Consider the following 72,089-nt stretch of genomic DNA (forward strand, 5'->3'; position numbering starts at 1 on the left):
GCCCCATGCGGGCCCGCGTGCGCGGGCCGGCCCAGGCCCAGGCGGCCTGTCTGGCCCTGTTCATCGGTCCACCGTGGACCGGGCGGTCCACGACTGGGCCTGTGGACCGCGTGGGCATTTCCCACGTGTTTCTCATGGTCCACGGCACTATTCCGTGGACCGGAGCACGATCGATCGGCGTGAGTGGCTCCCGATCTTGATCTGACGGTCCACGGGTTATTTGGGTTGATTAAGGAGTCCTAATCATAGTCTAAGTCGTGATTAAGGCCTATAAAAGGTCCTGTACACACAGAGAACAGAGGAGTGGTTCGGGTTTTCTCCGTGTTTCACCGTACGGAAGCCGTACAGAACCTGAGAGAAGAGAGACAGGCGGAAGCGCTGAGAGAGAAGGAGCAAGAGGCTCTTGGACAGCGGTCGCCAGGCACTTCAGGGGTTCAAGGGGTCTTCCAAGAGAGAGAGCTTTTGTGAGGAGAACTTCTAGTGAGAGAGAATTGGGTGTACAAGGATTGAGGGTGAGGTTTCCTCTTGTAAAATTTTCTTTTTCATAGTGAAGTTTGTATGCCCCGTAGAGGCGAGTCCTTTTGTGGCTGATCCACGTATTTTGATTGTTTTTCCTTTTGTTTTGTTTCTTCTTTCTTCCTGCTGTATTGCGTGGTACTGAAAAGGTCTTGGAAGGTGGTGTTCAGGCCAGACATCCACCCAACAGAAGGTATGATCGTGTTAGTCCGAAAATGTGGGCAATGATTATGTCCATGGTCATTATCGCACATTTGTAGCATGTGGTTAGCCATTATACTCCACTTAATCACAAACTAGCTAATTGCTATGCAATTACAATACGTCCCATCCATCTCAGGAATGGCTACCAATGTTCTTTTATAAATAGGAAGAGGAGGGGATTCTCAGGTCAGTTTCTTAATAGATTTATTCTCCCTCTCAGCTTTTTTTTCTCTATTCCATTGCTTTCTAAATTCCGGCTGAATTGAACATCGAAGAATCTTCATCAAAAAAAATTCTATCAAGTGAACTTTATTTCAAGTTCAGCAGCGACAGCCTTACCTCGGCTTTTCTGATCTCAACCCAATTTTGGAATTCAGCAGTAACACTCTCCAATATATTTTCTAAGTGTACGTAACCGGCCGTTGCCGATATGTAGAATAGAAAATGGATATCCTAGTAGCATCTATATCCAAACACCCTTGGAGCTTTGAAAGTTGACATATGACATCCAGGTTAGCAGGGATGGTGGGGATTGTGTCTTCTTTGTGCCCACTTTGTGATCATATTCTCTGAATAATATTCCACCGTTGTATAAGACAATGTATAGGACATAAAACGTCTCTCAAGCCCCAAGACTATGAGTTCCTTCTTACGTAATCTAAAACTTTTCACGTGAGGCAGCTCGGTTTAGTTCGATACTTTTAACTCGTTTACTTTGCGCTTCTACGTACCTTTTGGTGATCATATGTTTCACATATACTATCCTTAGGATAAGATAAAGTGTTGCTTTTCCTCTCCAACCAGAGGATGTAGGTGGCAAGTATTGGACTATATCTCGTCTATCAGATGGCATGTCCATCTTCTGATGACATAGTAGACACCTGGCATCATGATTCGATCGCTCATGACTCATCATCAATCTAGGTTGCGACACCAGCCATCGGTTTTCAGCCGATCATGGACATCGGCCGTTAGCTGATAACACACAAGAGATCAGAACCTCGATTGGGATGACATTGTCAAGCACCTATCGGTCTCATTCCGTTCCATCCCAGCCTTCCATGTACCGTCCTCCAGTTCAGATGCCACAGGACATTTTTGGCATGCAGAATCTACCACATCAACATTCTATCACAGTGGTCCACTATATCCCAGACATAGGTGACTGGCACTGCAACAACTCGCTGACACCACTACTTTAGTCCCATATCGATGGCTACCTCTTCGGCTCTGACAGGTCTAACAGACTCTAACAACCTATCAGATTTCTTTCTATAAAAAAAAAAGAAAAAAAAAGGGAAGGAGCCTAGACTCTGATCCCATCTTCCTCTATTTTTGTAACACTCTGAACCGAGTTGTTAATTAGGAGGATTGGATGAGGAATTCAATTAATAAAAATAGCAATTAAGCTAAAAGTTTAAAGGTTCTTGAGCATTGAAGAGATGGTATTTTGAAGGATAATTAAGATGATAATGTTGGATAGTAATTTTGAAGTATAAAATGATGAATTTTAATAAATTTTTGAATCTCAAGAGACTGGATCGACTCAGTTTAATGGAGAGTCGGCTAACTGATAAGAAACAGAAAGTATATCAAGAAAAAACTGTGGTGAAACGTAAACTGGATCGACTAAGTCCTACGCTGAGCTGACTAAGTTGGACTAAGCCGACTCAGTCCCAGAGTGAGTCGGCTAGGTCTACGGGATTGCCTAGGCCGTGGGATTTTGCAGAATTTCTGAAATTTAAGATTTTTAAATATTTTCTTAAGAAGGTGACTCAGCAGTTATTTTTGTATAAAAAAAATTTTGAAAAACTAATAAAATTACTGGATAAATCATGGGATTGACGTCTAGCAAACTAAATTCTAGTTTATTCATATTCCACTTCAAACTCACCCATTAGCTCTTATGCTGCTGAATTTAACCCTTGAATTAATCCAGAATGTGGAGAGGGAAGAGAGAGTTGAAAACAGAGAGAGAAAGGAGCTGGGGAAGGATAAATTATTGGTGGAATGGAGGGAAGTTGGTAAGGAAAAGTGTCTAATTAAAAGAAGAAGGAGGCTGAATGAAAGTGGCAGTTGGAAAAGAAAAAAGTTGGATGATTTCAGTAGGGGGTTTGATCTTTTATATGGTAAGGATCCTAATCTCTAACTAAGAGTTAAGTAAAACTTTGAATAGTCACTTTTATATTTGATGTTCTAATGGATTAAATTATGGGTTTACAACCTGAAATTGAAGGATTAGGTTGCTGTTTTAAAGGAAAAGAAGAGAGTTATCAGTTGATAGTTAAGTTTCAATTATTTGAGATAAAGAATTTAATCTTTAAACTAAGAATCAAGTGAGTTTTGACTGGTTTTATCAAATCTGGTATTTTAGTAGTCTAAAATATGAGTTTTGCATGAATATTTTCAGCAAATAGGCTGAATACTTGTTGACGAAATTTGGAAAAGATTCAAAGTAAAATATGAATTAAATTATTAAAACTCTTGAATTATGTCAAAGGTCTAGCTAACCCTAGGTAGAACAAAACAAGTAAGGAGTCTTGCATCTATGTACCATGTTGAAATTGTAATAACCATTGTGTATCAACCTTATAGGGAAAAAAAAGAAAGCTTAAGAAGAACTTTGGAGAAGACAATCATCAAGTTAGTGTTGTAACTGTTTTGGGTAAAGATGAGTGAACTCCATTTAATGGTGGTGTGTTCAGTATATTTTGCTATGAAATAAGTTAATTTGAAAGGCAAGTTAACTTTTATTTATTTTATGACTTGTGAATATGTATGTACCCATGGAAACAGGAAATATGTTTCTCTTAATAGTTTGCTAAAAGAATATATGTAAATTTCTGTGATTGATTTTAGATTACAAAGGATTCATAAGTTTTAGATAGTTTGATTGAGTTTATTAGCATTTTTCAAAATTTATGGAGCATGTTTTCAGTAGGCCTCCCTTAGGAATGATCAACCTAAGGGGTCATAACATCATGCATAACATAAGCCAGCACCTCCTTGCGATTCATCATGTCTAGTGGGACTTATTAATTTTGAGATTCACTATGCCCAGTGGGGCTTATTAACATTGACTGCCATGGTAGGGGTGCGCTGTGGTATTGTCGATGAGAGACATCTTCATCAGAGCATCAGTGATTCAAGTTTCAGGTGATATTCTTACATGATTTGATTTTCTATATGGTTCTATACTTACTCAGCATACAATATTTGCAAGTTTATTGGTATTGCAAGATTTCTAATTGTATGAGTAGTATATGAATTAGATTATTATGATCATTACAGTTATGTTTCCTTTTTCCCCATTGTTATGTGGTTCTTCACTCATTGGGACTTAGGTCTCATTACCCCTTTCTCCCTTTTTTCTTTGCAGATCTAAAGCAGTACGGTTTAGCATAGAAGTCTACCATCAGTGATTAGTCTAGCAGACTGGCTAGTTTTTATGGAAGGTTTATTTTGAAATCTTGTATTTGGAAGTTATCTTCTCCATTAGACTTGTGTATATTAAAGAATGATGATAATATTTTGTACCTATAAATCTTCTGTGATGTTAAATGAAAGTTAGTTTTGGTTTACAATTATCTGTGATGGGTGATTTGATAGTTGCATAGATTTTAGCAATGATCTGAGTATTATGTATGATTTGGTCTGTAGTAGATTTTTTTTATCTTAGTTGAGTTATAGCAAATTGAGATAGTTGGCTTCATGTACCCGAAGATATTACCCCTCGAAATCATGGCTATGTGGCATCCCGGAGATGGGTGTTACATTAAGTGGTATCAGAGCAAGGTTTAAGGTTCATGGTCTTTTGGAGAATGTGAATATGATCTAAAAAAAGCAAAGATTTATGGTCATCTGGGATACAATGTGATAGAATGATAGTAAGGCAAAGATTTGTAATTTCTTAAGACAGCAGTTTGAAGGGAGTCAAGACTTAAAATTATGATCACTAGAGATGTGATGGAAGAGTATTCCAACTTAAGGTGATGAAAATTAAGAACGGACAGTGTTGGATTATTAAAGATATGACATATAGTGAAAAATGAGTAAAGATATTAGATCAGTTGGGCATAGGCATAGTAGAATTAATTACAAGTGGATTTCATAATAAAATCACCTAAAGTGGGTTTCATGGTTTTGAGTCAACCCAGATTATTTTTAATTGATTATATATATATATATATATATATATTACTTTGAGATTGTTATTATTAAGGTTATCTTGTGGATTAGTAAGTTTGATTATTTTAATTGAATCATGTAGGAAGATGGAAGAGGTGGGCTCAGGGTAGAGACCAAGGTCGACGTAGTCCAAGAGAAAATGAAGAAGTTGGCCAACCATATGAAATGTCAGATTGGGCCTTACTTTTTGCCCCGAGGGAAAAGACGGAGGGGTTGCAGTTGCAAGAGCATGTGTCTGATACTTTAGCCTTGACTTCAGCAGTGTCGATGCAGGCACCCACTTCTGAATTTTGGGGATTAATAGATAAAATTGCTCAAGGAGTTGCTATGGGTGTAAAGCTGCTTTTAGTATCCAATCCCAAAGATCATCAGTAGAAAGGGGTTTTAAAAGGATAGAAAAAAAAAAGTTAAGGAGAATCGTGAACAAAAGAGAATTAAGGTTTTTGGGCAATCAAATCAAAATCAAAGTAGCACTAGTAGGGGTGGTAGTTCAACTGCTGTTCCGTTTAACCTAATTCCTCGATGTGCTAATTGTAGAAAATTTCATTATGGAGAATGTAAATGTGAATCTAGAGGATGTTTTAAGCATGGACAAGAGGGTCATCTCAGAAGAAATTGTCCTAACAGAGGTGCAGTTAGTGGCCTCCCACCAAAGCCAGGAGTTTCACAGGGAGTTCAGATTGGGGATGATAGTCATGTTATGAAAATACAAACAAATGTGGTAGGGACCAGTAACAGTTGACAAGAGACTATATCAGGTAGGGTGAAGACTGAAACTGGGGTTGATACCATGACTAGACAGGTTCACTCTTGGTGAGAAGATAGGTATGTTGTCTATAGTGGATTGCAGTGTGTATGTATTGGTTGACATTGAGTCCATGTATTCATATCGATCATCTGCATTTTTCCATGCATATCAATGAGAATTTGAATAGAGGAGATTATGAACTGGTGGTACTTGTGTTAATAGAAAAGTTTTTCCTAGTGACAGCTAGTATACAAGAATTATTCAATTCAAAAAAAAAAAAGAAAAGAAAGATGAGTATGAATTAGTAGCAGAGTTGAGTGTTCCTAAATATGCATGAGGTTGATGCGGTGTTGGGTGAGGATTAATAAGGCATGACAGAATAGTATTGAGCCCAAGTTGTGATTTGATAGGAATATAACTAAAATGATAAAAGAGAATCCAAGGTTTGAATCTTAGATCAATAGGTATTATGTTGAAATTGAATTATAATAGGATCTGTAACTTAATGAAGTTGTGGCAGATTGTGATAGATGGCCAGAGTCTAGTAATATCTTGTGAGCCACGGCACAAGATGCTACCAAAACTATGCTCAGCTGTAGGATTCTTGCCCAATCTAGGAGGGAGCAGCAGGATATTTAGTGATATTAGATATAAGACTAAGCGATCAGTTCTAATTGGTTACCTAGCAAAATGATTTGAAAGCAAGACTGTGATGTGAGTATAAGATTGTGATTTCTAGAAATAGGATTAAGGTGAAGTAAGAGTTTTGTGTCTTTAATGTTCAATCTTGTAATGAGCCAATTTTGAGGATGAAATTCTTTAAAGAAGGGGGAAATTGTAACACCCCGAACTAAATTGTTAATTAAGAGGATTGGGTGAGGAATTCAATTAATAAAAATGGCAATTAAGTTAAAAGTTTAGAGGTTCTTGAGCATGGAAGAGATGGTACTTTGAAAGGTAATTAAGATGATAATGTTGGGTGGTAATTGTAAAGTATAAAATGATAATTTTTAATAAATTTTTGAACCCCAAGGGACTGGGTCGACTCAGTTTAATGAAGGATTGGCTAACTGACAAAAAAACATAAATGTATCAAGAAGGAATTGTGGTGAAATATAGACTGGGTCGACTAAGTCCTATGCTAAGCCGATTAAGTTGGACTGAGCTTATCAGTTTCAGGATGAGTCGGCTAAGTATGTGAGATTGCTCTGGTGGTGGAATTTTGCAGAATTTCTAGAACTTGAGATTTATAAATATTTTCTTAAAGAGGTGACTCAGTAGTTATTTTTGTATAAACAAAGGGTTGGAAAACCAATAAAATTGCTGGATAAATCATGGGATTGACATCTAGCAAACTAAATTCTAGTTTATTCCTATTCCACTTCAAACTCACCCATTAGTTCTTATGCTGCTGAATTTAACCCCTGAATTAATCTGGAATGTGGAGAGGGAAGAGAGAGTTGAGAATAGAGAGAGAAAGGAGCTGGGGAAGGATAAATTTTCGATGGAATGGAGGAAAGTTGGCAAGGAGAAGTGTCAAATTAAAAGAAAAAGGAGGCTGAATGAAAGTGGTAGCCGGAAAAGAAAGAAGTTGGATGATTTCAGTAGGGTGTTTGATCTTTTAAGGTAAGGATCCTAATCTTTAACTAAGATTTAAGTAAAGCTTTGAATATTCACTTTTAGATTTGATGTTCTAATGGATTAAATTATGGGTTTAAAACCTAAAATTGAAGGATTAGGTTGTTGTTTTAAAAGAAAAGAAGAGAGTTGTCAGTTGATAGTTAAGTTCCAATTATTTGAAATAAGGAATTTAATCTTTAAACTAAAAATCCAATTATTTAAGATAATGAATTTAATCTTTAAACTAAGAATCAAATGAGTTTTGGCTAGTTTTGTCAAATCTGGTATCTTAGTGGTCTAAATTATGAGTCATGCATGAATATTTTCAGCAAATAGGCCGAATACTTGTTGACTGAATTTGGAATAGATTCTAAGTAAAACATGAATTAAATTATTGAAACCTTTGAATTATGTCAAAGGTCTAGCTAGCCCTAGGTAGAACAAAACAAGTAAGGAGTCTTGCATCTATGTATCATGTTGAAATTGTAATAACCATTGTGTATCAACCTTATAGGGAAAAAAAAAGAAAGCTTAAGAAGAACTTTGGAGAAGACAATCATCAAGTTAGTATTGTCAATGTTTTGGGTAAAGGTGAGTGAACTCCATTTAATGGTGGTGTTTTCAATATATTTTGCTATGAAATAAGTTAATTTGAAAGGCAAGTTAACTTTTATTTATTTTATGATTTGTGAATATGTATGTACCCATGAAAACAAGAAATGAGTTTCTCTTAATAGTTTGCTTAAAGAATATATGTAAATTTATGTGATTGATTTCAGACAACAAAGCATTTATAAGTTTCAGATAGTTTGATTGAGTTTATTAGTATTTTTCAAAGTTTATGGAGCATGTTTTCAGCAGGCCTCCCTTAGGAATGATCAACCTAAGGGATGTGCCATAACATCATGCATAACATAAGCCGGCACCTCCTTGCGATTCATCATATCCAGTGGGACTTATTAATTTTGAGATTCATTATGCTCGATGGGGCTTATTAACATTGACGGTCATGGTAGGGATGCACTGTGGTACTATCGATAAGAGACATCTTCATCAGAGCATCAGTGATTCAAGTTTCAGATGATATTCTTACATGACTTGATTTTCTACATGATTCTATACTTATTCAATATACAATGTTTATAGGTTTGTTGGTATTGCAAGATTTCTAATAGTATGAGCAATATATGAATTAGATTATTATGATCATTACAATTATGTTCTCTGTTTTTCCATTATTATGTGGTTCTTCACTCACAGGGACTTAGGTCTCATTACCCCTTTCTCCCTCTTTCCTTTGCAGATCTAAAGCAGTATGGCTCAGCATAGAAGTCTACCATCAGTGATTAGTTTAGTAGATTGGCTAGTTTTTATGGAAGGTTTATTTTGAAATCTTGTATTTGAAAGTTATCCTCTATGTTGGACTTGTGTATATTAAAGAATGATGATGATGTTTTGTACTTATAAACCTTCTGTAATGTTAAATGAAAGTTAGTTTTGGTTTACAACTATCTGTAATGGGTGACTTGATAGTTGAGTAGATTTAAGAAATGATCTGAGTATTGTGTATGATTTAGTCTGTAGCAGGTTTCTTTTATCTTAGTTGAGTTATAGCAGATTGAGATAGTTGGCTTCATGTACCTAAGGATATTATCCCTCGGAATAACGGCTGTGTGGCATCCCAGAGATGGGCATTACAGTTCTCTCTTCTTCGAATCCTCTCTAACTTAAGCATCGCAGGATCTCCCACTGGAGAACCCCCCATCTCCCTCTCCGGCATATGCGGATTTATTTTTGTAGGTTCTTGGTGCCCCGAATCAACATTTGGCTGTTCGTGCAAACCATCCTTCGAGATCTGCATCGCCACTCTGATAGACCTCGAGGAGGAGAAGCAACAATCAAAACTATGGGTCGCACTGGTTAAGAAAGTTCTTGTTTAATTGACATGAATAGTATACTAGGTAAGAATTAGCAAAGCCGTTAGGTTAGGCCTAGGATTAGGAAAGTCTTCAATGTGCTTGGACTCTATGGTGGGGCTATGGTCCAACTGCGCTATAGCATATCGGATAAGTACGGCCCGGCCATAGCCTTGGACTTCGGTACACACCCCAACCTTATCTCAACCCCATATACTAGCACATTAAGTCGGCAGGACATACTCTATTAAATCTTTTTTTTTTTAATGATAATGCGAAGATATTCATACAACTTTAGTGTAAATATATCTAACAAAATAAAAAAAAAAAAAAGAGTCTTCTAAAAGACTAGAGGGATTTCTCCCACATTAGTCCACATGATCCTCCCAATATGCTCGGCCACATAAGAGGCCATTTAGTCAACAAAACTGTTGGCCTCATGATATACCTGATGCATGTCGATGGAGAGACAACCCCGATCATCATTTTTCGAATGTCACGAAGAAGGGTGTGTAGCATTACCTCCGGTGGTTGGTGTCGAAGCCAAGCAATCACAGTGGCCGAATCTCCCTCAGCCACTAGCCTCTCGACTCTAAGTCTCAATCTAACAAATGTAACACCAATCCAAGTTATCTGTAGCTCGACTATCGGAACCGTGCTTTCAATAAGGTGATGCCTATCAACAACCATGAATTTGAAGTCAGATCCATGAATCACGAAACTTACAAAATAGAAATTTGCATCCATTCCGTGACCTCTCATACTACCATCAAATTTGACCTTGAAGAATCGAGAGTGTGGGTGCTTTCAAATAATAAACACTAATCGGATCGCTGCCAAAGCAACTTGGGAGTCCTAGATGTCTTGAATAGTCCAGGTTGAACCAATTAATAAACATTGCATGACCTTCGAAGCCTGAATCATTAGGGAAATCCTATGTCTAATCTTATATAATACTCAAAGCTTCTTGCTTAATCCATATTTTAATATATATAGTCAAGCTCATAAATAGTTGAACCAAGGTATAGTTTATCTCAGCCAAGACAGAATACCGAACAAATCATAAAGTGTGATATCTTGAAATGTAGGTTGATATTAGAAACGCAAGGCTAACTATCATTCTAAAACCAAAATTAATAATTAGAGAACTTTTTTAAGGATATCAAAAGAATGATCAGGGAAAAATTGCTGTAGAACAGAGGAGGATTGGACACAAGCTACTGGCACTTATCTGACTTGAGATCGTTATGGCTTCAGAACAAGTCCATGACTTCAGATCTTGTCGCAGTGCCTTGGGATTTTAAGTTATTGCAGCCAAAGTACTATCGGAGTCCTTGCCAAAGTATGGTTTGAGGGGTCGTGGATTCTGGCATTAATGTTAGTTTTTTCTTTTTTGCAAGAGAAATAACGTTAGTTGAATTGAGAATGTTTATTGGGTAAATTGATAGGAAAACAAATCCGAAGATGGGGAAGCTCGGTGGATTAAATTGTTTTAATAGTATTTACTTGAACATCTACGTAAAAAGAAAGGAAAGCTCAGTGCATGAAGCTTGTGTCATTGCATGGTTTAGGAAGGGTTACATTACATACTCTCATATGGAAAAAAATACGTTTTTATATTTCAAATCCGTGATTGCCATGTTGCGACTGTACTTATCTTTTAAAAAAAAAAAATTATGAAAGTTACCATTCGCAACATTTCTAAAATATACATGCAACACCTTTCTTATATAATCATATTTAGCCCAACTTTAAAAGTATATTATAATCAGAGAAACTGAATTAGCTGCATTTCCGTGAATCATGTATTTTAAGCAGTTGCTCCGCTTCTTTGTGTAAGAATAGGTTCTAGGTTTAAATCATGGTACTGTTGCTGTCCAGATGTTTGACCCAGTTAATTATAGTTGGTGATTCTCCTGTAGTTATTCCCAGAAAGGAATACCTGAGGCAGTTGAAACGATGATGAACAGAGGACCCAGAAATCAAGGACCTTCAAGTGCATCATGCCACCTACCCAGTGGCCTATCTTACGAGAGAAATTATATCCTACGCCCGATGCATCAGCTCAGAGGTACATCAGACTCATTCCTATGTGTCATGCGCAGCATCTTGACATACCATCGTAAGTGAGAAAAAAAAATAATTATATAAAAAATTTAGAATTTTTTTTTGGATGGATGAGAGAGAAAGAATGGATGGATGAGAGAGAAGGAATAAAACTATCATACACCCTCTTCACTATCATCTTCCTCCTCTACTTCCAACTCGTCGCTACTACAGTGTCGGTGGCTTCATCCTCATCAGCCTTACTAGTGCTCTCATTGTCAAATCCCTCTTTGATGATTCCTACTTTGCCTGCTATAGCCATTAGATCCGTGGCCTTGCAATCCTACTTATCCCCATCTTTTTTCTCTCCTCACAGCCCGATGGCTCTACTCGTCACCCCATTGATCTATGAATATCGAAGAATCCACCCCAATCTAATCTGTTTGGATGGATGAGAGAGAAAAGATGGATAAAAAATTCATCCATCCTCTTGTATATTTAATGAAACATGAAAGGATAAGTGAAAATGATTTCCTCCTCTATTTAATATAGGAGGAATAAGAAGGATGGATGATATTTGTATCACATATTTACTAAACTACCCTTTGATAAAATTATTACTATTATCAATTTATAATACTTATTTATACTAAAGAAGTAAACAATATATAAACTTATAATCTTTATAATCTATACTTATATAAATATTATATAAATATTTAATTTAATATATAATTTTATAAATTAATTATTAATAAATTCATTATATAAATAACTAACTAATTTATTATTTAGTTTAAATAGTTAATTAATACTATATAAATAGTTAATTAAAAAATAATAAATATAAATAAAAAAATAGAAGATAATCTGATTATTTAATTATAATTATAAAAATTATATATTAAAATTAAAATAATGACTAATAAAATTTAATAGTATATAATTAATAGTATATATAAAAATATATAAATAATATAAATAAAAAAATGAAGAAGTATTATAGTTTTATCAAAAAAATTAATGATGGATAATTTTTTTAATACAAAAATTCGTCCTTCAATGTTCCATCCATCCTTCCTTCATTCTCTCAATTTTGAAGGATGCAAATTAATAGACCAAGGTAGATGTGCAATCCCTCTTTTTTCATCTATTCTAAAGTAAATAATGGAAGGAGATCATCCATCATTTCAATCCCATCCATCTACTCCTATGACCTCAACCAAATACAAGATTAGAGTCTTTTGAAAGAGAGAAGATAGTGAAAGAGGGCACTGAGGGGAGGTGGAAAGCGCTTCCTCCCCATCCTTTTTTTTTTTTTCCCCTTACGCATATGATGGAATTTAATTAGCCAGATTACAGTTGTGCTGGCAGCATATAATTTCTGATATTACATATGATGCTGTGGCACGGACGGTCCATTAGCATTTACGACCAGTTTTGCAGGCTTCTAATGATCCAAGTCCAAAAGATTCTAAATAATATCTACATACTAAGAATATAATAATTTCTTTCTTATGAAGTTTGCCAGTGAACAGAGCAATTGAAAATACCGGTAACATTCGAAGACCCGGTTTCCCAATGTTCTTTCTGAACAAGATAAGCAACCCTCATAGGCAAGCGAACCAAAAATTCCACAGGCACAACAAGGATTACTGATTATCAATCTTTATATTCTGTAGGCGGCAATATACGTATTGGTGTAACAAAACCCAGCTTGTTCCACCCTCACTTCTCTCCACTCGAGTAAACTATATGAATTCACACCAGACATGAAAGAAATTTCAAAGGAAAAAAAAAACAAAAAAAAAAAACAAAAAAGTTAACCTCTTCCCTTCTCAATCAAAAACCTCCTGATCTACTAGGGCTGCAAAAACCCCAATTAAGGGGTTAAAAAGTGAAGGAAGAATTCACCTCTTTCCTCCACCGTGTAAAGTTACCTGAATCAAAGGATGTTGCCTATTGACACTCAAAGAAGACTACTAGCTCTTTCTAATTACCATCAGCAACAGCAAGCTGTAAAGGGTTAAAGATGGTGGGTCGACTGCATGCGTGGTCAGGCAGAGAGCCGGAGTGCCATCTGCTGGAGAAGCAGTCTCTTTTGAGCAGCATTGATGACACCATTGCACTCCGCATTAACAAGGACCTCTGTCATGATTGCTGCAGCATGCCCAGTGGGCTCCTCGGATGCCCTCCTCAGCATAAAGACCTGCACCAACACCAAATCACTCTGTATACATTGCTTCCTTTCAAAAAAAAGAAATGCTGCTGCGCAAATAACCGAATACTCCACTGAGTTTTGCTGAATTTATCTGGTATATCTAATTCCTGTTTCGGGTTTTCACTAAAATCACTGACATGGTTAACAATTATAAAAGTTTAAAAGAAGTTTAGACAGCACTTGGATACAAATTGAAAAGATGTATGCATCACATGGTTTTCTCATACAGCCTTAAGATATCTAGGTACTACCCGGACAGAACCCCCTCATGCATCAGAACATAACCAAAAATGGCCTCCATCATTGATGCATGTGGCTTCTTATTTTCTTCTTATCTCAAGAGAACAATTGTTTTAACCAAAAAAAAAGGAAGGTGACTGACTCAATCAAGTTATAGGCTTCTATTCTGTCCTTTAAAATGCATGGATCTAACTTCTCTAGACAAGAACTAGGCTAAGCAAGAAGCACATGATGCACACGAGAAAAGACAGACTAACCTGCCCATGATGAGTTATTTCCAGGCAACCAGGCTGCTGGATCCATGGTTCCCCATCGACCTGGACAGGAAATGGGCTGTAGATGTGCAATCTTATCACATTGCCTTGGGCCAGCCTTCTAGCTTGTGAAAGTCCTACCTGTCAAACATTGAACATACCACTTGTTAGAAGAGATGAACCTGCTGTTTGATTCTGTGTTTTTTGGATTATGCTTTTCAAACTCGTGACGTCAAAAATGTTCCTGGCAATCATCTCGGTCTATAACTTATACTTCTAACTTTTCCTCCAAAAACTTGTATTTCTAAATTGTATGTTTTGATGTCCCTGATCATTCTCAACATGTACATGTAAGCACAATCATGCAGAATATTTTTAAAGGAAAAGGGCTTGAAACCAATCATTCTAAATCCAGTGTGTTTATAAAGTTAACTGATCAACAATAAATTTTTCTGCCCCTCATACCATCAGCAATGCAAATTTGAATTTTTAGTAGAAACTTGAAAGAAAATAATCATACCTGAAGTTTCCCAAGATGCCATGTTCCAGATATGCACACAACTTCAAGTGTTTTATCATGCATTGATTGGAGACCAAAATCGTCATCATGCTCATAGTCATTTTGCCAAAGATCCACCCCTCCCATATAGCTTCCAATATTTAGCACAAGGACACCTTCAGCATCCTGATAACAGGAAAGTGAAATGAGAGGAGAACAAGGGATGCAAGAGTGCAAGCAACAGATTGATCGAGTGCATGCACGCCAGAGAGAGAGAGAGAGAAGCAGAGAAAAAAAAGAGTGCTTTTTCACCTCTGGGATTTCGATCTCATCACCATCAACTTCAAGGCTCACTTGCCAAGGTAAATCAGCGCAAGCTCTGTCCACCATATCCTTGGCACCTTCTTTGGCATATCGCAATTTGTTCACAAACTGTACATAACAAGATCAGTCAATCACAAAGTTTCACAAGGTATGGTGTGGAAAAACTTATATGACGCTTTTGACCAAGATTCTTTTCTACAAACTACAGTGGAAAAATTAAATTCTCCACATAAATGAGTCGCTTTGAATCTCACTAGTTGCCTAAGTAGGTCTTGCACAATAGAAATATTGTTTCATCTGCAATAAAGAAATTAAACTAATAATGACCATCAAATAATCTCTTGGCCAAATTTCATTTTGGCATGAATCACGTACAAAACTGGGTATCTGCCTATACAACGCCACCCCATGCTATCTTTAAAGCACATATTGCTCAACAGAATGATAACCTGAAGACATGCATCTATTCTACAAATACATAACCTTGCACTAAACAAAAAATGACTCTTGACTTGTCCACTTTGAAGATTCTTCCTCCGGAGAACCTAAACTTAAACTAGCACCAACATCTCCCTCACTTTGTTAACACTTGTTCATTATTTTTCAATTGACAATGGCTAAGTATTGACAATGACCTGGTCAGAGAAAGCTCATAGCAAAAAGGGATGTATGTTACTTCACAATTTGCACCAAATCTAATCCAAACCATTATTTAACATCTTTTTATTATAATGTCTCTGTAAAGAAAAAGCATAAGATTATTCTGACAGAATTAGTTAGACAGTTGAATAGGCACTTGATTTGTGACCATGCACTTGACTCTTATGTCTCTTTCCCCCTATAATAAATGTCTCAAAATGAATAATGCAATTCCATATATCACAAAATTTTCTTGCTCCTATGTGTAGGTTCTTTCCAAATTTGATGAAGCGATGAGGCCTGTTCACTAATTGTACGAGTTTAACTGCTAGATCAAGGAAATCAATTTCTATACTTGCAAAGTTGCCGTAGGTTTTATGGCATGGGGCACTCTTGTCCAAAGTTTCCTGGACCAGGAAGTCAACACAAACTCAAAAAATTCCCTTCAGAGCAGGTCATGAAGCATTACTCAAATGTTGATTGGTTCACTTTAGTTTACAAATCCACTACTATATAAATGGAAAGATTTATTTAATCAAGGAAAAATTGGTTCCATAACAATAGATCCTTTGATTTCCTTCTGCAATTTACTATTGCTTCCCTTCTTACATTACATGCCTAATATTACATGATATCCACAAACCATACCATATCAAAATGTTATGTAATTCTTCGAATTATATCACAACATGAGATAGGCTTTGAACATAAAGACAATTTCTACATTCCAAATTCTTCTAGATGTGAAGCAAAATAGGACTCCATGAATAAATATTGCAAGTCTAAGATCAAGACCTCAAATAAATTTGCCTCCCTGATCCATATTAATGACACATTCATAAGATTTCTTCTCCTTCCCTTGAAAACCAATCAGATTAGTTAATTGTCCTGAAAAAACCCTTATGATATTACAAAACTCAAAATCACTCTTCTTAAATAGCAAAACAATGAATGAGTACAATGAGTCCATGCCTCCATGGTTTTATCATTGAACAAAGATTAACATAGATTAAAACAAATGTTGGATGTCATGAAACCTAGAGGGATAAAGCATTACTTAGAGTCTTTAGAAAAGGCTTCATATTGAACCCTTTTTATTTGTGAAACTTCATGATGAACATTTAACAAAACTTATGAAAGCAGTTCAAAGAAATTTAAACAGTATGTTAAATGAGAAATATGTAAAGAAACATAACTACCCAGGATAAAAAAATCCCAGTGAAAAGGGAGTGTAGGAATAACCTGGCTATAGAACTTATCAGGTCTTTCTTCACGCATCATGTGAAAGTCGTATGCAACCTTTGCATCACATCCAACACCTACATGTAATGGGCAGCAGGGAGGAAAAGGATAAGTACTTAAGAAAATTCACATGGACCAAAGCAGGTAGCAATATTAGCCAGCACACCTAGATAATTTGTCATAAACTTCAGTTTCTTTGTACTGCAGCTTTGCTCCTTATCATGTTCTTGGATAGCAACATTCCAACGGTCAAGCATTGTGACTGCTGCATGGTCAATGTCATGCAGCAGAGCACCCAAACCACCTTGTCCTTCAACAGAAGACAAACCTCCTCCCCATCGCAAAACCCTGGACAAGTCATTTCCTGTTCCAAGAGGTAGTATAGCAACAGGTGGAGGAGATTCAAACTTTTCCTTTTCAATGGCATCAAGAACCCAGGCTACAGTACCATCTCCACCACAGACAAGAACTCTAAAATATTGCACGTTACGGAACAATGCCAGTCCTACCTCAGGTCCCTGGGAAGCACTAAGCTCAAAAACCTGAAATTATAATCCTTAGAATCAGTAATATTACCAAATACTGATAAATATTGCATGAAAACTGAATACCAATGACACTTCAAATGGTATTCCATAACAACTGAGTGCTGATGACACAAATGGTTTGAAAACATTCATTTAAGCAGTACAAATTTTAGAACTTCAAAAATGCAAAGTTATCAAGGTTCTTCTTTCTATTTATTAATTTGAGCTAATTCATGAAAAATGCTGCAATGTGTTAAAGAGAACACAGAAGGACCCCTCTCCCACAATAGATCAATCAAAGGCAGAATATGCCAAATAATTGTCAAGAAAAAATGGAAACAGGCACAAATCCATCATTCCAGAGTTCATTATGTCACAGATCAGATCATGTCAGAAATCTGCAATCGTTTTTCCCCATGCATGTAACATCTTACACTATAAATGATGAAAAATATTAATAAGATAATGCAATAGATAAAGCAACGTAAGGAAGATGGACCTGTAGAGGATTCAGCAACATGTTCAGTCTCCTTCTAAGAGAAGGTCCATATTGAGCTCCACTCTTGGCATTGATGAAAACAAGAAGAGGTCTAGCATCCTGGGGCAAATCCACCAATTTGTACTCCTTTTTATCTGTTGTGATCATGGTGCCTCCATTTTTCTGGATGGAACCATTTTCAGTGAATTCAAGAGTTGCTAACCCACTGTCCTGCTTCATAGAGTATCCATTCTTCTTTTCATTTGAGTTGCCCAATGCAACAAGCCCTCTAAGCATGGATTCAAGTACCGATCCTTTTTCTGAACTGTTCTGCAATTTGCCATTAGGAACTCCATAAAAGGAACTATAATTGTACCCATGCTTGTTCCGGTTACGTCTCCTTCTCATCCGACCCCTAACTGATGATGCTATAATCTCTTCCTTGATAGAATCTAACATGGTACCAGTTGCTTGTCCTGAGCTTAATTCTTTCACACAAAGTGGAGACAGAACAAGCCTTCTAAGAGGACCTAAATCACAAACATTACCGGTCTCTATTAACAACTTGGCATGACAGTCCACATGTATCAGGCGCTGACACCACAAGCATCGCCATATAGGTGAAGCACCAAGGAAAGGTATTCCACATGGTTCATCACAGTAATAGCAAAAGGAAGATGTATCAGAATTGTCATCCAGTTCGACCCATCTTTCTGACCAATGGTGCAGCAAGTGGGATGCACCAGCTTGTGCTACACACTTGCAATCCTTTGTCGCATAGGGGGAACAGTTAAAATGAGCTGCAACACCACATATGGAGCAACGGTGAAGAGGAACGTTACAAGCACCCTTTGCACCAACAGTTTGTGGGGAGACCAATGAAGATAAACAGACACAACATGTTGAAGGCTGCTCGCTATGACAATAATCCTCCGTCCATGTATGGCGTGAAGTTGGACATTTTAATGTCTTCCATGCCTTCTTCTTTTCCCTAGCAGCAGCTTTCACCCAGTTAAGGGATGCCTGCCTCTGCAGCTTAAGGAACGCATAAATGAGGGCCAGCAGTCCAAATGATCCAGCAGTGACAAGCCAACCAAAAATATTCAGACCAGATGCATCAGATTCAGCAGCTAGTTTGACGAGTGCAGAACCCAAGTCCATCACTATCAACCAGAATTGCTCTTTCTTCCCAATATATGTTGCTTCTTATTGAACTCAACACTCTCAACAAGCCCTAGCAGCAAAGAGACTCCGAAGCAAACCTGGAACCAAGGTGCAACCACCATCAAGTCTCTTAATTAAACAGCACTATGTTTTAAGCAAACAGTGACATCATGAAAAATCACGCAAAATTGAAAAAATTAGATGGTAGACATCTGAGAAGGAGAAACAATTGAGTCACGCAAAATTGAAAAAGCTAGATGGTAGACATCTGAGAAGGAGAAACAATTGAGTCATCTAAAATAATTTAGATGGCAAATAGTAAGATAGCTGTAGCTCAAAACTTTGCAAAACGGAAACAAAAGAAATGAAACAGAAAATTGGCTCTGAGATGCATTGTTAGAACAGAAATTGATTGGACCCACATACAATTTCATATCACAGCCTTCTAAATTCATCACACAAACATAAATAGGTACGCATAAAAATTTTAGAAACAGCAATAAAAGAGAAAGTACAATCTTCTTTAAGTCCGATACATATAACAAGTCCAATCCATTAATCAAGTTTCAACCAGCCCCCCTTTCCAATGAATACCAAACATCATGCCACCCAATCTTTATCAAAACCTTCACAGATAAATATCCGTCTTCCCTCCATCAATAACCGTTCCTTCCGCTGAATTGAAACATATCCATATTTTTTCAACATTATTAGCAAATAAGAACTAGGAGACATGCCTTACACCAAATTCATTACAAGAAAACATAAATAAATTCCAAAAAAAAAAAAAAAAAACGAGATTACTGATGAAACGCGCATTGAAGGTTAAATCGATCGAGAATCCGACCAAAAAAAATCAGACCATTGCATAAACACCAAAAATCAAGCAATCCCCCCACCATCCAATCAAATCCAGAAAAGCTTGGCACCAGATCTATCCAAGTCAAACCTAAACCAAAAAACCAAAACCATCCCCCGATCCCGCACTCCCAAAACCAGAATTCATCCCGGAAACGAAGCAAAACATACCTCGGAATCGAAATCAAACGCCAAACACAGAGAGAGAGAGAGAAAGAAGAAAGCGCTCAAGAGAGATTCGAAGCCTCCCGAAAACCTAAATCTCTCTAGATTCGTTTCCCTTTCTAGATCTCTCGCTTGGCATCTTGGAGGGAAAGGAAGCGCGGAATCTTGGGATTTCTTTTGAGGGGGCCGCGGCGGAAAACGTCGTTGTAGTCGTCGTCGTCGTTGCCGGTTTGTTTATAGGAGGAAGAGGAGACGGCGTGGTTTAAAGGCGGACGGGGCGGGACTCCCTAAACGTAAGCGGCGAATCTTTTTTTTTTTTTTCTCCCCTTTCCAGGTTTTCGTTTCTTTCTTTCCGCCCCTCCTCGCCCGCTGCTTCGCTTCCTGTCTTTCTTAAATAAAGAAAAAAAAAAAAAGGGAAAGGAAGGAATCCAAAGTTTTAAAAAAAAAAAAAAACCTTCTCTGTCACGCTGTTTGGACTTCGGGGAAGTGGGGATTCGGAGGAAGCGATTCCTGGTATTACCGCAAAGGAAAGAAAGCAATAGATAATAACCGATCCATTGCTTAAATTTTGGTAGCCTTTTTTAAGGGTTCCCGTCCCTTTGCCTTTTTTTTTTTTTTGGTTACCTAAATTGAAGCTCTAAATTTATATAATTTGGGCTTCCTTTTTCTCATTTTTGTTTAGATATTTTCATTGGATGCCAAGAAAAAATTTAGTTGTATCTTTCACAAGCATGGATGGTTGATCTTCTTTCGCGATATCAATCATCGGATCATACAAAACCTGTTCCAACATATGTGCAAGTAGATAACATAGATTGATTTGCTTTAAATCTTTTATTTTTTGCATGAAATATACGGTCCAAACCCAATGCAAAAATGATGAATTTGCTCTTCTGTCAAGCAACTTTAGATTAATCAAATGAAAATTTTAATTCTATTTTTAGTTGCTCCTAATTGACCTAATTAACCATTCAACAAATAGTTGACTTTGATGAATTTTGGTAAAAGCTGATATAGTTTTAGCCGGGTGGAGTATAGTTTGGGCCAGATTGGTCTTGTACGTTGGACTTGGACGTGAAGCATACAATAACTACAAAGTTTTATTGACCAGACCTATTCTAGTTGAAACATTCAAGGTTCACTTTAATTGACCCTATTTAAATACATAAACCTATTATTCTCAACCTACATACTAGTAAGTGTCAACCCTATCACAACCTCAGATTATTACTTGATTTTTTTTTTTTTTTTTTTGAAAAATTTCTTAGATGATGTCTGAAACAACATCATGCCAAAGGAGTGGCATGAAGCATGGCTTATTTGTTTCTCCTTCCGCCTCTTTTATAGAGATAGTACGCAATGATTTCCCTAGAAAAATGAAGCAAAGTCATGTGATCATACACATGGGCATGTGGGAAGGAGATGATACCACTGAACTGAAAGTTCTTGAAATTGCATGTGAAAATTATATATATGTATGTATGAATGTATGCATTTAGATTGCCCAGAGAGGCTTTAAATAACTGGATATACGACACATGCTCATTAGCTCAACTCTGCCAACCCCACTAGACAAAGGATTCATCAGTTCTTGGCACCACACGGCACAAAGTTATGCAGGATATGGAATCACGAGGCTTGAAAGAGTATTACAATATTAAAGTTTGCATGTCATAATGCAAAAATAAATCTGTGAAAGATCACGATGGGGATGATCTAGAAAAGTTATTCAATTTTTAAAAAAATATAGGGAAAAATATTGATTTGTGACGGCCAACAAGATGGCACAAAGTTATGCAGGACATGGGAATCACGAGGCTTGAAAGAGTATTACAATACTAAAGTTTGCATGTCATGCAAAAATAAATCTGCAAAAGATCAAGAAGGGGATGATGTCGAAAAAGAATCCGATATATATATAGGCTCAAAGCGAAAGATCAAGAAGGAGATGATGTCGAAAAGGTATCCGATATATATATATATATAAATAAATCTGCAAAAGATCAAGAAGGGGATGATGTCGAAAAAGAATCCGATATATATATAGGCTCAAAGCGAAAGATCAAGAAGGAGATGATGTCAAAAAGGTATCCGATATATATATATATATATATATATATATATATATATATATATATATATATATATATATATATATATATATATATATATATAGGCTCAAAAATAGGTTCTTGGCAGCCAACCACATGGCACAAAGTAATGCAGGACATGGGAATCACAAGGCTTAAAAGAGTATTACAATATTAAAGTTCGCATGTCATAATGCAAAGCAAGATCAAGAAGGGGATGATGTTAGAAAAGTTATTCGATTTCGAAAAACATAGGCTAAACAATAATGCCACACCTTTCACCGGGTTAAATGGTTCTAGTTGGATTGGAGGGATTATAAATCTTGAGGTTCTATGGGGGAAAAAAATAGTCACCAGAGCATTGTAATTTAAACACATTTACTTGCACTTTTGCTCAACTTTTTGGTAAATGAAGTGTTTTCTGCTTCTTTGGCATGCAATTCTCTGACTGAATTCATCATAAAGTTATGCCTACTAAAAGCAACTGGCGCCTTTTTGATTTTTAGTAAAATGGGAGAATATCTACTTCACTAAGATAATGATAAGTAGAGCAACAAGGCACTTTTATGACATCAATAAAGTCATTTTAATGACACCAAGGATTCTCAAATGCACTTGCTTTTAGTGAAAGCATGCATTTGTTTGGACTCACTTCCAACACTTCCTAGTTTCTACACTTGCATGTAGCTGAATTACCCCTTGACGCAAGAAACTTTTTTGTTTACCGAGCTTCTCGACATATCAAAAATGCAACAGGGCATACTTAATACAGGGTCTAGGAATTGACTTGCATGTAAAAAAATCAAGTTGTTCATGGTAGTTTCATGAACTCTGACTAAAGACTAACAGGTCCAGTCCACAGGTAAATCAAATTCAGAAAAGACGAGAGTCAATAGCATCTGAAGTACTAATTAAGCCATTCAGTTGGCTCTTGACTGACCTACTCCTCCCCTGTAATAAATGGCCATCTTGGTGATAACTGATTTAAAATTGTTCTGAAATAAAGATCATTGAAGGGAAACATTATTTAGAAAAGGACAAGATTCTCAGCCTGGGAGACTTTAGTTGGAGGAATTGATTGCTGTTCAAGGTGGTGAAGGGGATGGTCAAGTGCATGAGCATGACCGAAAACTGCCATAATTTATTGGTGTCAGGCAAACCTAAGCTTTGACAAAGTAAAAGGCAGTGTGCCTCAGACATTTTTTTTTTTTGGATCCTGGACAAGAAGTCTCAGAAACAAGCAACTGGAATTGGGAAGAGGCCATATTGCACCCTGTTCATAAGTTTCAAGGGCCATAGTGAGAGCACAATCCAAATATTGATAAAAACACCATCTACTGTAACAGAGTTTCAACCCGATATGAACATTGGATGCTACTTTAGATTTAAAATTCTGATCCAAATGCAATAATTGCTAGATTCCCTGTCTTAGTATAAATAGATTCCAATAAGACTTTTGTTTTTACGGTAATGTGCTTGCAGTGAAAAGTTTACCTTCATCATTGACGTCAGATGTCACGTCTGTAATATATCAACCTAATCATAATTAGTAGTTACCGGCAAGAACCTCTCTTTCGTGACTGAGTCATTCGATGAGCATCAAGAACAACCTTCTTGAATCCAAGCAACTATACACATATCTTTTAGCTGTTTGAATTCAAAAAGGACAGAATACTGTATATCAAGCTTGACTGGAAGAACTGACCTCATTTTCAAAGTTCAGACTAGCAGATCCAATAAGCATATACCACATTTCTTTAGTTGTTAAACCAGGCCTCACACTTGCACAACTTATTAGGACAGACCTTTTTTTTTTTTCTTTACAACAACTAGTTTGTTTAGATTGTTGCATTCCTCATCCCCTTTACTTTTTGATGGCCATGCCTTAAAGCAATAGGCTACAGAAAAAGGCCTTGCCTTTTTCGCAGGATGACTTTCACTTGGAATGGTCACTGCACGCTGAAATTTAAGGATAAAGAAATAATAATAACCACCAATATCATGACAAATCCAGATCAAAAAAAAAAAGAAAAGAAAAAAAAAAAAAACAAATTCAATTATAATGGCTGAGGTTTTTACTTTCAAATTCATCTTTTTTGCTTTTCCCTGGTTAAAGAAATGTCAGAATTCTCAAACTTGTCTCCTGGAATTTCTTTGGTCTCAAGGAATATAGGGAGTAAAAAATGATCTCAATGCGTGAAGGAAGATGAGAAGGTTTTAAGAATTTAAATCTGAGTTTCCAATATCATGAATTTGGGATTTATTCTAATATCTCAAGTACATCAAAATTTTATGAATTTACAGCTTTCTTTCTGAAAATCATTTAAAACAACTGTAATTGTAATTTTCTGGTACATCCAAACCTGGCTTTATTGGTTATTAACACTGGTATCTTATAAAATACATAGTCAGCAAAGTAATGTCAAGTAAATATTCCCTTGCACCATTTCCATTCCTTTATAGTTTATATCATGATCATGCAAAAGATACCTCATGTGAAAGATTACCTTAGTGGTAGAGTATGCATCATAGGGTCACTAATCCACAATGAAGAACATCAGTGTTACAGAATTCCAATTTGCCAGCTTTTCTGCATATATTCAAGTCTATCTACAATGAGAGTGCTTATGGTGCAGCATTCAAGTTCTTACTATAGAACAATGTCTTGGAATGAGAACATTTGTAAGGGGTGTACAACTATCTAAAAGGAAAGAGTATTCGTCGATCATTCAAGGCCCAACTAGTTCATCATGTGCATTCCAAATGCCACATGCTTGCTGCATGATTTAAACTATTATACAATATTGACACAAGGTGAAGAAAAAACCCAAGCAAGAAATATAGGACAACCTTTTTTTTTTTTTTTTTTTTAAAAAAAAGAAGAATAAAGGAAGGATCTGGGTAGAAGATCATACCTAATTCTGAAAATTTAGCATCATACCTAGAGTTCCTTTTTATTGATCACACCTCCAACAAAACCTTTATATTTTGTAATAAAAAATATGAAAAAAACCTAAATTTGAACAAAAATCTAAGAATGAAAGATCAGATTACAATTAAAGTAATGGAAATTTGAAGTAAAGCACCATTTCTTCAATAAACAAGAACAATAACATTGTGACTAGACATGCCTTCACTCATGTATTCTTATCAGCTTGACATTAATTAAGCAGCCTTTGGTGGAATGCTAATGAATGGGATTTGGATTCTCCACTCAGAAGAAAAAGGATTTAAGGGCACATGTTACATGTTTTACTTAAAATTGCTCTCGTTTAACTCTTTGATACAAGTTGAATAGGACTGAACAACAAAGAAAACTATCTTGGATAAGAGTACATGCTGGCTGTGTGGATTTGTTTACAATTTTGACACATTTACCCATAGTATTAAGCCATTAACCACCATGAATACTGTTAATGATCATGTACCTCAGGAGCCAACATAGTGGCCGATGGCTTAGCTAGAAACCTGGCAGCAATTTTTTTACCTTTTTTGCTTCTCTTGTATTTTCCTCCTCCCATTCAGTGGCCTTATCTACTAATGGAGCTTGTTCTCTATATTATTTCCCTTCCTTCTGGAAAATTATAATAGAAGCACAAGATCAGAAGAATAGAGCCGATATTATAACATAACAACCTATATGTTCAAAATTCTCAGGCCTATTCTTTCAGAATTTTTCAAGATGGAGAACTCAATAATATGTACCAAACACCTATGTCCATGCAACGTAGACATGAAGTAGCAAGAAGTTCCACAAAGCAGCAAATCACCTAGTGTACTTTACAGAGAAGCTATTTTAACAAATATGTTTATATATGCCGAACTAATGTTTAGAAAGATAGAGAAAATAAAGCTATATGCAACTCTTGAAGAAGCAAATGTGGCTTTTGTAGCCAAAACAACTAGGAAATACTTGATATGAAAATGTTTCTGAACTAGATGCAAATAAATATTAGTATATCGTAGTTCCAACTGTCAAACATGTAAAGAACTAGAATGTGTACTCACTCAAAGATAAAACAAAGAGATAAAAGCGACCTTATAAATAAATTTTAAGATCATTATCCTTGAAATGATTTTTCATGATAGAAAACAAATGAGATAGACTAGGCAAAATAAATTTGCATGAGACAGGAAATAGACTAGTCACTAGAAGGAATCTAGCATAGCTGTAGTGATATTACACACAAAAAATAATGAGTTCCGGTCATGTTTTATTAGTTTTGCCAAGTACAAAAATAGGACACATCAATGTTAATCATTATAATATGGATAAGACCATCCATAGGAAATTTTAAAAGATAATGCACAATTTTGCATCAAAAATGTGATGCAACCATCAATTTCATGATCAAGAACATAACATGGGTAGACATATTTGTGTATGTTCGATACTGGGGGTGGAGCTGTTGGGGGTAAATGGCACTAGAGAAGACAAATGGGAAGATATTTGTGCAGCATGTCAAGATTTGGATGTGCACGCTTGCATGTCTATCAAAGTGATTTGGTGGGCATGCATTTGATGGAATCACTCATATGCATGTGAAAATGGCACCTTCAATTAAAATTGTTGTTATGAAGGTGCATTTTACATAGTCTTAATACCATATACATCTCTGAGGTGTTGTCCATGACTCAGCATAAACAACATTGATTTTTCAAAGCAGCTTAGAATAAGATAACATATCTTTATCATATGAGAGTAGTATCGTCAAACTGTCACTTTAATAAAATGAGTTGGCAAGTTCTTTCAAGCACTCTAAGAACGCTTTGTTTCAACAGTTGGAATGTTGCATCAGACACTCTGATATCAACTCCAAAGAGCTACAATAATTCTCATATCAAAAATTATGAAAACTGATATGGAACCTCCAGTTAGTCGATAAAAACAGAACAATTCTAGCTGCTACTCATGTTAATCAAAATAATCCACATAACATGATTTGCATATGCTTATTCTCCCAAAACAGGAAGATTGGTTGACAGTTTTCAATGGAAGATAAAAAACAGATCCATGATTGTCTGCGAAGCCTGTTGTGGCTGCTAAAATTTAGTCAAGGCAGGTTCACCTGTAAGACCAACAACAAGAATGAAAATGAAGAAGATATAATCATCCCTTGGATCTTTAGAAATACAAATTTTCAGCTGGATTCCCATGTGGTAAATCTACCTAAACTTCTAATGGTACAATCCAAGTCAAAGTACATGAGACTAAAAGAAAATATCATAATTCGAACATATGGTTTTTGTATAAAAGATTCCACTCCGAGTCGCGAGAAGAAAATATCATAATTCAAACAAATTCAATGAACCCAAACCCGCTGGTTAAGTGTTGGTCCTTTCCATCTTCTGATATAGAGCTCCTAATGTTTGGCTCAACTCTAAGATCAAACAATGGTTCCACTTATCTTTCTATATGACAACTGAAATTATCCTCCTTATCAGAAAGCTACTGACAGCAATCCAATTCACCAATCCAAAAAATTCTACTGATTAGTCCTTCTCGCCATGATATCCTTATCTCCAACCTTGGCAAACCCCCTCCTTAAAAACAACCCTCTTTCACTGCAGAGATCCTATTGCATGAGGGCTTCTGAAAATGACTTAAATCTACACAGTTTAAAAATGCGGCCATGCATCCAAACTGGAAACTAAGCCCCAGTGATGACAAAGGATCACTCACCTTATTAGTTTATGGCAGCGACAAGTTTTTGGTTCCAGGAAGCTCCGACATTGAATCCATCTTAAATGCAGGCAAACCACCTTGTTCTCTTGAGCTTGAAAAGGCTTCCCCAGAAAATGGTGAAGTCTCTAATGCAGAACCATAAGCTAAGTGCTTCCCCCAGGTTCACTAATAAGAATCTATATATAAGGCTACCATCCTCCTCTTTCTTTGTAAGGCTAAGGAAGCTTACATTTAGAAGATGTTACAAGCCTTTCTAAAATCATAGAGAAAGGACTAATACCACTTCTGGTAGCTAGAAGGAGTTTCTTGAGGAAAAAAAAAAAAATGGTCCTTGTTTTTCTTTGTTTTGTTTTTTCTCTTAGCTTACATTTACTTTAAGGCATAACTAGATGATGGTGTTGCTTCTAGGATAGGCGAGTCGAGATCCAACTGCCCTCCAAGCTCAGGCGATTCCATAGCTTAGAATTAGCAGGAGAAGACCTCCAAATCCCAAGATCATATAGACACTTAGTCCCCAAAGCAGACACCTTTATGGACACCAACCCATTTTTCAGCATATCCTTTTCTCCTTACTCACAAGGAGATAGAAGCCAATCGACAGAAGCTTCAGCATGGCAATGCCACAGCTGAACTCTAGAAATAGAACTGAAACCACCGCCGATGCCCAAATTCACATTCTATGAAGGTGAAGACAGCCAATGTATGGAAGCACCAGTGGTCGGAGGTGGTGTCGGAGAATCCCAAATTTCTGAATTCTTGGTGACCTCCGTTCCACCTCCACCAACAATGAGTATGCCTCTCGGCCAGCATTTCCAGCGGTCATGGACTCCAGCGATCCCATGGCCGAGGCAAAGCAGGCAGGCCGGGAAGTGACAGAGGACCCGGCGGGGACCTCTGGGGATATGGACGCCTGAATTGGAGGATGTTCGTGTATTTGAAAGCTTCTGCGCTCCTTCCTTCACGACCCAGACCACCTCAAGAGCAAAACCAGGAAAACTTTTCTCCAGGGTGGAAACCAGACAAGCTCCAGATCTAAACGCATTCAAAGTCTCAACCTTTCCCTCGAAACCGACGTCAGGGCAAGGATTCTTACCATCCGACGCATCGCCGGAGCTCCGACCCTGCTCTTCGGAGCTTGACTTCCTCCTATTCCACCTCTGCAGTAGATGAGGGGTTCCGGGCGCTTCTTCCATTTGAGCTGTTCGGACGCTTCGAAGCTAGGTTTCGAACCATTCTTCTGAGAGACCTGCAATGCCTTCACAGAATTCTTGGAGGCCAGTGTTCCAGAGACCGGAGGGGTCGATCTGGGAGTTCTTTGAAAGGAAGAAGAGGAATTTGGCAGCCTCTGGAAGCAGAAGGAGGAGAAAAAGCTCCACTGCCATTGATCTCCTTCAATGGATTCCTCGGACTCGGCTTGTTCTTCGCTCGGGCTTCTTCCGAGCTCTTCATCCTGAACTCCAAAGGTCGGTTCATGGCGTCTCTTTCCCCTCTCCCAAACCCCAACCGTTGCCCTCGCGGAGACAAGTCCGTTGGAGAGGCAAAAGGACTTTTTTTTTTTTTTCCCGTGAATTAACTACAAAGAGGGGGCCCTGGGAGATTCAGTGAAAGTTGCGTTTTCCCCTTCTCCAGTTCCGTGGGAGGTGGATTCCAGTGATCTGGGCCGTTCCTTTGGAGATCTGACCCATTTTAGACGTCCTGACCGGCCGGTGGGACAGGAAATGGACGGCGGAGATTCGTTGCGCTCTCCCAACGCCTGTGGTTGTTTGGTCATTATTTGGAAGGGTAGGAGCCAGAAGTGGAAGCGGGTAGAAAGAAACTCCACATCGTCCGCTTGTGTTCTCTGAGCTGTGCCACAACCATGGGTGAAGACGAGAGGAATAAGGTCGTCATCGACACCGATCCCGGAATTGGTAAAAACCTAACCTTGATCTCCAAAAATGAGTAGAAAAACCCATAATTTCTTGCTTCCAATCTATTGTTTTTGGGTTTTGTTTGGTAAAATTTGTGTCGATGTGAGTTTGTGTTCAGATGATGCGATGGCGATATTTGTGGCGCTGAACTCGCCAGAGATAGAGGTGATTGGGCTGACGACGATATATGGGAATGTCTATACCACGCTAGCCACAAGAAATGCGTTGCATTTGGTAATTAACCTCTCCCATGAATCATCTTTTTTCTTGTGGATCTTTTGCATCTGGTCTGGAAAATTGATGAACTGCTCTTCTGGTTAGGGGAGATTCTTCTTCTTCTTCTTCTTCTTCTTTTTGAATTGATCTTCTGAAAGGGTCGAATATTTTCTGTTACGTACGAAAACCAATTCAATTTCATAACAATAATTGAATTGGAAAAAAAAAAGGGAGTGGAAGTTTATGTAGTATTTGATTCAAATTGCAGTGAGAGCTACCAAAAGCCACCATTACCAAAGCATCATCTTCGATGATCATTTGAGAAGCACTGATCTACCATATGGTACAATTATGTGGCTGAGCTTCTCAACCATTTGGGATATGAGTTTTGCTAATCCTGATGGAGATGGTTTACATTTTGATACCATAAATTGAAATTTTTAGATTTACAAGATCTCTAATGCAGTGATGTAGGGCTGGCTGGGGGATTTAGCTTGATGATAGGTACTTAAGCTGGTAAACCATTCCATGATCTGTTGTGGTGTTTGGCAAGTAATTACCAGTTATCATATTTCTTCTTTGTTTTTCTAGTCTTCATGAACAATCCAAATCAAACCAAGTATAAACCCTGGGCATTTGGTAACAAGTTTATATGATTGTGTATCGCATAAGTACTATGTAGTTAGCAACATAGGACAACCATAGGAAGTTCTGCTATGACAGCACTATAGTAATTAGAAACAGCTGATGTAGATCATGGGATGGTGCATCAGTTTCAAACTCCCTTACTTATTTCACTAAGGTCTGTACTGGAAATTTAGCCTCCACTATATGGTCAGTAGTTAACTTAAAATTCATCCTTTTATTAGGTCCTTTGTATGTATTCCATTATCAATATTTGAAATTACACATGCCTTGACAAATTAATTATTGATACATATAACCTTATAAATTATTTCTTATTGCACATCTACCCTCGACATAGTCATAAAGAAGGATCATATTCACAAACTTATGAACTTGAGGGATGAGGTATCATTCTAGCAATAGGGAGAGTCCTACCGAAGAGATTGATGTCCTGTTAGTGCAATCAAGGACCATATGCTGTGGATATTTGTATGCATGAGAATATAACCCACTGTCTAGTGTATCTTTTGAGAGGAGTGCTGTCTACTATATCATTACACATTTTACTTTTTTTTTTTTTTTGTATAAACACTAAATTCTGCTTCAGAAATGTTATCTATCAATTTTAAGAATAACCATTTCTTGTAGGTTATTTGGTGTATTTTTTTGGTACATTTAGATTGGTGTGTATGAAAGTAATAATTTAAATTTCATTTGTTTCTCTTCTTTTTTTTTTTTTCCAACTGGTTTAGTTGGAGATCGCAGGGCGGACAGATATTCCAGTGGCTGAGGGATCTCATGTGACAATCACGGTATGTAGTGATCAATATATTATTACTTTGTGGCTGCTGCTGGAAAAACACTTGTTGGTCTTTCTCTTCTTTCTTGATCTAGATCAAATTGTTGTACGTAAATAGTGATATTTATTAAAAGAGCTGGAACTAGGATTGACTGTAGCAATGTTTACACTTGTACATTCAGACTAGGATGTTTACATGCCAACTTGTTATATATATTCAAATCCATCTATATTGAGAATCCTTGAACATAAAAAGTTCTGTGGGGCTCCTTGCAGCAAAAGTTTGTCAATATCTTGAGTTCTGGTCAAAATTTCTTAATTTTTCTAGTTCAAAGGGCAGTTCTTTGACTTCTCAGTGCATGGAGTTACCTGCACGCTTTTTCAGTTGCAAATTTAGACTTTATTGACACTTACGTTTCCCACCTGCTTTTGTGAACAAGCTGGCTTTCAGTTTTATTAATGCATGCAAATGAGCATAAACAGTAAGCTAGTTGTGTCTCCTCCAGTGTATGTATGAGTATGTAAATTGTATTTAATTTCCTGTGCATCTACTTATGTGAGCATGCAGTAGATCCTTTCTTCTGCACTGATATTTTTGTTTCCAAAATTATTAATCAAAATATAGATTAAATCTTGGAAGAATATTACTTACTTTGTTTTCTAAATGTGTCCAGAAAGGTACAAAGCTTAGAATTGCCGATTTCGTCCATGGTGCGGATGGTCTTGGAAACCTGAACTTTCCTCCACCTAAAGGGAAGCCCATTGATCAGTCTGCTGCTGCTTTTCTGGTTGAACAGGCGAATCTTTATCCTGGAAAAGTTACTGTGGTTGCACTTGGCCCACTTACAAATGTTGCCTTGGTCAGTTTGTTGTTCAGTTGACTTGTATTGTGAACATAATACTCTGAATATACTATCTTTAGTTAACTTTTTCTAGCTCTTCTCGCTATTGAATCAGGCCATTGAACTTGATCCTGCATTTCCTAAAAAGATAGGGCAAATTGTTCTTCTTGGTGGTGCATTTTCAGTGAATGGGAATGTCAATCCAGCAGCAGAGGCTAATGTATGCCTAATCTTTCCTGGCAACTTTTGTATGTTTATTCATATGATGCATGCATCTATGGTTGGTGTAACTTTGGATTTCCATAATTTAATGTGATCGCCTCACTTCACTTTCAAATATTTACAAGAACTCAAATTCATAATTATATTATTGCATAACATTTGCAGACCAGAAAGGTAATTTATTCAACTCTGGTAAACTCAGAAATACCATTGATATTTTAGCATGCCCTGTGGGCATTTCATAGGCATCCCTTCTATGATGCACATCGGAAGATATTGAATTGTCAGTTTTCCATTTTGCTTTCTTCAAGAAATTAGACTATAAGATCTTATAGAGAAGAGACTGAAGACTGAAACTTCGACAGCTTAAAGCTGAGGCAACATGTCAAGTCAAATATTTGCTGAGTACACTGGTCCACCTTAGCTTTACTTTTCTGATTGTACAAAACATTCATTTGATAGAATTCCTTTTGAGCCTGTAAGATTCAATTCTTATTCTGTTAAAGTGAAGAGTTTACTTTCATTATGCAATCAAGAGGATGGTCGCCTTCCATACAATACAGCACATTTCTATCGTTATGAAGATAAGTTAACAGGGTTCATGCTATCATCTTCTAAGATAAGTATGTCATATGAATTATCTGCTTGTTTAACTTAAGCAATATATATCAAAATAACTGGTTTAGATGAATGGACTTTTATGTTCTGTTTGTTCCAGCCAGTGTTTGCTCAGTGTGAGCTGTATATCGAGCACATGTTTCTATGAGTGAAATATGACTGTTAATTATTCTTACTTTTTTACCAAAAGTTGACTTTTCTTAAAAAGACAGACCATCATCTTATATTTGTTTCTGCAATTGGAGAAGCAGATCTTTGGTGATCCAGATGCTGCTGATATTGTGTTCACTAGTGGAGCTGATATTTTGGCTGTGGGAATAAATGTAACACACCAAGTTGTTCTGACAGGTAAACTTTCAAATCAGATGACTGCTTTTTTATTATTTGTAATGTAATGTTTATGCTGTCAAAATTAAAACATTTTGTTTTATCTGTCAGGAAAATATTCTGCTGTTTTTTCTCAGGAGAACACTTGTCAAAAACGTTAAAAATTAATTTATTCACGGATGTAGATTTTTACCATAAAATCATAGGATAACTCTTTATAAAATGTAAATAGTCCAAAAGAATACTTGTTATTTTACTTGTAAATGTTTCTAACAAGGTTTTCTGTACCGGTACCGATGGCCGGATCGGCCGGCCGACGGTACGATACGGTACACCTCCGTTCCATTCCGAACCGAGGCGAACCGACGAAGGAAACATGGAAAGAAAAAGAGAGAAAGAGAGAGAAATAGAGAGAGAGAGGGAGAGAGGAAGAAAAAGAAGGAAGGGGATCCGCCGGAGGCCCTCCGGTGGACAGCCGTGGCCGTCGGGCGGCGGAACGGCCTCCCGCGGCTCCACGTGGAGAACAGGGGCGATCCGTCCTTGTTTTTCGATTTTTTTTTAAAAAAGCTTTTTCAAAATGAAGTCGGCAAGTGGTTTGCTGACTTAATTAAGTGAAGTCGGCAAACCACTTGCTGACTTCGTTTTGAAAAAAAATTTTTAAAAAAAAAATTTGAGAAACAGGGGCGATCCGCCCCTGTTCCCCGCGCGGAGCCGCGGGAGGCCGTTCCACCGCCCGACGGCCACCGTTGCCCGCCGGAGGGCCTCCGGCGGATCCCCTTCCTTCTTTTTTTTTTCCCTCCCTCTCTCTCTCTATTTCTCTCTCTTCCTTTCTTTTTCTTCCCGAAAACGGCATGTATCGTTTTACATGCCGGAACCGTCTCGGTTCCCCGCCGGGATGGTTCAGCACGCCCCATACCGGGCGGTTCGGCCCGGTATGGCAAACCCCTTTCTAATCTCTTTGGCAACCTGATCATGAATTTGTGTTGTTTCACCATACGATGCTCCTCTGTGACGGAAAACATGTGTATCTACTTACATAAGCTTCTTAACACATTTTGCCATTCAATCTGTCCTAATGGGCGTACTATATGTAAATGCCCTATCTAGCAAGAAAGGATTATCCTATATCTTTCAATTGCCTTGATAAATATGATAACCAAATTTGAGAAGTTACTTCCTCTGGGGTCTTGAAGATTCTAGTTATCATTAGTTATTCTTTGATCTAATATATTCAAGATTAAATTCATTGAAGTATGATTCACATAACAATAATGTTAGCTGCAGATGGTCTGGCCTTGAGCCTTTATTCAGAGTTCTTACTTTCGTGGAGCATTGACTCAACATGGCAATTATTGTCATAATCTTTATGACCAGCGCACAGGGCATTTGCCATCATATAGCCTGCTGATTTTCCTTATTTCTTCTCCTCAGTCTATAATCATTTACATATCCTGTTTAGGTTGTAATTAAGGATCGTAAATGTCATTCCTGATGTCAAACTCATTATGAATTGATTATCAACAACTACAGAAACAGTTAGTCGTGACAGGCCTTTTTATTAAAATCCATGCAATAATAATGACATTTAAAGTTGATGGTGCTGCATTATCTATTTTCTCATTGAATAAGTAACATTTTGACATCATTGCAGAAGCTGATCGAAACAAGCTTGCACTATCAAAAGGCAAATATGCTCAATACCTGTGCAAGATCTTAGGGATTTACTTTTCATATCACCGTGAAGCCTATTCAACACAAGGTTCGTTGTGGAAGGAGAAATTATTCCGAAATGATGCAAAGGCAGCACAAATTATAGTGTTTTGATGGATGTCTTTTGGATGCAGCTGTCTACCTTCACGACCCAACAGCACTTCTTGCAGCAGTCAATCCATCACTGTTGACTTATATTGAAGGTGTGGTGCGGGTTCAGACAAGTGGCATCACAAGAGGCCTTACAATATTTGATAATACCAAGAAAAGGTCAGCAGATTTTGCTATGTAGAGATTAATCACAGGCGTGTTTAACAATAATAGAAGCGAATGAGAAATTAAACAGATAATGAGCTTATTGTAGTATAATCCATTTGTATCTTCCTGTCACATGCTGATATGCATTTATCAACATTCTCCTAAAACTACTTTTGTGGTTAATTGAGTTTATTTTGATATCAAAGATCACAGTTGTGATGTAGGTAACACTAATGCAATATATACCAGATCAGTGGACCTCTTAAGTTCTTCTCATGGTTAAGCTACAGAAGCAAGCATAAAATTCCAAATTTTATTATTAGATAGTTGATTTGGATGTCAGATGATATATGGTAATGATGAGACAGATAATCACATAATGCTAGGGTTACTTACAAAATTAACAGCAAAGTACTTTCATAATAAAAATTTCTAGTCCATTTCCCTGCAAAGATCATGATGAGATTCCAGAAATCAACTGCAGAAAAGGTAGCTTGTAGGTGTTGCAGACTTTGAATATAAGTTTGCTGGTTTTTCAGGCTAGGAGCCATGAAGTTAATGTCTGGTTGGACAAAACTAATGCAATTTTAGCCAAAACAACACAAGTCCTGTTTGTTTGCCAGTCTTATAAGCAGTACCAATATAAATGTCATATGACATTAAATTCTAACGCACATTATCATTTCATACGACACTTGACCACTTCCTCATACTTTAATGTGAAGATGGACATCACCATTGTGGAAATGATCTCTGTTTATTAATGTATAAATGATTTTGATGCAAAATAGAAATCTTATATAGCTTAATACTATTGTAATTGGTTTTGTTCTTGGACATTTAAAAAAGAATCCAACAATATTAGTCATGTCATGGAACTCATTGGTACTTTAAAATGCATCAGCACTCACTGATCATTTGCACATCTTAAATGGATAGTTGAATATTCGAAGGAGCGTCTAAGCACCTGTAATTTTGCATAAAACTGCTTACTCTATGGAGATAAATTTGTTTCATGAATGGAATAAGGCCAATGAGTGTATTTGCATAAGAATACTGAAGATAGATTCATAAAACAGACCTGAAGGAAGGACAAAGCTTGTTGGTCATTGTGATGGTTGTTCAATTCCTATCAGTCCAAGTCAATGCTACATGAGATTGTGCACGCATGGAAGGCAGACAATTTCCACTGCATCAACGATTCTGTCCTACATTCTTGCTCATATTGTCAAGATCCATACATCTACTGCATATGTGTGTGTGACACACGTACGCACACACACACACACAATCACATCTTGCATTTATGTTCATATGGTCATGATAAATTCATCCATTGCTACTTCTAATTAAAGATAATTGTGCCGACAATGGGTTTCTTCCTGTAAATTGATAAAAACAGAAGGGTTTTCATGTCCTTCTGTAAAGAAATTTTGGATGTACAACAGGGTTGTACTACTGAATTGTCGATCTTTCGACTTACTATGATTTGCTTGTCAAAACATTCCAGGTATGGCGAAATCACAGGGTGGTCCAATAAGCCAACTGTGAAAGTTGCTGTCACGGTCAATGCTCCTGCCATCGTTGAGCTGGTCATGGATAGGCTCATGAACTCTTAGCAACATTGATCCATGCTGGAAGATATTGCAGCTAGGGAAACAAGAAGTGGCCAGAAGCTGGTCATCAGCTGGTTGATTGCTTCTACAAAACATCTCTATTACTGATGGTATGGCAACTGAGTCTGTGATCAATGAGTTGCATTTGTAATAGTTTTCTTTTACTTCATATTCTGTGACAAAAGAAGGGATCGATATGATAACTCCCCAGTACTCTAAGATAATGGCATGCAATCAGATATTGAGGAACATTTTGGAATTTTTAAGCATATTCAACAGACTCTTTTGGTACAGATTTCTCGGTGCAATGAGATTGTTACATGCAATTCAGGAATTGTAGTGCCATGAAGTACTCCTCGTAGTTTGGTGATTTGTAAGTTCAATGATGGAGTGCTTACTTGAGGACAGCAAAGATCCAAATCTCACAAAGTTTTTAAGTTTAGTGAACACTGGCCACACTAAGAAGGCAGATTTCCCCATGTAGGGTGCATTCTTGCTTCATTTCACTCCTGTCAGATTTCCCCAAGCGATTCTGTTTTAAGAACTTGAGCTTATGGCATTAGCATAGGCAATCCTACAATAGCAACAAAATTTTTCAGTCAAAACGAAGATGAGAGGGCTATCAGATTAATTGGGAACATGAATAACTGAAGAATCCACTCAATAATATTGAAAATTTAAAATTGGCACCTCAAAGCTTGGTTCATCAACGAATTTTGAGACTTTGCATTCAGGTTTTTTCCATACTTATCCAGTTAAATGAACGCCCTACCGATCAACTCTAATAAGGCCGAGAAATGCAGGATAAAGTGCTACATAATACACATTATTGGCACAAACTTTTTGTTGCAATTGGAAAAACCATATTCATAACCGGTGTTATCCTGGAAGAGCCCATAGTTTCTACACACATGCAATTAAATAATGATCCAGTAAAAGAAATTCCAATCATATCAATTTGTTGGTAAACAAAAAAAAAAAAAAGAAGAAAAAGCTTAGGTTGCCTTAGGTTTGAGATCGGAATTAGAATTGGAATGAGAATTAGAATGGTGATATTCTATAACGATGAGTTTGATTCGTGATCGGAATCGAAATGAAATTTAGATATTAGAGGAGAGTGAGGGTTAAAATAAGATCCTTCCAACCAAATACTTAGAATGAGCTCACTCATTTCTATTCCAGAGGCCTGCTCTCTCTGACCAAGCATGCTCTTACTAACAAAATTAATTTACTACCTCAACCTGTGGGCTTTCGGGTGCTCTACCACTGCCATCTCCCTGACCAATCTGAACCCACGGATGTGGTTGGTTTCATGCTAGGAATTGATCCGTAGAGGATAAGAAAAGATGAAAGCCACTTGATATCCTTGGAAGGCATGATCTTTGCAAGAGCCGGTGCTTTTAATAATATTAGTTAATAAGAGTATGCTAGCAAGGGATGCTATCCTCTTACTTAATTCAATTTCTTTCCTTCTTTTGTTCCGGTCATTATCGTTGTTTTATGTGCTATCACTATGTTCTTCAATTGTGTGCCGGACTCTTCAATTGTGCCATGCACGGATCTACCTTCTTCTTATACATGACTGTAGCAACTATTTATCACTCTTCTGGTTCTGCTCCTTTAAATGGTATAATGCAAGTCGAACAATTCAATAAAACTCAAGTATCCAGCAATTGTACATGGAGTGCATCATCCTTTCCCCTTTATTGGCTTCATCAACTGCCTGGAGGTTTTAGCATATATGTTGTTGGTACATGCTTCTTATACACATTAACTGGAGGTTTTATCTTACATGCTGCTGGTGCATGCTTCTTATTCATACATGTTGCTGATACATGCTCTTTATTCCCATGTATATGTCGGCTGCAGTTCCGGGCTAAGTCATCGTATTCTTTACCCACTCTGTATTATTTCCTGGGCTTTTGGCTTTCTCTCTCCGCCGCCTCCACTTCATCATCGGCTATTACTGGCCGTTCTTCTGCTTAATTGTTTCCATAGGTCTTACCGTTGGTGTGGATGGGACCTACTGTTAAAAATGAATAAATAAAAAGAAAGTCCGTAACGGAACTCTTATTGCCCTATGCGCGGGAAACTAAAGCGCACGGAAAAGCCACGACAGGGCACGCGGAATTCTGCTCTAGTCCGTAAAAGTCTTCGGCGGATGCTCGATGATTCTAGATCGTTGGTAATCTAAATTTTGGGACGTTCTAACCTCCAATAATCTAAGATCATAATATTTGATTTGTTATAATACAGTAATTAAAAATTTTTAGATATATACAAGCAACTTATTTAATATGCTACGAAAATTCAAGATCACAGATCATATAATATCAAAAATATTTCTGACATATCTCAGATATATTTTTTTATATTATTTACTGAACAAGTTGATTAGCTATAATATTCACTTGAAAAGTGACATTTCAATCGTGAATTGAAGATGAAAAATATATATAATATTTAACTAGTGCAACTAGAAATATAAACTTAACATTTGTTCATCATCAGAAATAATAGAATTTTGAAGTCTCATGAAGAAGTCGACTTAATGGACACTCTAAAAAGATGTGTTTAGTACCTATACCTCTAATAGATTTCAGTAAATATTTTTTTTGGAGTACCAGACTATTTCAAGATTATACAATCAGAAAGAAGTTTCATTTTTTTTTTTTTTGTGAAAAGGAGCCAGAGACTATATATTAAAATTTTAGAATAAAATCAAATAGATTTTTTTTCTTTCTAATCAACATGGTAGAAAGATTTTTTTCTTTTCCGTAGAGACGATGCCCTAAGTATCTACGTGCATTCATTCTCTTCTGTGGAGAAGACGTTTCAACTATCCACCCACGTATGCGGAAAAAATATTACTGCAAAAAAAATGATTTTCTCTTTCCGAAAGTCTCTTAGTCGTGAGGGTATTTTGGTTAACGTATTTTAATATAAGATCACCGTGATGGAGTGACGTTGGAAACCATCCTCAAGAGTGGATTTCCTATCATCACGTTATATGGTGATTTGAGGAGTAAGGATGATTTAAAATCACCATCATATAGGATCATCCTGATGCAATCAAATACGGTGATCTCATTACCACCACCCACACCATCCTTGATCTTAGGTGGGTCATCCCATATTAAACATCCTAATTTTTTTGCCTATAAAAGATGCCTTGTGGACGTGAGATCAGAATGGCAAGAAAAAAAAAAAGGAGGAGATCGTGAGGAGATTGTGAGCCACTAAAAAAAGAGAGGAAGAGAGAAGAAGAGAGGCTGGGAGAGAGTGCTTCGTTCAAGAAAGAAGATTGAAGATCATCGATTGAAGAAGTTTGCTCAACTTCAAATTAGAGTTATTCCATCAAGGAGGATTTTTCTGGAGGTTTGTTTAATTTTTAAATTTTTTTTTCTTATATCAGAAGCAATATTTTTGATGTGATGTTAGAATTTTTTTTTTTGTACTAAACTATTATTATAGTAGAAGCTTCTTCTTATTTTCGTTTCTATGTAGATGTAGGCTTTGGTCGAATCACAACCTTGCTCTTTAGTTGATTGATGGGATTGATTGAATCTAGTGCTTATTCTGTCTTCGCTAGAGGATAACCTTCTAGTGACATAGTTTCTTCCCTTCCTCTTTTTGGTCCTATCTCCTCAGCTTCTTAAAACCAGCTATACTTAATTCATTTACCAACCAATCGAGGGCTGGTCCTTATTTATAAAATTAATAAGCAGATTTATTTGTAACAGGCTTTCGAGGTGCTTCTTACAAACAAATCGAATTCGGGCACAACAGCCAAAGAGCCAAAGTGGGGAGGGAGGGGAGTTTCTCAAGTAAATGCGGAAATCCTACTCTTGCTCTTGAAGGAAGTAGCATCTTTCTTGTTGGGTAATAGAATATGTTTGAGCAATAATAAATAACTGGTGAGATAGCAATGGAAATTGGAGGCTTCGCTCTTGGCCGATTCAGCTGAAAACGCAGGTCAGGTCAGGTACGTTATCAAGAAGTGATTAAGTGCTTGGGCCTGACTTTGTTCGCTTTGCTATTCGCCCCTGATCCTAGTCCTAAAGAACCCTCACTAGTGTCTTTTCCTTTCTCACACCCTCTCTTCGCGGAAAGTCTTCGTTCTATTTCTTTCACTCCAGGAATAAAGTGACTCGATCATAGGGAGAGGCACAGGGGCTCGGCTATTCTCAAGCAAAAGAGAGGTGAGATCTCTTCTGACAGCAGCTTAAATTCTGATATTTTTATGATTGATATGATTTCTCTAAATTTTTGATATTACCATTAGCATAATTTTTATTCTATTTATTATTTTTTAAATACTTGAATCCCAACACTTACTTACCGTATTTTGTTCATGTCACTTTTGTATATATTTGCTTATCAGTTTTTTCTACTACTTATGTTACCCATCTTTGTATACTTATTTTGATTTTGAGTTTTTTACATGTATACCCTCCAAAATATTTAAATTTATATAAATATCCTTTCAAAATTAATATCTGCATGTATACCCTCATAAAATATCTTTTTTTACATATGTACCCATATCATCTAACGCCGTTAAAAATTAACGGTTTAACATTAAAATGATTAAAGTATCCTTATGGATAAATATGTAAAAAAAAATATAAAGATGTATATGTAAATAGTAATTTTATCAGGATATTCACATAAATTTGAATATTTAGAAGAGTATACATGTAAAAAATAATTAACATGAATATACCTCTCTTGATTTGTTAATTCTTTCTTTATTCTAATAGAAAAAAATTAACATATGCAACAAAAATAATAAATTTATTTAATTTATTAATTTACATAGATAAAATGATCTTTTCATCAAATGATAGATAAAATTATTTTATCTAAAAAATAAACAGATCATAACCATCCATATTTTCTCTAATGTACAGTAATATGATTTTAAGAAAAGTATCTAAATATGATATTAGATGAATAGCTTATATATTTACATAGAGTGGACATAGTTGTAGATTGGGACATTATATAATAATAAAAATTTATACTATTTTATTTTAAAAATTTTTATCAAAAATATCTTTGTGAAGTGTACAAGGTATATCATGTTGTTATAGGATGAACATAATCGTCCCATCTTACATAAAAATAAAATAAAATATAATATTATAATATATAAAATATTATATAATATCATCATCGTGTTATTATATTATGTAATATGTTATTACATTGTAGAGTAAGAGGATCTAAATTCATCTAGATGAAATAGATAAAAATTAAATTAAATTTTTTTACATGTATATCCTTCTAAACATTCAAATTTGTATAAATATTCTCATAAAATTACTATTTGTGTATATATCCTTATAAATTTTTTTTTTGCACATATATCCATAAAGATTTTTAGTCATTTAAATTTTAAATTATTAATTTTTTAATGACGTTAAATGATATGAGTATATATACAAAACAAATAAGAAAAAAAAATGATATACATATAAAATAAATATCTTATGAGAGTATATATATAAATATTAATTTTAAAAAAATATTCATATAAATTTAAATATTTAGAAAGATATATATATAAAAAAAATTTATTTTTATTTTTCTTTCTACCAAAGTTGCTGCCTTATGTTTTTGGCAGTCTTTGATTCATCATAAATAAAGCAGCTCCTTTCCATCCCCGCCCTCCCCATCCCCACCCTCAAACAACCCCCGTCTCCCCAACCCAAAAGAAAAAAGAAAAAAAAAAAAAAGGTATACTAGCTAATTATTGGAAGGGAATTGTGATATAAAGTCACATTTGTCATGCTTTTCCACTCATGATCACAGCCACCATGCGGAAGGTGATTACCCCCATTGTTAACAATGGCGTGACTCCCGGTGACCTTGCTTCTGGGACTGGGAATAGTTTTTTTTTTTTTTTGGTAAGAGACTGGGAATAGTTTTGAGTAGGCCTTTTTTTTTTTTTTTTTGGATGGTGGCAACACAGATTATCCGGCCCGTCAGCTCCCACAATCTACCATATTGGCTACAAGCTCACACCTTGACCATCCACGTGGTCTTGTGTGTTGTTCAATTACAATTCCCCGCGTGACTGGGCATCTCTCAAACAACAAGCCCTGTTAGTTGGGCTACACACTATCTTTATGAGATATTATTAGTTGTATTAGATCCGCAAATTCAATGGTGGACTAATCCCACCACAAATTGATATGCGCAAAGAAAACAAAAAAGAAATTAAAGGAAAAGAACATAATATATATATATATATATATATATATATATATATATATATATGCTTTCATGTATGTTGGTTCATGATTGGGTTGATTCACCGACGTAACAATGGATTTGATCCTATTAAAAATTTCACCTATCTTTATATCCTTTAGAACGTCAAGTTCTATAATGACAACTGCTTCTTGATCTTGGCAAGCGTTGGGTATTAAATCATTTTCTCTCTTTTTTTGCTACATGCCCTCAAACCCGGCATTTACCTTGGCCTCTAATCTTGATTTCTACTTCTACTATCATTGTGCTAGTTTCTATATTACTAGCTAAACATCACGAGAGCTAGCAAGGATTATTGAACAATTTGAAAAATATTTATACTTTATTGGAAAGTGGATATATTGGGCATCAATCGAGCTAAAGCATAAAAAAAGGATGGTAAGGATTAAAGAACGTGGTCATATTTAAAATTTTATGAAATAGATCTGTCCCAATTTATTTTATAGGATTGGACACGCTGTTCTAATATTTGGGACAAAAGATATTTTAAACATCCTCGGTGAGATGCTAAAATAATAACAAAATAATCCTATCCTGATAATCCATATCTGGACAATCCTTCTGAAACTTGAGTTATTAATGTGAATTGCAGTATCCTTCTGGCATAACCGCGGTATAGCCCAACCCGCACAGCTGGCATGCCGCATTTGAAGAAACAATTAGTGCAATTAGGTAGATTTATTGGCACCAACAACCAATTACGCCCTCCCACATGTCATGCAGGTTCACTTGTTAGGCGCCGAAGCACTTTTCCCGCAGTGCAGTGAAACAATTTGGTAACACAATCAATGGGGCGGCGACTGCGGTACGAGGAAAGCTTCCCATCTCACAACTCACAAGGATGAAAAAGGTGTCGGTGGCGCAAACGAACGCGACCCAGATGAGTTCCCCGGTTGTTGCGATCCATTGACCGTCAGATCTCACAGAGGATCAGATCCAACGGATCCCGTGCACCGTGATCGGCCAATCATCTTGTTTCGGGGCTCCACCGCACTCACCCAACCCACTCCTACTTTAAACCATCCGACGGCCACCCGAGGTTTCAACTCCAGAAAACGTAATCCAGCCACCAGCAAATCACAACGTAGTGGAAGTGGTGGCATTTTAGTAGATAAATTAAAAGAAAAGGGTGATTTTATTTAATACGGTATCGTTTGAAAACCGCTTTGGTCTTCCGACCCAACTTTCCCGTCCGGGTCGGCGTCTTTCGTGGGTCAGCCTATAAATACCCCACGAACGAAGCCCTCTTGGCTCTGAGAATTTCCTCTCCGCTATTCTCCGCCCTCTGGGGCTTTAAAACCCTACACCAAGAAAGGTAAATGGCCCACGAAATCCTCCACCAAACCCTAGAAATCTCCGAAGATCGGGCCTCCGGCGAGCGATCGGCGGCGGATTCCGGCGATCCTGCCCTCTCGCGGACCGCCTCCTCCAGCCGCCTCAACGCCAAGGCGCCCGAGTTTGTCCCCCGGTCGGCGGCCGCGGATCGGATCGATGCCCGCAAGCCGCGGGTGGTGCCGATCCACCACGGCCCGACGCCGGTGATGCACGTCTACCACCCAGCGCCGCCGAGCCCGACGTTTTTTGCTCCGGTGCCGGGCTCGTTCGAGTACTATGGTGGTGGAGGGGGTGCGGGGTTTGGGGAGCAGGAGACGGTTCCGGGTCCGGCCGATCTGGATCCTGCTCCGCCGGCAAGGGAGGGACTCTCGGAAGAAGTTATTCAGAAGATTACGAAGCAGGTGAGTGATTTCTCGAATTCTTTCTTTTAATTTTGTGTTCCCAAATTCTGTTTTTAGAGTCTAGTGTAGTATGTCATATGCTTGAAAGAACAACTACAAAGGATAGGTTTTGAGTTGATGGATATGATAGACGGAGTGACTAGCTAATTAGGAGAATCATTATCAATTGGTTGTAGTTTTATGTAGAATTCTAGCAGTGGAACCAATCTTTATGGAATTTTAGCCAATCTATCCATCCAGGTTCTGTCAAGATATCCAACAAAGTGCTTGTATCTATATGGTCTCTACCATTTTCAGCACAAGAAAGCTCGTTTCTTTACTGTATGACCTCTTTGGGAGTGATATTTGAACAAACAAATCCTCTTTATAAGGCTTTAAACCTTTGTCTACTGTAGAAATCTCGCTCCTATGCTATTGGGCACCAGGTGACCATTTGAATTGTTTTCTATGATTTTCTGAACGTGTTTGGCTTTCAATACTTGATTGACATGTAATGAATAGCATTTCAGTGCTGTGGTTTAGGAGCCTCTCTCTCTCTCTCTCTTTTTCCGAGCAAACTGACTGTCAAGTTGACATGACTCAAATTACTATTTGTGGCATAATCATAGTTTTGGTTTTTATTGTGCTTGAGTTAACTTGAGGAACCTTGTTGAATCCCATATTTGTTGGCTTAATTCATAGCCAAGTGATAAAAACTGCACATTGAGTTTATAACTGAGCTTCTAATGAATGGTGTGCCTTTGTGTGGTAGATAGTGTAAATTTGTCCGAAATGCCTGAGTACAACTGACCTATAACAATGTCGATATGCTTTTTGAAACCTTTTTTTTAAATACTTGGTGGTCCTCATTTTGGATAGGATCAGCTTAGTTGGTTGCTCTACAATCCATTCTGATTAAACTTGTACACGTTTTACAATGGACTCTCAAGTTGATGTAGTACTTTCTGAAAAAGTGGATTAGAGTATGATGACTTATTGTTGAATTTACCTCTTCTCTGATTTCCCCCCCTTTTTAACTGTTAAATAAAATTCTTTGGATATAAAGTAGCCGAACATGTTCTTACTTGTAAGAAATAACTATAAGAATTGCTATCGCTCATATTGGCTGTTGTTTTCCTGGCTATGTAACTCATTTTTTTTATACCTTAGCTTTATACTGCAAACACAATTAGTTTCTGATGCAAAATTCAATTGTATGTATGATTTTGTAAGATCATGCTATCTGAATATAGCTTTCTTTTTTTTCTTTTTTTTTTTTTTAACAAGATTCATTTTTTGAAATTTGCAGGTGGAGTATTATTTCAGTGATGTAAACTTGGCTACCACTGAACACCTGATGAGGTTCATTAGTAAAGATCCAGAGGGATTTGGTAAAATAATTTTTGTTAATTAGATTTTAATTTTTTAATTTTCATTTCTTTTGATTTTATGTTTTATATTTTTTGGTGAGATCTGAGATATGTATAGAATTTAATTCTTGTCAGCTCTTTTTTAATAGGTAAGCTTATCTCCAACAATCATGATCAACGTGCAAATATTTTTTAAACTCTAAACTGGTCATGCTATAGACATTCAATTATAATGTTCCCAAAGCAAATTGAAAGTGAGCTATATTAGAATTTTAGACCCCTATATTATCTATCACACCTTAGGTGAGTAGGGTGTTAGCAGATTTCTGTGGGATTCCTTCTTGAGGGTGGCAAGGGATAACATCTACTAGTCCCATGAACAATAATGGATGGGCTTAAGGGGGAATCTCTATTGATGAGTAGCAAAAAAAATTGGGACTAAGGCTATCAGTTGCATAGAGGATAATGGTAGCCTTTATTTATTTTTTAGGGGTTAAAACTTTAAAGTGTGTTCATGCTTGTTAAATTATATTTCTCCAACCACATTCACAAAATGGGTACCACAACTCATTTAAAATACACTATTAAAAAAAAGTTAAGAATTGTGGGATCAATAATATTTTTTTTTGTCTCTATCTAGTTGAATTAAAGCTTTCATAATATATTTCACCCGTGCACAATATGTGCTGGGAAGGGTGGTTGTTAAGTATTTAAGTTCAGTTAAACACACAATGTACATTGTTTTTTAACATGCGACAATCCTTTAAAAGGTGAAAAATATGATGCCCAAAATATTGTAATTCCAGGATCGATCTTTCAGCCCAACAAATTGTCCAACATAATGATCTTTTCTTTTTTTTTTTTGGTACATAACAATGATGATCTTTGATCCAAAAGTTGTAAGATATTAACATAGCTGATTTCTAATATTGTCAATTTTCAAGTAAAATCCTTTTGAAAAACATCCATAGCAAAGACCCCACAAAATACAAAACCATATCACAAAGTTTTGCACAAGAGAACTAGCACGAATTAACGCTTGTATATTACTTCCCCATTTAATCAAGAGATGGTTAATATTCCATAGAAAACTATTTTCTAACTGAAACAAAATCATAGAAGTATTGGTGTAAAGCTTTTTTTTTTTTCCTTATCTCAAATGCTTTCAAGCAAGGTTTGCTGAATCAGGATTGGGAGTCGTACCAATCGGCGACCTGTTTGGTGTGGTACTAGCACATATTGTACTGCACTAGCGGGGAGGGAGAGGGAGAAGGAGAAGGAGAGAAGTTGGGGGGGAGAGTGAGAGAGAGGTTGAGGACTCCAGATGTGGCGATGGAGACTAGGAGAGTGAGGACTCACCTGGTTGGGGCCCCATCATTGTCATCGAACATGGATGGGATGTTGTTATTAGAGGATAGGGTCGGAGGAGGAGGCGGGAGACGAAGAGATAGGGGATGCGGGGGCTTCGAGGGCATTGAGCCATCTGATGACTCTGGATCCGACAGCAAGGACCGTGAGAGAGAGGACCCACCCTGCTAGGATGTTGTTATTGTTGTTAGATATGGATAGGATGCTATGGGTCATCGAAGGATAGAGGACGGAGGAGTTATGAGAGTCGGAGAGGGGGGAGGTGAGGGCTTCAAGGATGTTGGAAGAGCTGGAGAGGGCTTTGGGAGAGGGATTTATAGCATCTTGATTTGATTGACCGAACCATGTCGGTGACTTACTGGTCTAGTTCGGTACGCTCTGAACTGGTTAGTTCGTTATGGTTTAGCAAACATTGCTTTCAAGAAAGAGAATAAAGACAATGAATGGCACTGTAAAAAGACCAATAAAAATATTAATACTGATCCAACAACACTACCACCATCACAATACAGTTCTGCAGTGGATGGTGTATTATGGTTTGCTTGGTCATCAATCCTGGTTTAATTTGCAGTCCAAAACATGCTCAGCAGTGGTTAAAACAAGCTAAACAAGGAATGTTCCTTTGCTTATTCTTAAAAATTGAATGGTTGTATGACTTGTTCCTCTCAAAAATATACATGGATGCACTCTCCTTTTGCAATATGATATATCTGATCTACTGAAAAGTAATAAAAAGGAAAATCTAGGCTGCCTGCTTTGATTGGCCTAGTTATTTAAAATTACCATTATTTTGTGTGCAGTGCCTATATCCGTCATTGCAGCATTTAAGAAAATCAAAGCCCTGGTTCACAACAACTCTCTGCTGGCTATGGCTCTCCGGACATCATCAAAACTTGTAAGTTCTTCGGCCATGCTTACCTGGTTTTAATTCACAACATATATGCCAATCAAACTCTCCTTCCCCCAGTTGTGCTGATACAAACACATTTACTAGTCTAGTCATCAATATTACACTTATGCCAGTATTATGTTGTCATAATGCCATCTATCATACCTCTGATATGGTTATTTTGCAGGTCGTTAGTGATGATGGAAAGAAAGTTAGACGTCAACAGCCTTTTACTGAACTAGATATGGAAGAATTGCAGGTTACATATAGTCAGTTCTGTTTGGACTTATTCATCACTTTTATGTGCTCTGAGTATAAATAATGGGTTTGTTTGTTCCCTTTTTTTCCTTTCAGTCACGCATTGTTGTGGCTGAAAATCTACCTGAGGATCATTGTTACCAAAACCTCATGAAGGTTTTCTCTGCAGTCGGGAGGTAGAGGTTTCTTTCCATGTGTAAATTTGCTATCAATAATTTTTCAACATCGTTTCCTTAAAATCAATGCTGTGATGCAGTGTAAATACAATCCGGACATGCTATCCTCAGACCTCAAATGGCACAACTGCTCAAACTAACAAACCAACGAAGCTTGATATGCTTTTTGGCAACAGGGTATGCATCTTTATCTGTTAATAATTTTTATTTGATCAACATATTACATTGTTTAGGCGATACATCATACTTCCGGATCAAGCTTTTATATGATGAGTGCTTAAGCTGTGGTTCTCTGCATTTATTGTATAAATTATGCTTTTGACATAACCAGTCGTAGGGAATAATTTTAAAGGATATGTCCTTTCTGTTTGGGCCATTGTTTATACTTTTTCCATGTTTAGGATTTTATATAAGATGTTTTCAGTTTGAAAGGGTGTATGTACATATATTTTTCCAAAATTAAGGAAGAATAGATGTACATGACTCATCAGTGCTTTATAGACAGAAGTAGGGGGACATTGTGCCAAGAGAGAGCTTCACATGACTCATGTATTAGAAACCACCGCAACCCTATTGTGCTTCTTAATATGAGATCATGCTAAACAAGCTCAAAACAGGAATAAGTAAATGCAGTGGTGACTGGTGAACTGAACAATGGAGGAACCATATGGCAGGCTTAGTATCAACATGAGTGAACGAGAGCAGCTAGAAATAACAAAGCATTGAGTTCACCATTTTTAAAATGAGATGAGTGGAAGACAGTAACAAGCAAAATTATGGTCCCACGAATGTCTAAGCAAAAGTATGGACCATAATCTTGAGGAGATGTTCTTCCTCTCATGCTTCTAGTAATTCTACAGAAGTACCGGCTGTGCCAAGATCATCAGATAATGGTAATGCTTTGCAGCAACTATTCTTATGATTGCTAGTTGTGTAGGAGATAATAAGCCTACCGTAACCTTTAAGATTGTTTAACCATGACTTCTTACCCAAACATACTTGCTTACTTTGAGCTGCAAAGTTAGTAAGACCAAATTATGATTATCAAATTGGGAGAAAGGTTTTTACAATAACTAGACCTGAGATAACATTATGACTGAAAGTAGCATCTTTGGCAACACGGCTTCCATTTAGGTTCAAGTTAACTGCATACTGGTTGGAAGGCCAGCAATCATCCAAAAACATCAAAGCAAATTAATCGCATAGCAAACAGATGTTTGAATGATGATTTCAGATTAAAAACAACTCAATTCAACTCAACTCAACTAAGCGTTAATCCCTAACTCATTATTGTCGGCTACATGAATCCTTTTCCTCCATTCCATTATGAGTTAGGATAAAAACACCATTTAAAATTTATCTTAGGCCAGATGAGGTCGAAACAAAATGCATACTTGCTAGGATTCTCATACCGCCCACATTTAAATCTTAGTGGCCAGATGACTCTTTATAGAAGCCTTACAGGTTTGAAATGACTGATAGTAATGGTAGCATCTGGGAAATTTAACAGTCAGTATTAGTCAGCTTGAGAAGGAGGAACATTATAAAGGGATCTGGTGCTGAAACAAAATGTAGGTTTGGTTGGGATCCAGCAAACTTTCCACGATGATTTTGGGTTTCTGAATCTTGGTAATGCTTTGAAAATCAGGCATTGACATGGGCACAGAAATGATGATGCAAGATCCTAATCCTGCCATGGAGGGGCTATGAATGCCATGATTTATGAGTATTTTTGAAGTTTTAATGAAGGATTTAATGTGTTCTGATACTATATTTTTTGAAGGAATGAAGCAGCAGTAATTCTTATCATTACACTATTAAGGGAAATGACTTCATGCGTGCATGATACAAAACTGGTCTATATGCATAAGCATACCACAATTACCATGAATTTTTTGTTTACAGCCATACAGAATTTTTGATGTAAGTACATTATAATGGCATACGTCACCTGCCAAGAAGAATGTAATGAAATACATATTTAGAAGGGGTTTGTGGATATCCAAATTACTTTTTGATTTTGAATATATTTGTTTCTTTTTTTCTGCCATGCAATTGTGCAAGGCATGCAAGAGTAATGTGATGCATAAACAGGATTTATCCAAACTCTGTTAAAATGTCAGACTGCCATCCAAATAAATATCTTGCATAAGCTATATACAAATGGGTGCATAAATGAATGCTTGGGCTGTCATTTATTCTCATTCTTCATGGTTCATACTTCATACACATGCAACTGTTAAAAAAATAGACGGCCTTTTCCAATTATGCTCCAACATCCTTTTTTTCCTGATTCATGGGATATGTGTGGAGTTATGTACTATAGCTTTGTAGTTGTTTTTATTAGCCTGTTATGCGGATTTGTCTACCTTGTCACATATGTGATTTTTTGTGGAGCAGCAAAGCATTTAACTCATGGATCTGACATTTGCAAACATATTTCAAGTCTTCATGATTAAAATTCTACTGTTGAAGTATAGGTTGATATTTGTACATCTAAAGATTAGAAGAGTTGTATTGTTTTCTTTAAAGCCTATTGTAATTTCAGTATGTTTTAGACTCAATTTCTTGGGTAAGACTTGTAGATAGCCTGCTTAGAAATGTTCCTTTTTGTAATGTAGCATAGACATGTGTATGTTCGTGTATGAAACTCCACTCACGTTCATGTTTTGATTTTTTTTTTTTTCATGTACAGTTGCATGCATTTGTCGAGTACGAGACTGTTGAGGATGCTGAGAAAGCAGTAAGTTTTAGGTTTGTGTATTCTTGTCACATTATATTGTAGTCATATTGGTATTCCTGGCATGCAGGTTTCTGAACTTAATGATGAGAGGAACTGGAGAAGTGGGCTCCGAGTTCGTTTGCTGCTTAAATGCATGGTATTGACATTTATCTTTGCTTTGCAATTGTATAGACATGCATCTTCCATCAGATGCCATCTTTACTTTTTGGAAGGATTCTTTCATTGATCATAAAAGAATGCTTCAGTGAAGGGGTATTTGCCTGTCCTGCTGTTGTATCAGTAGGATATTTTATGCATGTGCTGGGAAGCCTTAAGTTGAACTGAAAAATGGAGACAAAGGGAAAGGGAGTTATGTACCAGAAAATGGAAAGGGAGTTAGCAGATCCTACAATCCCATGATTCCCAGGGATTACCCCAAGTCACCTTTTAAATGGAACTTGGCTTTGCATGTGTGGGCATCATCGGAAACACTTCAACTAGAATACTGTGCTGTTATGCCCTTCAAATTTTCACTCTGTCCCTGTTCAAATATGGAATATTCTTCAAGCATCATTAAGGGCATTCTGAACGCTTCCTCAGCAATCATAGTCATGCCATTAGTTTGCTTTTTCTGATATATGTTTAGTAAATCCATAATGATTCATTTTGTCATTAGATTGCTATTTGCAAACAAAATTTTGAGAGGCTTCCCATATCTGACTCTTCTTGGGTTATAGATGGGAAATTCTTGAACTGAAATTGTGCTGATACCTTTTACAAATTTGTAGAATAAGTGAAGGGACATGGTAAAACATTGTAAAGATACCATGTGATGTTTCATCACAACATCAGGATAAACTTCAAAATTATTAGTACAGTATGTTGATTCTTTTGGAACATGTGTTTGTAATAAAAAGGTAAATATGTTATGAAAAATATCTGATCTTCTTGATTTAAAGCATATTTGTAAATATTGGTATACTCTAGTCCATTTTCTTATGCAAACAGGGCTTGAAAGCTTGCTAGCATATTTGGATTGCTATTTCCCACTGCCATTGATGTTTCTTGCTTTTTCTCTTTCTTTTACATCAAGTGCATTTCTATGCTTTAATTACATTCCTTCAAAGGGTTTTAGAAGGGTCAAAGAAAATCTTTCAGATACAAATTGTTACTGATTTTTTTCTCCATTGCAACTCCAGACAAAACATGGGCCAGGTCGAGGGAGAAAGGGGCATGAAGGTGATATTGATGGAGAGGATGATGTCTCCACATCTAACATGCCAAATGAGAAGCAGGTGGAAGATCCTTCTCAAATATCTGAGGCATCACATGAGCATGTGGTAAGGAGCCATAATTTCTGGTTCATTTTATTTAACTGAATTTAGTTTATAACCAAACAAATTTCTGAATTTAGTTTCTTACCTAACAAAGTTCAGTTTACCTTCCTGGTTTTCTGTTCCAGATCCGATACATCTTTTCTTTATAGCGAAAGTGATCAATTTCTTATTCCAATTGAACTTAAGTCTAGCTTTTCACATAGTTTTTCTAATTATTTTCCTCGGACAGGGTGAGGCTCTTCTCAATGAAAAGGATGGTGGTTTGAGACGAGGAAGAGGTCGGGGCTGGGGAGGGAGGGGTCGAGGACGTGGCCAGTACAACAGTAATCGTAATGGTAGTCATATGGTTGGCACACCACCCTCGAGCCATCCTATCCACACTGAACAACCTGTGATGGCTAACAAGCAACCTCCTGGTCCTCGCATGCCAGATGGGACAAGAGGATTCACCATGGGTCGGGGAAAGCTGGTAACCCCTGCCAGTATGGTTTAAGGACTACTCTATAAATAGTTCCTCCGTGAAAAATATGTTTGGTGTGTTGTTGATAGAAAGGTGTTGTAGTGCTATTGTAGCTCTGGCATTGGTTTTGGTAAATGCCTTGGACTTGCTGATTAGACTTAAAGTCGGGCCCCTACATTTCTACCTCTTGGGAGTTTTTTCCTTTTTTTTTTTCTTGGGGTTTCTGAACTCATGGTGCAGATCCAGTGTTTGTATTTTGTTTTGTTCTTTTACCTCCTTTAATTGGTAGTTCTGGTATATACATATATATAAAAAGATCAAGGTGATTCAGGACCGTAAATCTTAGCGCAATATCTGGTACATAATGTATGCTGGATTTGCCTTTGTCATGGTTCTATGCAATAAAACTATGTTGCGAGTCAGTCTCAAAGGACATCCTTGTGTGTGTTTCTGGACCTACTAAAAATTGATAGTATATGGTGGATCTAAACGTCACTGGGGATTATAAACTGTGTTTAGGCATCTATTTGGTTATATGGTGGAATTTTGTATGTTCATTGATATTGTGAATTGGTTGATGACTTGATGTTAAGCTGGTAGAATTTTCCAAGAGCATGATTTCTCTGTGTCATCTAGTATTTCTTCACTTTCTATTGTTGCTCTTACAGGTTAGATGTAAGTACCTTGTAGAACTTCACTGCTTTTAATAAAGTTTTAGATTGATTTTGATCATTGAGCCATGATTCAGTCAAGACCTTGCACATGCATTTCAGACCTCGTGCAAAATTCTTGAATTTATGTATCTGACATCAATGGTAAAGTGTAGGCATGAGTATACATGCAGTAATAGAATTAGAAGTTATAATTTATCATAATTTAATAAAACTATCAAGATTACATTGGTATATATTATTTAAGATATTCATGTTAGAGTTGTAATTTTGAAAATAGCGATGTTTGGAAGATGCTAGTCTTTTGAACTGCTAAAGTCTGATATCTGTATCAATTTGTCTTGGGATCAACTCTGAAAGGCTACTGGTTATTGTCTGGTATGCATTTTTTTTCTTTTAATTTTGTAAAGACATTTTTAGTAAAAATATCAGAATTTGATAATTTCAAACTCTTCTGAAAGCATTCTTCAAAACTTAAAAATTATTATCTCAAGGTCTTAACAAAATTCCAACGGTTTATAGGTCATGGTAAAGTACTATATCTGTAATTAAATAAGAATGTCCTTCTAATTTTTCAAAATCCACAACTATTTATAAAAATATTTAGATTTTGATTATCTCGGACTTTTTAGAACTATTTGTAGAAATTAACTACTATTTATAGAAATAGGAATATTGTTAATGTGCCAACGGGGCAGGATTGGGGCAAGCCAATCCTTTCGTATTAATGGCATATAATATCTTCCTATTAATGTATTTTATAGTTTATAGGCTTGCAATGCAGTAAGATCGGGATTATGGCAAGCAAAACTGAGTTGAATTAAATCATCTCCATGTTTTTTTATTCTGCCTTTAACTATCAAGCCATTCAAGTAGCATCGTTGAGCACAAATTGAGAAAGGAAAATATGATCCAAAAGATAATTTTTTCAAATATACCATTTGTTCTAAATTGATCCATTTATATCCTTAGGTGCTACAACATATAAAACAAAGGAGATGGCAGCTGCTTCTCTAAATATTTTTAAAAATTCTAATTTTTCAAAGAAGTCATATAAAAAAGTTATCCCAGTTCCACTTTATCATGAAAATTTTAAAGCATGAAAAAAAAAGTTAATAAGTGAAGAATTAAAAGTTATAGTTTATGGTTGCAAGTAGTAGCAAAGCTTTGCTTCTGATATCTTTTCTTGGCGCAATTCTATACCCTATGTTGATATGTTCATAATTTCTTTTGTTCAGAATAAACCGTAGCATTTTCTTTCAAGAAAAAGAAGATATTATCTCCCTATTAGTTTGATAAGATGTTTTACTTAGAGACAAGTATGCTATGAAATTTTATATCTAATTTCAAACCTATGTATTAGAGGTTGTTTATGAGACTAGACATGTCTTTGCTTTGATTAAAGCTTACAAAGCTTTGTGAGCATCCAAATCAGAATCCAAACAATCGAAACCAAACCTGACTCAGTTCAACTGTTTATAACTTGAACGTAGTTTCGTCTAAGTTAGGTTTGGGCAGGCCAAATTTAGTCAACTACGGCTAAGTTGAGCTACATTAACTTGATTTAGTTGAGGTTTTAGTTGATTTGGAGGATCTACATGCTTAGGTGGACTAAGAAGTGAGTTAGAATTTGATTGTTTTATTTCCCGAGCCTTCAACCTGAACTCAACCTTTATCTAAGGTAATCCAATTTAGTAATATATATGCCTAAGCTAATCCAAACCACATCTTAGATTTGGTTAGTTCCAGGTAACCTGGCCCGGAACTTCTAAACACATTTCCTCATCTTTGCTTCTTCAAAAGTCATTGAGTTGGGTTCTCATTCCACCTAATTGTCCTTCCCATCTCCATTAATAGTTTGGTTCATATTTCAAAAATTTGCCAATCTAACCTTCTTCATATAGGTCATATTGCAGGAGTAAAATAATGACACAATAAACCTCCTCCTTGCTTCCTTCACAGCTCTAACGAGATTGGTCCCGGACGGTCCTACACCAAGACTCTGCTGTGTCGGCCATTTATCTCCAAGGATACTGTTTTCAGGCTTTTCTGTTTTCGATCTTCAAGCACCGTCTAACAGATATGGTCGCCGCTCCCCTTTTCCTTTGTCATCTCATCCGACAGTTGATTCGACCACTCAAATCATCTGCCTCTCCGGTTTTTTTTTTTAAAAAGGAAGTCTGTTTTCGCTGTGAAGATGTGGGGCACTTCCAACAACCATGTACGAACCCGCTCAAATATTTCAGCTGCCTCAAGTTCGGTCATCCTTTCAATAGATGTAGGAAGGGTCCTTCCTCTTATATCCAGTCCTCTCCTGTCCAACCTGTAGGTCTTTCTACAAAGAAAAAATGTAGAAATCTCTCAAAGCCTCCCTCAAACTCCTTTTTTTCTTCTGAAAATCCTACTGACGGTAATTGGTTTTCAGCCATATCTAGAACCTCGAAGGTGTTGTTGGCCTTTACCTCCGATATCTCTTCCTATCTGTATTATGCTGCCTTTGTTGAGGCTTATGGCCGCTCCGTGAAAGAAGATGATGTTGCACTTACTTTGTCAAGGAAAATTAGATCCCTGGGTTCATGAAAAACAAAAGAGCTTACTAAAGAAAACTCCTCCTTTGTAGCTTGTCCTTCGAATGAAGTGGTGCAGTCTCTTGTCGCCTTAGGACGTATTAGAGGAGATGGATTATCTTTAGTTGTTAATCACTGGGATGAAACAAAGTTTTGCGTTCATACTAATCCAAGATTCAAGGTGAATGCAAGCCTTGTTAACCTCCCTTTGATTTGTTGGAATGTGAATGTTGTAGCCAGTATCATTGCTAGGTTCGGAGTCCCTCTCCGTGCTAGTCACTCTTCCATTCCATGGGATGATCTAACCAGTTCTGATCTACAATTTCTATGCGACAATTTGGATGCCATTCATGCATTTATCGAGGTAGCTGTGGGGGGTTATACTTATCAGGTCAGGCTAGTGATTAACTTTTCTACTCCATTTGATTCTCATGATAATCACTCTTAGAAAAATCAAGGATGTATGGCCCCGGTTTATGGGTCAGTGTTGCGGGTTGAACAACATCAACTGATATGGCAGCAACCAATATTATGAAGACTGGAACCAGATTGAGCCTCTTCACGGTTTCAACAAATGGTTGATGGAAATGGAACCATAAATAGATGAGAACATCAGAAGCACAACTACATACATAGATATGTACGTGTATGTATGCATAGATGAGAAACAGATCTTCGGTGCTAATGAGTGAGTGCCTAATTGTTCAGATTTGCATGGAGATATAAATGCCAATGAGTGATAGAAATAGCTTTGCAAGAAAGGGAAATGACTTAAAACATGATAATGAAATTTAATATTTTATTTTGATGAATATATTGTGGCCTGTTAGCTCACTTGCAGGTTCGAGACCTGCATGGGCCAAGAATTTTATTTTTGCCACTTATGCTCATACATTTTTGACAAATGTACTTCCTTTATATTTATATATATCATATTTAAATATACTTTCTTTATCTTCATGGAAAATATATCTATTATACTTTTAAGAAACTTTAATCATTAGGATCATGGTTATTCATTAAATTCTGCCCTAGATAAATTACATAAGTTGTGTATGTCGAATATTTTTATATAATATTTGTAGGACATCTAGGTAGCTCCTGTAGTTCAAGGTAGAAACATGCCAAACTGACAAAAAGGAATTGAATATTTTTGCTTATATAACTTTTCAAGGTTTAAAATGGGCATATATGTCCCTCAAACAATTTAAAATCTACAAATATTTCCTTATGCAGCGTCCTAAAAGTAGGATACTATTTACTTTATTATTTCACCATTTTATTCCTTGAACTTTTTTTTTTAACGTATATACTCTTTAAAATCATAGATTATTTCCTTATTATATTCTCTTTAACAAAATGGAAAAAAATTAATATTCGAATAATTTTTAAATATAGGCAAACAAAGTAACAAATATTAACATGATCAAAACGGACATGTAATAAAACTTGATCAAAATCCAAAGAGGACAAATTTGAGCCAACGTGTAAGCTCACACATGAAACATACACATATGCATGAAGAGGAGAGAGAAAGAGAGAGGGAGTTTATCAAGCTGAAGTATAATCTCTTTTTTAACATTTGAACAATAACAATAATGTCTTACATCTTATCCAAATCATACCATCAAAGATTTATTTTTCACTAAATTTAATTATATTTATCTTAAGTCAAAATCTAATAGTTCAATAACTTAAAGGAGATTTCTCGAGTTGTAAGCCTAAAATTGAATATAAGTTATTGCAAGTGACGAAGATGACGGTGACATAAATTGATAACCCAACAGTCGGCAATCATAGTGCCGTATTCCAAGAGCACCGTTCAATTTTTCTCGCTCATTTATCGTCATTCAGTTTGATGATCCTAACCATTGCACGTAAGAGAGAGAGAGAGAGAGAGAGAGAGAGAGAGAGAGAGAGGAAAAAAAAAAAAAAAAAGCATGCCAGATCTCAACTTGGACTACAAGGTAATTATCCCCAACAGCTTCCCGCCGCACTTCGTTTCAGAAGAATCCAAAGCTTCTTTCCGTTCTTCAGTCTTCCGAGAATATAGCAATAAATAACAGATAAAATTCAAAATAAAAAGACCAAAAAAAAACACTGAACGTTTCTCCTCTCCTCTCTCTCCGTTCTCTCGCCATGGGGGACCCAATCCCTAACCCCAATCCTCCGCAACCGCCGGCGACGGCGCCGTCTCCTTATTCTTCCGGCCGGCGCTTCTTCCCCGTCCCCCGGCCGGCGATCCGGGTGACGTCGGAGTTTGACAGCGACAGCTCGGTGTTCTTCCACAAGATCTCTTCGACCGTCTCGCCAAGCTCAAGCTCTCTTTCCAGAACGACCGCAGAGGCGAGATCGCCTTCCCCCAGCTCGGCTTCCTTACCAAGAACTTCGCCATCCTCTACGACGTCGCGTCCCGCAATGTCCTCCTCAAGGGTTCCATCGATTTCGGTAACCTCCTGCAAGTCCAGGCCACCCACGATGTCAAGGTTCCTATGTTAATCCTCTCCTCATCCTTCTATTTCATAAAAATTAATTCTTCGCGTTTGCCTTTCTTGTTTTGATCACTTGGCAATGGGATTGACCCACCTCTAGCTTATTTTTCCATTGCATTTCTTGTCTGAATGATAATCTCGTGAAATTTAAGTTGAGCAATTAAAGTTGTCCGGAATGTGACGTTTTAATGCTGTCTCGGTGAGGGATATAACGGTGGAATGTACTGACCTCTGAAAATTAGAGGCCGAGTTCCCTGATTTTCAATTCCTTTCCATCAGGAATACAATGGACTAAAGGAAGTGATAAATTTTGGGGTGAGAGGCTTGATTAATTGATAAAACCGAAGTACTTCTGGAAATCATCGAGGTGGAGGAAACATGACTTCAATGGGAAATGAATATCTATACTAAAATTATCACGCCTCAAATTCGGGACATAACATAACCATACTACCGAGGGATAGAGCCTACAATAACACGAAGTCTGTTGCTCCTTAGATTGATTTTGATGATTACAAAGCAGTTGAAGGGGTACCAATGTTTTCTCACTTGAAAAAGCCTTATTGCTCTTCAGAGGCAAAATTGTAATTTTATCAAAATCCTGATTTGATAGTATCAAATGATAGAACAAAAGATTTGTGATCCAATGGTGAAAATTTTATTGATTTTGGACTTGTATTTTGAAAGATATGCATGATTGAAAATCATGAGTCGACCCATGAGTCGACTCATATCACATGAGATGACTGGCACGCTGATTTTCCTGGCCGGCACAGACTTGGTAAAACCTGTGAGTCGACCCATGAGTCGACCCCCAAGGCATGAGTCGACTCATGAGTCGACCTCTGCGGGTCTTTTTGCCAGTTTTACAGAACCATGGATTCCGTTCACTTCTGTGATGATTTTCCACAGAGGTCGACCCATGAGTCGACCCCCAGGCATGAGTCGACTCATGAGTCGACCCCTGTGACGGAATTTTTCCGTAACGGCTAGTTTTTAACCCGTTTTAAATGCTTTTAATGCTCATTTAATGCAGTCTAACGGCTCTTTTTCCAGTCTAGAATGATTTCCTCTATTTCTTAAAGCTATAAAAAGAACAAAAAGGTGGGAATCAAGGAGAGCATCCAAGAAGAGAGATTTTGAAAAAGGGATTTCAAGCCAACTTTTCAGCCCTAAGCAAGAGCTCATTCAAAGCTTTCAAGAAGCCTTCAATCCAAGCTCACCAACTCCTCAAGTACACAATCAAGTCTCCATCCACCTTGAGGAAATCCAAAAAGGATCTTCTTCTCTTAAATAAAGTGTATTTAAAGTTATATTCACTCATTGAAGGAGCTTTCTTTGTGCTTAATTGTACTATAAATTGTTGTACTCAGTTTGAGTGATTGGTTTTGTTTTGGAGGGGTTCCAAAACAAGGGAAGGTTGATCCGAACCTAGAATCGGAGTGTATTGGGTCGGTTTGTATCCGGAAAACAAGTGGTCTAGCTTGGGATAGCTAGAGTCGGAGTTTCCGACGATTGTATTCGAGTTGAATACAAGATTAGTGGATTGAAATTCCCAAGTAGGAGCTTGGGGAGTGGATGTAGGTGCAAGGTTGGCACCGAACCACTATAAATCCTTGTGTTTGGTGTGTGTCTAATTGCTCTTCTTTATCTCTTCATTATTTTCTTGCATTCTTGCTCTTGCTATTAGCCTTGAATTAATTCTACTCACTCTATCTATTTAGCTTTGTCAAACATTTCTCATAAGTCATTAGTTAAGCTTAAAATTTTTAGAAACCCAATTCACCCCCCCTCTTGGGTTGCATAGCTGGGCAACAAGTGGTATCAGAGCCCGATGCTCTAGCCCTTCTTTGATCTAAACAATCAAAGAGCAAAAGATCTATGGCAACTCATGTCAGCACTTCTCTAGCCGAGGAGCAATCCACCAACCGACCTCCACTTTTCAATGGATCTAACTACACCTATTGGAAAGCTCGGATGAAAATATTCATTCAAGCACTCGACTATGATATGTGAAGTATCATAGTGAACGGTCTTCACACACCCACTAAAATTATAGATGGTGAGGAATCAACCAAACCCGAGAAAGAATGGGATGAGGTTGATAAGAAGATGGCCCAATTAAATGCTAAAGCAATGAATGTTCTTTATTGTGCTCTTGATGCTAACGAATTTAATCGTATTTCTACTTGCTCATCTGCTAAAAAAATATGGGATAGGTTAGAAGTAACCCATGAGGGAACCAATCAAGTAAAGGAGTCTAAAATCAACATGCTTGTGCATAAATATGAATTGTTTAAAATGGAGCATGATGAGTCCATAACTGGAATGTTTACTCGCTTTACTGATATTATTAATGGTTTAAAGAGTCTTGGCAAGTCCTATACTAACAGTGAGCTTGTAAGAAAGATTCTCAGGTCCTTACCAAGAACTTGGGAAGCCAAAGTGACTGCCATTCAAGAAGCTAAGGACTTGAACATTCTACCATTGGAAGAGCTTCTGGGATCATTGATGACTCATGAGCTGAGCATGAAGCAACATCAAGAGGAAGAAGTCAAAAAGAAAAGAACCATTGCCCTCAAATCCACAGCTCCACCAGATGAAGAAACTGATGACACTGAAGACGAAGAATAGGACGAAGAGATGGCACTCATTATCCGAAGATTCAAGAAATTTTTGAGAAAAAAGAAACAGGGGATGAGGAAGAGGCCATTCACAAAAGGGAAACAGAGCAAAGAAAAAGAAAAAGACCAACCCCTTATATGTTACGAATGCAAGAAGCCGGGACACTTCAAATCCGAATGCCCTCAGCTGAAGAAAGGTCCCAAGAAGTACAAGAAGAAGGCCATGATGGCCACTTGGAGTGCGAGTGATGACTCAAGCTCCGACGAGAAAAACTCAACCGAACAAGCCAACCTGTGCCTTATGGCACACGAAAATGAGGTAATTTCTGAAACTCCTAGTGACTTTACATTTGAAGAATTACATGAAGCTTTCTATGATTTAGTTGATGAATTAAAGAAACTAGGGATGAAGAACAAAGAGCTAAAATTAAAAAATCAATCTTTATTGAAACAAACTGAAAATATTTCAATTGAGAAATCCATCCTGCTTCAAGAAAATCAAAGCTTAAAGGATGAAATTGCCAAGCTAAAATCAATAGTAGAAAAGTTCACCTTGAGTTAAAATAAACTCAATATGATTCTTGATAATCAAAAAGCCGTGTATGATAAGGCCGGACTTGGCTATAACCCCTTGAAGAAACAAAAATATCTGAAAAATATTTATGTAAACTCTTTAAGTAACAAGTCTTCTAATATTACTTGCTTCAAATGTGATAGAGTTGGACATAAGTCATACACTTGCTTCTCTAACAAGTTTGCAAACTCAACTATAAAAAAAATATGGATTCCAAAAAGAACCATTATGACTAACCAAAAAGGACCCAAGAAAGCTTGGGTACCTAAAACAAAAACTTGACTTTTGCTTGCAGGTGTGTCTAGCATCCCAAGGAGGAAACAGGAAATGGTATCTTGACAGTGGATGCTCGAGACACATGACTGGTGATGAATCTCAATTCATCACTCTTGATGCTAAGGATGGAGGGATGGTCACCTTTGGAGACAATGGCAAAGGGAAGATCATCGGTATAGGTAACATTGGTATCACTCCCTCCAATACATTGAAAATATTTTGTTAGTTGATGGTTTAAAGCATAATTTACTAAGCATTAGTCAATTTTGTGATAAAGGATATAAAGTTATTTTTAAATCATCTGTTTGCATCGTAACTAGTCCTATTAATGATGGCATTAAATTTATTGGACATAGACATGGTAATATTTATATGGTAGATTTGAATAATTTAGCCAAAATAAACATGCAATGCCTAGTATCCTTGAATGCTAAAGTTAATGAGACTAGTTGGCTTTGGCATCGCAGACTTGCACATTAGCATGCATTCTCTTTCAAAATTAATTAAGAAAGAATTAGTTCTTGGTTTGCCAAAACTGAATTTTGAAAAGGATAGAATTTGTGATGCATGTCAACTAGGTAAACAAACAAGAGTTTCATTTAAATCCAAAAATATTGTTTCAACCTCTAGACCTTTAGAGCTTTTGCATATGGACTTATTTGGACCTACTAGAACCACTAGTCTAGGAGGAAAACGATATGGTTTTGTAATTATAGATGATTACTCTTATTTTACTTGGGTTTTCTTTTTAGCACACAAAGATGAAACTTTTCATGTTTTCACTAAATTTTACTGAAAAGTCACTAATGAGAAAGGACTTTCAATTCAAAATATTCGAAGCGATCATGGAACTGAATTTGAAAATCAAGACTTTGAAAACTTTTGTGATGAAAAGGGAATTGGCCATAACTTCTCTGCTCTTAGGACACCCCAACAAAATGGGGTAGTAGAAAGGAAAAACAGAACCTTAGAAGAAATGGCCCGTACCATGCTTTGTGAAAGCAACCTTCCAAGATATTTTTGGGCGGAAGCAATTAACACAGCATGTTACATTTTAAATCGTGCTTTGATTAGACAAATTTTAAAGAAAATCCCCTATGAGCTTTGGAAAGAAAGAAAACCTAATATTGCATATTTTTATATTTTTGGTTGCCGATGTTTTGTATTAAATAATGGTAAAGAAAGACTTGAAAAATTTGATGCAAAATCAGACGAAGCAATCTTTCTTGGTTACTCCTCCACTAGTAAAGCTTTTAGAGTTTTTAACAAAAGAACCTTAGTAGTAGAGGAGTCCATACATGTTGTCTTTGATGAATCTAACGATCTTCCTTCAAGGAAGAATGAAAGTGTTGATGATGCAGATCCTCTTATAGAAGGAATGAAGGAGATCACTCTGAAAGATTCAACAATTCAAGAGGATAAGGAACATGAAGACAAACAAAATGAGGGAAGTGAAGAACATCAAGAACAACCTCAAGGTACAAATGACCTACCCAAAGAATGGAGGTATGTTCACAATCACCCTAAGCAGCTAATTATTGGTGATCCTATGCATGGGGTAAAAACTCGTTCTTCACTTAGAGATGTATTTAATCATTGTGCTTTTGTATCTCATCTTGAACCAAAAACTATTGAAGAAGCTGAAAATGATTATAACTGGATTAATGCAATGCAAGAGGAACTTAATCAATTTGAAAGAAATAATGTTTGGACTTTAGTATCAAGACCTAAAAATTATTCAATAATTGGCACAAAATGGGTCTTTAGGAACAAATTAGATGAACATGGAAATGTAATAAGAAATAAAGCAAGATTGGTTGCTAAAGGTTATAATCAAGAAGAAGGAATTGATTTTGATGAGACCTTTGCACCTGTTGCTAGATTAGAGGCCATTAGACTTCTACTTGCATATGCTTGCTTTATGAAATTCAAATTATTTCAAATGGATGTCAAAAGTGTATTTTTGAATGGTTATATTGCTGAAGAAGTCTATGTAGAACAACCCCCAGGATTTGAAAATCATGCTTTTCCTAATCATATTTTTAAATTAAATAAAGCTCTATATAGATTAAAACAAGCACCTAGGGCTTGGTATGATAGGCTAAGCAAATTCTTACTAAATAATGGTTTTTCAAGAGGTAATATAGACACAACCCTCTTTATTAAAAGAAATCAAAATGATATGTTAATTATCCAAATTTATGTTGATGACATTATTTTTGGGTCTACTAATGAATCTCTTTGTCAAGACTTTGCTAAGCTCATGCAGGAGGAGTTCGAGATGAGCATGATGGGAGAATTTACTTTCTTCCTCGGACTCCAAATCAAACAAACAAAGGAAGAAATCTCCATCATCCAAAGCAAGTACACCAAAGAATTACTCAAACGATTTGGAATGGAGAACTCCAAACCAATTGGCACACCCATGAGCCCCTCATGTAAGCTTGACAAGGATGAAGAAGGTAAATATATAGACTTAAAATATTATAGAGGTATGATTGGCTCTCTATTATATTTAACTGCAAGTAGGCCTGACATCATGTTTAGCGTTTGTTTGTGTGCTTGTTTTCAATCTAATCCTAAAGAATCTCACTTGAATGCTGTTAAAAGAATCCTTAGATATTTAAATGGTACTCAAACTCTAGGATTATGATACTCTAAGGACTCACTAATTGATTTATTAGGATATTCAGATGCTGATTTTGCTGGATGTAGATTAAATAGAAAAAGCACTAGTGGAACTTGCCAATTTTTGGAGTTAACCTAATCTCCTGGTTTAGCAAGAAACAAAATTCGGTAGCACTGTCTACGGCTGAGGCCGAATACATTGCAGCCGGAAGTTGTTGTGCTCAAATCTTATGGATTAAGCAACAACTCGAAGACTTTGGTATCAAACTTAATGAAACACCCATAAGATGTGACAACACTAGCGCCATAAATCTAACTAAAAATCCAATTCAACATTCAAGGTCTAAACATATTGAAATAAGACATCATTTTATAAGAGAACATGTTCAAAACAAAAATATAATTCTTGAATATGTTTACACTGAAAATTAATTAGCTGATATCTTTACAAAGGCCCTTAGTGAGGATAGATTCTGTGAAATTAAGAGAAATCTAGAAATTCTTGATCCTTTTGCCTAAATATTTCTCCAATTTCAAGAAATCGATGTCAAAATGTCTTTGAGCTCAATTTTCATCATCTCTCTTGGACCTAAAAGCTCAAGATTATCATTCTCACAACTTGTCATTGAGCAAAATTTTTTCTCCCAAAATTTTAAATTTTTTTCAGAATTTATTCATATTTTTTCTGAATTTTTGTGATTCATGAGTCGACCCCCTAGGGTCGACCCAATGGCATACTTGAAATTCTTTGCCAACTTCCCACGGGTTCTTTTCTTTTTAACTTAAAGCCCATTCATGAGCCGACTCATTCTTCTTCTTCGTCTTCCTCCCTCCAAGACTCTTCGTCCTCATCTTCGTTCTCTCCAAAACTAAGGATTTAGCCCAAGATCATTCCCCCTTCTCATCTCCACCTCAAATCACCCCTTGGGAAAGGAGCTTCTCGCATCTTTCTCCCTTGATTAAAGCGATTGAAGCGTGCCCTAGCTTTCACCGTTCTTCTCAAAATCATCATTTCTCTCTGTCAAAATCTCTTTCCATCCTCTAGTAACCTTCCTTCTCCTCACCCATTTGATCTTCCGAATCTTCCTGCCTGCTCTTGTGGTGAGAATGGCCCCAAAGATGAAACTCCCACAAAGAAGGAAATCAGTCCGTGCGCTAGAAGAAGGCGTCTGCAGAAAAAGACAAGCTTCTCAGACCTCCTCTGCTCCCATTCCGGCTTCAGCATCTGCACCAGGTCCCTCTCAGTCTCCCCTTAGTCCTAGCAAAATCCCTCTCTCTGACAGAAAGGTAGAAACCGGCAAGAATGTGGATTTTAGATTCTTTGAAAAAGAAGGTTTCTCCTTTGGGACAAAGATCAAAAACCAAGGTTGGGGATTTTACTGTTCTCTCAAGGAAGTTACATATGTAGACTTGGTTAGAGAGTTTTATCTAAATCTGCACTATGGCAATGGAACAGTAACTTCTACTATTAAGGGAATTGATATCTGCCTAGATCCTATTATTTTGGGAGAGATTCTACATTTGCCCTGTGAGGGATATTCATACATGAAACTCCCAGTGAAGGAAGAGGGGATCAATGTAATTTTAGGAGGAACCTACTCGGGAAGTCTAAATAAATTAGAAGTCAAAATCTTGTCAATTGAAATGAGAATTCTACATCAATTAGTGACAAAGCTTTTCTTTCCGAGGAGTGGTAGGCATGACCTCCTTTCTGGCCGAGACATTTGTATAATGTTTCATGTGATCACTCAAACTCCCTTAAACCTCCCTGCTTTAATGATTGAGGCCATGAGAGAAACACTGAATAGATCCAAGGCACATCTGTCTTTTGGTATGGCCCTCACACTGATTTTCAGGAGGTTTGGAGTCAGTTTTGAGGGGGAGGCATCTGCTAAGCTTTCTCACGCAAACACCATCAACCAACACACTCTGCACCACATGGGATTCACTAGGATTGATGGTGGTTGGATCAAGGGTACAGAAGAAAGAGCTGAGGAGAGAGCTGAGGATAGAGTTGAGGACAAAGCTGAGGAAGAAGGTCCCTCATCTCCTCTCCATGACTTCAGGGCAGCATTTCCAGATATCCAGTTTGTTTCAGACCCAGAGGCTGGCCCTTCAGAGTTCACCAGGCGGCACACACCAGTTCAGCAGCCAGACAGCAGAGCACCTTCCTCAGAGTACAGATTGGCTGATGATCAGATTGAGCAGATTTCTCAGCGTATGGCTTCCTCGCTTTCTCGTCAGTGGAGCACTTCTACATTTGCACCGGGATCCACATCATTGGATACATCTGATCAGACCTTGATCCCCATATCTCCACTGTATTTCAGATGATCACAGATCAGTCAGTTCGGATTCAGCAGCTCGAGGATGCATTTTGAGACTGACTGGGAGAGTACTTGACTTGCAGGGGCAAGTCTTAGCTTTGGCCCATCCTCAGCCACAGGAGTCCACTATTGAGGTCACAGACCTTACTGCGGAGGCTGGCAGGCTCAGAGGTGCATTGGAGGTGGTTATGAGTTCTTGAGGAGAGAGATCAGAGGCTCTAGTGAGCATGCTTCTACACAGTTCACTGCACTGCTTCAATCTGTTTCGAGAGCTCTGAACGTTCTTGATTCCATCAGGCTCTCTCTTGCAGTCCAGTCTTTGACCTCTGAACGTTCTCAGCCTTCAGGATCATCTCGCCCACCTACTCGTGCCAGCACCTCCACTAGTGACAGAGACAGACGGGGTAGAGGACGAGCTCTTGGTCGTGATCCATCATCTCCCCACCCCATCTCTGATACATCTGATTCTGATCCATAGAGTCGTGTGTTCTACTAGATCCTTGTTGTTAGTCATGTCTGTTGTTCTTTCTAGGATCTGTCTTTTGGGCCATGTAATGATGTTAACTAGTTGACTTTTATATTATGAAATATGTATTGAAACAACTATGGTTTTAATCATCTTTTAATTATATATCTACTCTTTGTAATGGTATCAATCATCTCTTGATTATATATCTTCTCTTTGGTATCATTAATGTTGCTAATTCATATCTATGGTACTCAATGACATATTTGTTTTATGATTGCTGTATTCAGGGGGAGTAAACATTAATGATTAGCACAAGAAGTTTGAAGAAACATTAAAGAGAGAATGTATTCAAAAAAAGAGGGGGAGTTAACAATGTTTGATGATGTCAAAAAGAGGAAGAAATTAAAGAAAAGTATCAAAAGCAAGATTATTAAATGACTTAATAAACAATTGAGTGAATTGCTAAGCAAAAGTATCAAAAGAGAGATAAATAAGAGGATAAATACAAAACTTAATAATAAAATGAGTGAATTGGGAGAATTAACAGATGCTAAAAAGTGAATTAAGATATGAATTGCTGCTTGATACCAAATTGCTAAGAAACAAGCCTAAATGAACAAATGAGATATTTTCAAACACCAATTCTCAAATCATAAGATAAATTCTGCTTTGGCTCTGAAAACAAAAATAATTTTCTACTCTGATACCAAAATCACATAATCAAATGAGCAAATTTTCAAATCATAAGCAATAGGCAAATTATTTATGCAAAATGGGCACATGATATCACATGCCAAAAGAATCAATCTTCTTTTCAAGCAAATGCACTTATAAGTTTGGTAGTAAATCCCTGTTTATTTTCAACTGCCCTATAATGCATTTCATTCCTTTGAAATTCATGAATCATTGATTCATATAAATGCTTTTGTTCAAATATTTTGTCATCATCAAAAAGGGGAGATTGTTGCTCCTTAGATTGATTTTGATGATTACAAAGCAGTTGAAGGGGTACCAATGTTTCTCACTTGAAAAAGCCTTATTGCTCTTCAGGGGCAAAATTGAATTTTACCAAAATCCTGATTTGATAGTATCAATGATAGAACAAAAGATTTGTGATCCAATGGTGAAAATTTATTGATTTTGGACTTGTATTTTGAAAGATATGCATGATTGAAAATCATGAGTCGACCCATGAGTCGACTCATAGCACATAAGATGACTGGCACGCGATTTTCCTGGCCGGCACAGACTTGGAAAACCTGTGAGTTGACCCATGAGTCGACCTCCAAGGCATGAGTCGACTCATGAGTCGACTTCTGCGGGTCTTTTTTGCCAGTTTTACAGAACCATGGATCCCGTCACTTCTGTGACGATTTTCCACAGAGGTCGACCCATGAGTCGACCCCAGGCATGATCGACTCATGAGTCGACCCCTGTGATGGATTTTTCCGCAACGGCTAGTTTTTAACCCATTTAAATATTTTTAATGCTCATTTAATGCAGTCTAACGGCTCTTTTTCAGTCTAGAATGATTTCCTCTATTTCTTAAGCTATAAAAGAACAAAAAGGTGGAACAAAGGAGAGCATCCAAGAAGAGAGATTTTGAAAAAGGGATTTCAAGCCAACTTTTCAGCCCTAAGCAAGAGCTCATTCAAAGCTTTCCAAGAAGCCTTCAATCCAAGCTCACCAACTCCTCAAGTGCACAATCAAATCTCCATCCACCTTGAGGAAATCCAAAAAGGGTCTTTTTCTCTTAAGTAAAGTGTATTTAAAGTTATATTCGCTCATTGAAGGAGCTTTCTTTGTGCTTAATTGTACTATAAATTGTTGTACTCAGTTTGAGTGATTGGTTTTATTTTGGAGGGTTCCAAAAAAGGGAAGGTTGATCCGAACCTAGAATCGGAGTGTATTGGGTTGGCTTGTACCCGTGAAATAAGTGGTCTAGCTTGGGATAGCTAGAGTCGGAGTTTTCACATTTGTATTCGGGTTGAATACAAGATTAGTGGATTGAAATTCAAGTAGGAGCTTGGAAGTGGATATAGGTGCAAGGTTGGCACCGAACCACTATAAATCCTTGTGTTTGGTGTGTGTCTAATTGCTCTTCTTTATCTCTTCATTATTTTCTTGCATTCTTGCTCTTGCTATTAGCCTTGAATTAATTCTACTCACTCTATCTATTTAGCTTTGTCAAATATTTCTCATAAGTCATTAGTTAAGCTTAAAATTCTTAGAAACCCAATTCACCCCCCCTCTTGGGTTGCATAGTTGGGCAACAACAGATAAATAATAGAGGCTAGAGTGCTTTGAGATATATGCAGTAGATGAATAACAAAAGATGGAGTGCTTTAAGATCAGTGCAGGCATATGAACGACAGAAGATGGAGTCCTTTGAGATCTATGTAGGTCGATAAATGACAAAGGATGTAGTAATTTAAGATCTATGTAGGATGATGGAAGATAGTGGATGAAGTGCTTTAAAATCTATATAAATGGATGGATGATAGAAGACATATCACTTCAAGATTTGTATAAGTAGATGGATGACAAAGGATGAAACAATTTGAAATGCATATAAATAGATGAATGATAGAGAATGGAGTACTTTGAGATTGTATAAGTGGATAAATGATAAAGACTGAATGCTTTGAGATCTATGCAGACGGATGGATGATAAAGTATGGAGTGCTTCAAGATTTTTTTTAAGTAGATAAATGATAGAGGACAAAGTGCTTTAAAGATTCATGCAAGCAGATGAATGACTGAGGATAGAGTGGTTTAAGATCCATGCAAGTAGATGGATGATAGATGATGGAGTGCTTTCAAATTTATATGGGTAAATGGATGATAGAGAAATGAGTGCTTTGAGATCTATATAGATGAATGGATCATAGATGAAGCCCTTTAAGATCTGTGTTGTGATGACCTAGTCCTAATAAAAGTAGATGCTATCCATTTGATTGACCTAGAAACCAAGTTCAAGCCCAAAATAGAAAACAAAAGGAAAAAACAATGAAAGAAAACTCCTAGTGGGAGTCTTCTTTCTCGATGGACTCTTGATCAGAGTTGAAAATTAAAGTCTAAAGGGAGTCTAACTCTATTTAAAGGGGGAGGTCTTCTCCAACCTCCCAATCAAGAATCAAAGTTTTGACTCAATGTTTCACTAATGATTTAGGTTTGTTTTCGTTGGATGCAAGCCACCACCATTGTAGGCAATGTGTAGTCATATAGACAAGAAGATATCTAAAGTAGGATATTGCGATATGATCTATTATTTGAAGATTTTAAAAAAATATATAGAATTATTTGGATTAATTGGAGTACATGTGAGGTAAGTAATGATCCACCATCTTTAGATTTTTTATTTATATAATATTATTTTGAACATAGAATAAATTCTTCATTGATTTATATATAATTATGACTTTATGAAAATATATTTTGAATGGAAATGGATATAAAATTTTGAAGTAATATTTCTTAGTCTACTTTTATAATTGCTTATTGATTTGATATCGAATATGTATATTTTGAATAGATTATGAAATATATGTTATTTTATGAAAAGAATTTTGATACGAATCGAATTTGGACTTAGTCTGATTATGTTTTGAATCCTACTAATTGGGGTTTATACATTGACACTGTGACTATTATTGACCTTATGATTCTATTCTAGCCCAATCACAGGATATAAGTATGGTATTCTGATCTAACCATAGGGTATAAGTATGGTACTCTAGCCTCACTACAAAATATAAGTATGGTATTTTGATCTGGTGAGAGTATATGTGTGATATTCTAGTTTTGTAATAGTGTATAAGTATAATGATAGTTAAAGACTGATGAGTTGAATAAAATTTATTTTGAGTCAAATTATTGAATATGATTAGTTTTGAAATTAGATATATGACTACGTATATAAATATTTGAAAGATACTAACATTATTGAATTTATATTTTGAAAATAAATTTATTATATTTGTATACTGATTAATGATAAATTATATTTTAACTATCGCATCTTATATTATCACATGAATTATCTTATTGAAATGTTGATTGCTTACTAGACTGTCAATTTCATTACTCTCTTTTTTTTTTAAATTCTGATACTTAG

At 36.8% G+C, this 72,089-nt stretch overlaps 3 protein-coding genes and 2 pseudogenes across 4 annotated transcripts; 2 read left to right on the forward strand and 3 right to left on the reverse strand.

The window, feature by feature from the left end:
* Positions 1-12,890: 12,890 nt before the first annotated feature.
* On the reverse strand, positions 12,891-20,219 carry LOC140858784 (diacylglycerol kinase 2-like). The gene is made up of 8 exons (XM_073260073.1): positions 19,856-20,219; positions 17,684-18,924; positions 16,824-17,199; positions 16,658-16,734; positions 14,765-14,884; positions 14,474-14,638; positions 13,957-14,094; positions 12,891-13,447 (listed from the first exon to the last, which is right to left on the reverse strand). Exons 2-8 carry the CDS (start codon positions 18,821-18,823, stop codon positions 13,295-13,297), a joined length of 2,169 nt encoding a protein of 722 aa, XP_073116174.1. The 5' UTR covers positions 18,824-18,924; positions 19,856-20,219; the 3' UTR covers positions 12,891-13,294.
* Positions 20,220-26,684: 6,465 nt separating this feature from the next.
* Positions 26,685-27,787, reverse strand: LOC105038704 (uncharacterized; annotated as a pseudogene).
* On the reverse strand, positions 27,785-29,252 carry LOC114913885 (uncharacterized; annotated as a pseudogene).
* A 125-nt stretch (positions 29,253-29,377) lies between these two features.
* On the forward strand, positions 29,378-37,063 carry LOC105038591 (probable uridine nucleosidase 2). 2 transcript variants are annotated; one of them, XM_073260079.1, is made up of 9 exons: positions 29,378-29,535; positions 29,654-29,769; positions 31,131-31,190; positions 31,852-32,037; positions 32,135-32,239; positions 33,111-33,207; positions 34,838-34,945; positions 35,031-35,166; positions 36,665-37,063. In XM_073260079.1, exons 1-9 carry the CDS (start codon positions 29,484-29,486, stop codon positions 36,771-36,773), a joined length of 969 nt encoding a protein of 322 aa, XP_073116180.1. In that variant the 5' UTR covers positions 29,378-29,483; the 3' UTR covers positions 36,774-37,063. The 2 variants fall into 2 exon arrangements, with proteins under 2 accessions (XP_073116180.1, XP_073116183.1); XM_073260082.1 differs by lacking the exons at positions 29,378-29,535; positions 29,654-29,769 and adding exons at positions 29,835-29,851; positions 30,020-30,094.
* Positions 37,064-44,298: 7,235 nt separating this feature from the next.
* Positions 44,299-53,684, forward strand: LOC105038593 (la-related protein 6B). Its single transcript, XM_010914442.4, has 10 exons — positions 44,299-44,785; positions 46,074-46,155; positions 48,303-48,397; positions 48,579-48,650; positions 48,746-48,825; positions 48,906-49,002; positions 51,521-51,568; positions 51,636-51,704; positions 52,747-52,887; positions 53,114-53,684. The coding sequence occupies exons 1-10, from the start codon at positions 44,369-44,371 to the stop codon at positions 53,375-53,377; spliced, it is 1,365 nt and encodes a 454-aa protein (XP_010912744.2). The 5' UTR covers positions 44,299-44,368; the 3' UTR covers positions 53,378-53,684.
* Positions 53,685-72,089: the final 18,405 nt, after the last annotated feature.

The sequence above is a fragment of the Elaeis guineensis genome, chromosome 1, assembly GCF_000442705.2.
Source record: "Elaeis guineensis isolate ETL-2024a chromosome 1, EG11, whole genome shotgun sequence".
Lineage (NCBI taxonomy): Eukaryota > Viridiplantae > Streptophyta > Magnoliopsida > Arecales > Arecaceae > Elaeis > Elaeis guineensis.

Bases quoted from the DNA above. Each gene is read 5' to 3' on its own strand.
- LOC140858784 (XM_073260073.1), bottom strand. From the start codon at position 18,823: ATGGACTTGGGTTCTGCACTCGTCAAACTAGCTGCTGAATCTGATGCA. The intron at 17,200-17,683 runs GTCCATCTTCCT...TTATAATTTCAG, and splicing joins TGTTGCTGAATCCTCTACAG to GTTTTTGAGCTTAGTGCTTC. The intron at 14,885-16,657 runs GTTATTCCTACA...TGTTATGTACAG, and splicing joins CTGATAAGTTCTATAGCCAG to TTTGTGAACAAATTGCGATA.
- LOC105038591 (XM_073260079.1), top strand. From the start codon at position 29,484: ATGGGTGAAGACGAGAGGAATAAGGTCGTCATCGACACCGATCCCGGA. The intron at 29,536-29,653 runs GTAAAAACCTAA...GTTTGTGTTCAG, and splicing joins CGACACCGATCCCGGAATTG to ATGATGCGATGGCGATATTT. The intron at 34,946-35,030 runs GTTCGTTGTGGA...TTTTGGATGCAG, and splicing joins TGAAGCCTATTCAACACAAG to CTGTCTACCTTCACGACCCA.
- LOC105038593 (XM_010914442.4), top strand. From the start codon at position 44,369: ATGGCCCACGAAATCCTCCACCAAACCCTAGAAATCTCCGAAGATCGG. The intron at 46,156-48,302 runs GTAAAATAATTT...TTTTGTGTGCAG, and splicing joins TAAAGATCCAGAGGGATTTG to TGCCTATATCCGTCATTGCA. The intron at 51,569-51,635 runs GTAAGTTTTAGG...CCTGGCATGCAG, and splicing joins TTGAGGATGCTGAGAAAGCA to GTTTCTGAACTTAATGATGA.